This window comes from Antrostomus carolinensis, unplaced genomic scaffold, assembly GCF_000700745.2.
Source record: "Antrostomus carolinensis isolate BGI_N321 unplaced genomic scaffold, ASM70074v2 scaffold11530, whole genome shotgun sequence".
Classification (NCBI taxonomy): domain Eukaryota; kingdom Metazoa; phylum Chordata; class Aves; order Caprimulgiformes; family Caprimulgidae; genus Antrostomus; species Antrostomus carolinensis.
Window position 1 is genome coordinate 1 of NW_010289118.1, and position 60,533 is coordinate 60,533.

At 41.3% G+C, this 60,533-nt stretch overlaps 1 protein-coding gene across 1 annotated transcript; it reads left to right on the forward strand.

Moving 5' to 3' along the window:
- Nucleotides 1-6,799: 6,799 nt before the first annotated feature.
- MKX (mohawk homeobox) lies at nt 6,800-43,385 on the forward strand. Its single transcript, XM_010169060.2, has 4 exons — nt 6,800-6,959; nt 8,196-8,531; nt 41,954-41,987; nt 42,111-43,385. Exons 1-4 carry the CDS (start codon nt 6,800-6,802, stop codon nt 42,295-42,297), a joined length of 717 nt encoding a protein of 238 aa, XP_010167362.2. The 3' UTR covers nt 42,298-43,385.
- Nucleotides 43,386-60,533: the final 17,148 nt, after the last annotated feature.

The following is a 60,533-nucleotide window of genomic DNA, read 5'->3' on the forward strand; positions in this document are numbered from 1 at the left end:
GCACCAGCCAAAGCCCCCCCCAGGAGCTGAGCGAGGGGCAGCACGGGGCATCAGGGGAGGCACCAGTGCAGCCAGCAAGGTCAGGGGTCCTGTGCTCATCCTTCCCTCCACCTTCCCCAGGGCTCCCCCTCCAGCAGGACTGTGTCCCCGGACAGGAATTCCCACACCTGGGCTCTCCTGGGCAGGGAAGTGCTAAAGGCAATCAACAAAAGGTGTGCATGCTTTCCCTCCTAGGAAAAGAGGCCCTCATCCTTTAATCTCATTCATAAACCCAGTGGAAATATTTTTCTTTCAAAATATTTTTTTTCTTTCTTTGTCTTTCAAAATCTTCAGGTAAAAAAAAATCAGTAATGGGAGATTTCAGGACAGAATAGGAATTGTTGAGGAACTTGTAGGGAGCTACTCTTTTCCCTTTTGAAAATGGGCTAGAATAGAAACAGTTACGTTGTTCTGATAATAATCCTCACCTGTTGCACAGACCTTAGTGTTACCATACACACTGTGTGCAGCAGCTCAGCACGCGCAGACTGTGCTTCACAGCCTTGCAGGAATTATCATTTTAGAGTCATTAGACATGGGGAGTAATTGTTTTCTCTCAGGTAAAACTCCCTCCCCTGAAGTGACTGGCAGTTGTGTTGAAGTAAGAGGTATAAAGTTGGCTGCAAATGTTTATAAATCTTACTTCTTTGTTCTATTTGCCATCTGGCGCTCTACTGAAATACCTGGTTAAATGCTATCAGTTGCTGAGTGATGCTCTCTTAGGTCTGGATGCTGCAAAGATTTATGCATTGTGAATAATCTGATTTCCTTACTGGGAGCTACTGCTAGGTGTGTAAAATAAAAGACACGTGTTTGCAGGATCAGGTCCTCAGCACTCTGCCTAACACAGTATGTGTCACTTTGCAAAGGACATGAAAATATCAAAATAATATGAAGTGTTAGAAAAAGAAGGTGGTAATTCAGGGTTACTATTTTAAGTACTACTTCAAAAAAGCCAGTGCTCTGAACTTCAATCCTGGTAACAGCAAAATGGGGAACTTTTACACTTTGGTACCTCACTGTGAAACTATTGCACTAGAAAAAACACTATAGCTTTGACAAAAATAATATTAATGTCTCAGAAAATGCCAGTTATAACTGGAAGATATTGTTGAAACAACTTCTTTTGCTTTTAAAAAATATACATGAAAGGGTTGCTCAGACTTTTAAAAATAGGATTACATAAACACTATTCATTCAATGCCACAGTTCAATAGGAATGCTTTATTGGATTACAGCTTTTAGAATATTCCTGTATTTTTACATGAGATTTAAAACATACATCCAGAATACACGTTGGGAGACTTTCACCTTAATGACATCTTGAGGAGTTCTTCTCCTGTTCTTTTATAAATGCCATGGAATGAACGGACAAGGGGAAAAAATGCTGTGTTTTTGCAGTATTTCTCTTGTGGCAGCTTTGATAAATCTTGATGGGGATATGCTATGTTAGCCTCTGTAAAAACATCAAGTGAGCCATGGCCACTACTCCACAGAGTTTTATGATCTACGTAAGGTGTAGAATAAAATTAAAAAGAGCCATGGAGGGCTACATTTATCTCTGTTAGACCTCCATGCTTCCAGTGGATTTATGCCAAAGCTGAATTTGACCAGCCTTATTTCTATGAACTGTAATACTTGAAAGAGCTGTGCAAACCAGCACATCTATCTTATTTACAGGAGCACACCATCAAAAAGAAACCCCAGATGTTTCTTCCATCATTTGGGTACAATGCTCTTCTAATCCAGGAATATGATAGCATCTGTACGAGCAGTAAATACATATGTCTGGCACCAGCAGTAATTCCTCAGCCTGGAAGAACAAAACAACACACGCCCCACATCTACTTTTCAGATGCCCAAAAAGAACAAGACTGTAATCCAGATCAAAATTCTTGTTCTCTGAGAGTGAAAGAAAAAGCGCCAGGCTGTGATCTCAGTCACACTGGGTACATCTGAAACAGCTTCCCTGAAGGTTGTGCTCTTTCAGCTGAGTAGTATAACCAAGAGCAGGCTCAGGACTGGGCTTCAGTGTCTGTTGGAAAGCTTTGCTTTTGTCCCAGGAGGAGCACTTTGCAAAATCATCAGAGTCTTTTGTGATGGCTTTTCTGATCTAGTAACACCAGACATCACTGGAGAATGAGGAATCGATGTATGATGTTTTCTTGGGGTTATGAGCCTTTGTGTTCACTGACCTGTCTCATATTTCCTGCTCTTCTTCCATTTCTCGATGCTGTCCCATGGTGTTTGCTCTTGGTGGTAACGTACGCTTCCCCCCACAGCTTTCCACTCCAGCAGAGGCTGTTGTCTGCTGACAGCTGTCACCTCTTCCCAGCATCCCTTGTGTGCTGACACCTTGTCGTTGGGAGCCCTAGGGAAGGCAAAAGATACTGTTGAACCTTTGAGTTTCTGCCAAAATGCCTTTTAAGGAATGAATGGTTGGGGTTTTTTCTTTTTCACCTGACTGCCAGCCTTGGGAGAGGTCTTCAGCAGCTGCCTGGGCAATGATGTTGGTCACAGTAATATTGATAATATAGTTGCAGCTCTTCTCCACGTGCTTTTCTTTCATCTAATTAACCTTATTCCAGTACATACCATCTATCCAAAGGAGCTTTTGCAGGGCTGTGGCATAGATAGATCCTTCTGTGATACAAGGAGGTGAACATCCAGCTCTGTTTTCTACTGTTATTAGGACAGTATCTGCATGTCACATCTTCCACTATTTTATTTTCATGTTTTACTATCACCCAGTTGGCTGATTTTAAAATAATTTATTCTACCTCACTAATACTTTGGCTTGACCCTCTGTTCCTGAGTGCAGTGGGACAGCAAGGGGGCTGTTCCACCTGTGTGTCTGACAGTACTCCAGAAGAAAGTCAGACTCTTCCAAGGAGGTAGGATTTCTCAGGAATTATAAATCATAGTGTTTCTTAATAAGTAGTAGCAAAACCTGGGGCAAATTCTGGGCTGCCTTATTCCTGAGCAGGCCAACAAAGTCTTCGGAAGTCCTCAAAGCAAATGTTATTGCAGCTTTCAGTCCAACAGTCCAAAGTTTTCTACTTCCCCAACTGCCAAACCAGGAAACCAAAAAAGCAATATAGTTTGAAAAGGCATTTTATATTTTACTCCAATTAGATTTCAATTCAGAATCCAATAATTTGTCCTATTAATATACTATATTTTCATTCGTATTATTGCCACAGTGTTTGATTTATTTGATTTTCAATTTTGGTTTAGAGGTTCTTGTGAAATAAAATAGAAAAATGGCTGTATATTCCTTCCAGAAGGAAATATGAATGGCCGTATTGTTGAAGATAAGTTTTTTTCAATACTAGGATTAATATATTGGTCATGTGCTGCTATGAATTTAATAGTATTCAGATTCATAAAGGCATATCTGGATTACTGAAGGAGGAGGAGAATCGCTTGATTTCTATTCCCATTCTGAAACTTTGGCCACTCTTAAGCAGTGAAGCAGAACAAATTACAATAAAATTGTAGAGTCTCCTCAGAAGCAAAGCCAGAGGGTCAGTATTTCATGATGCCTATATAAGTACCTGATGCTTTTTGAGAATGACTGAGCTGCTAAAAAATATGAATGCTGGAAAGTGCAACTATTACAATTCTCCTTGGGTTTTATCTTTTTACTTCTTGAAGAACTGCATGATTGTTACTTTACAAGAATAGTGAGTTTCACCATGCATTTTTCCAAGATACTTAGTTCTTTGTGAGATTTCTGAGACAAAGATTTTCCCACTGGTTTGTATGTAATAATTGTGTTGGTTTTTTAAAATTATTTCTGGAGGTCACAGTATTGTAACTTGGGACCATGGTAAAGGATGGATGCTTAGATTTTTTTTGGCAGCTTTTTGTAATAGCTGAAGCTGGTGCAAACAGGCACTTCTAGTGAGTGGAAGCTACAGCAGTAGGCTTGCAACTTTTTAAAAGAGCACATGGATACATAAAGTAACTTTGGGGACTGGTAGAATTCAGTGACAAAACTGTCCTTGGCTTTAAAGGAGCCCGGAACAGCCTGTAACAAGGAAGCCTGTGGCTGGAGTTCAGGGTGAGCTGTCTGGTACAGGCTGTGGCCCTGCAGCCTCATCCAGTCCACACACCTGGAGGTTGTCCAGGACTGAAGGGTGGGAGACATGTTGAATCTGTTGATGTCTTAAGAGATCAGGATTTTCCAGTGATATAGACGAGTGCCCAAGAGCAGGAAAGCACCCAGAGATACCACACCATAGATCTAGCCTCAAAATCTCTCAAGTGAATTCGCCTTCAGCTTTAACAGGCCTTGTTAAATTGCATTTGGGATAAGAGTTTCTGGAGTGAGTTTGCTGCTTTGTGCTTTAGCTGAAAGCTCCTCTTGTAAATGCTGACTTAAGGTTCTTTCAAAATGATCAAATACTACTATTTCCTCCTCTCATAGCAGAAGACTTAAAATATGACTCATCTTTTCATCTTGATATGCAGAAAACAAAGTGTTGGCATGGGGAGAATGAGCCCAAAATAAACTGAGTACCATGCAAAAATCACTCCTGCTAAATTTAATTGCTTTTATGTATGAATCACACTAATACTACCCTATCTTTCTTTTCTGTACATGGCACTTCACTGATGAAATATTTCAGTATGTAATGAAATGGAGCGTAACAGACCTCTTTCTAGTGAAATGTTGGAACGCTATCAGTTCTGTAAGATGCTGCACTAACTGCTACAGTATTCAGTGGGACCCTGGATTGATCCATCTCTATCATTACATACTTGATTTCAGAGTTATATTAAATCATGCAGCAGCCAGGTGACTGCTGCTTCAGCTGAGCACTCTGGAGTCAGTTTGTTAACGGCGTTAGAAAGTGGATAGATTCCAGGCCACTCTTTCTGGTTTACTATAAGGATTGCTCTGTCAATATGATGAATATAAACAAGTAGCCTTGGAAGAGAATGAAAATTACTTACTCTTCTCTGCCAGCTACAGTTTTGGTCTTCTAACCTGTCACAGCAAACTGTGTAGTTTGTAAAGTTATGTGTTTGGCATCTGAGCGCTGATCCAGGGCTCACTGTATTTTTGGGGGAACCCTGTTTCATGTAAACATGGTTTTAAGTAAAATCAAAGTGACAGGCTTAAGGCACCACTTCTAAGTTCTGGGTGGGACTCTGAACTGAAGTTTTGGGTTTGCTTTAAGCAGATAGCATTTGTTTTTCTCATAATCGCCCCAGAAGAGATTATTGATCCAGAATAATTAGCCAAATATTTCTGTGTGATTTATACAGCCTTAGCTACAATAGACAGATGACAATATTACAGCCAAAATCCAACACTGAGGTCTACAGTTTGGCTCTCTATTAGGTGGGGTAGCATGTATTGATAAAACATGTGTTAACTTGTTTTGCTTTTAACATAAATTAAATGGTATGATCATTCCCAGGTCAGAGTATGACTGCAGTAGTCTCCGGCTCCCTCTGCGTGCACTTTCACAACACAAAGATCTGAGCGGGCTATAGACTCTCCCGACATTCTTTACATTCTCCTTTGCAAGTAGTGCTACCCTGCCTCCTTGCAGAGGTCGTGTCAAAATACACTTCTTCTTGCAAGGAGTAAATAGCACTTTTAAGACCTCATTTATCATTAAATAAATATTGTATGTCAAAATACACTTCTTGCAAGGAGTAAATAGCACTTTTAAGACCTCATTTATCATTAAATAAATATTGTTAGAGTGTATGTAGCTTGCCTCTGCTCTTGCTCGTAGTAAGGTTGTGGTAAGGTCACTCTGTCAGTGTCTCTATTTCCTATTTTATGTGTTTTTACTGTACAGTAGAATCAAAGCCAGCATTTTCTCAGGTACACTTTCATGCAAAGTCACTGCAAGTACGCAGGATCCCATTTGACGGTTTGATTAGCACTGCTGACGCAGAGGACTGTACGGTGCCCTTTTGTTTCTTTGCTGCTGAAAGCACTGTGAAATCCTTGTGTTTGAGCCTGACTTTGTGGTGACCCTGTATGCTAGAAGGATACTAACGTGTATCTGTTTTGCAATGTCAAACCCTAGAAAATGCTCTGCAGCTGAGAAGGATGACAAGCAAGTCTCTTGTTTAGTAGTCATTGTATGAGGAATCTGCATCTTCACAGCTTTTTAGGTTTCCACAACCAGAAAGAGTTCATAAAAGCTGCTGTGCTGCAGAGCAAGTGATTGATTTCTGCAGAGACTCAAAAGCACATTGTATTCTGTGTAAGACTTTCCTGATACCCACGAGCTGTCAGACTTAGAGTACTAATAAAGCACGAAGGAGAATTTGGGCTTTTATATAAACAAATTCATAATGGATTTTTCTGTTCAACAGCCTTATTGTAGCCTACATAAATGTCAATGGCAAATTACCGAACACTAGCTGTTAGTTCTCATTTAGGATGTTAGTAGTATATCAAAGATTCTTATTGAAAGTTCAGAGCATTATCTTTAAAAAAAAAAAAGAAAGAAAAAAGAAATATTAGTATAAAATAATGAGTATTTTGGGACATCTTAATTAAAACCTTTTTAATAATGAGGGTTTCCTAACACTTGGGAAGGGTGGGAAGCCTGAACCTGCCTCTTGTCTGAGGTTCCTGCTCTGCTCAGTGATAGTTTCATGGACTCTGTTCATGTTTCGCTTTTGTTTGCCATTTTCGTTGGGCATACGTACAACTCATGGAAACTCTGCAGGTTATATTTGTTTATTTGCATTGTTTTCAAGAGAGACTAATAGATTCATTTGTATGCAGGTATCAAACTGGTTTGCCAATGCAAGACGTCGCCTTAAGAATACTGTCAGGCAACCAGATCTTAGCTGGGCTTTACGAATAAAACTGTACAACAAATATGTTCAAGGAAATGCTGAACGACTCAGTGTAAGCAGCGATGACTCATGCTCTGAAGGTTTGTTGATGCTCTTTTTATCAATTTTAAACCAATTAAAATATATTTGGAAAGTATCAGATACCCTAAATAGCTCTGATTTATTACAAAATGCCCTCAGGGCAGCTGCCTTTACTTTTTATGAATTTGGTGCCAGTTTTGGCTCCCAGCTACTATGCAACCTCACAAAACAGGATTTTGTAGGTTAATTGGGGTGGCAGTCTGGTTGCATGTGATTTGCCTGTTTTGTACAGAATTGTTACTAGAAAAATAATTGTTAGTTCATTCGATTCTACAAACTTATAGCTTTAATTTGCATTAAATGAAAAAAATTGGTTACATTTGTTGTTTTAAGGAAATGAGAAGTCTCTTGAGTTACTTTGCTTGATGGAAGGACTATAGCAATATCACATCATTAACAAGAGAATCCGATTAACGAGATAACCTGATTAACTTCAGTGGGACTTATTATATGCTATCTGAATATTACTGTATTTATTTTGTGTATTTTACTAGCAAATGTTTCCTTAAAAGGTGCACTGAAATTCTCTTCCTTATCCAAATTGATGAATGTAGGATTTTTTTTAATAGCACTCTATATTTTTTAATAGAACATCTGTATCAATTATGTCTGTGGGTGGTTTTTTCACTAAGCTGTGACGTGGAGATACATTGACAGGAACAAATGCTACAGAACATTGTCAGAAACGTAGCTGAATTTTCAGAAGAACGTGTTTCAATTTGTACTCAGTTTCAATTCTCTTTGTTCCAGTTTCAGTTTGTATTCACATTTCTTTGGTTTGCACTTCCCTTTAAAAGATTGGTTGCAGGACAATTAAAAGAGTATAGTTTCAGCAAATATGCTTAAATATGTTGTAGTACTCAGGAGAAGCAAATTTCAAGTTGTGATAGTAAGAATTCAGCTTATTCACAGGGATTTTGAAGTATTTATTATTGATTTAGGGCACTTCTCAATTTTCTTTCTACCTGCCTTGTGTTGCTCATGAACAAATTAGACCCAGACACTGTTTTCTACAGTTAATTAATTTGGGATAGCTGGAACATCTGAGAACCCTGGGAACTACTGTGAGCAATGTGTGAACAGAAGAAAATGAAAATAATTGTCTAATGCTGAAGTCTGAAGTTATTTGTCTAGTTTTAGTTACATGTATAATAATTTAAAACATGTAGAGAAAGCCTCTTGTTAAATATTAGGTATTCAGTACATTACTATGTCTTTTCTGCCTTTATTTTCAGATGGAGAAAATCCTCCAAGAAATCATATGAGCGAAGGGGGATATAACAAACCAGTTCACCACACTGTGATTAAAACTGAAAGTTCAGTAATAAAAACAGGAGTGAGACCAGAAACAAGTGCCAATGAGGATTACGTGTCACCCCCCAAATACAAAAGCAGCTTATTGAATCGTTACCTAAATGACTCATTGAGACATGTCATGGCTACTAATGCAGCTATGATGGAAAAAACAAGGCAAAGGAATCACTCTGGTTCATTTAGTTCCAATGAATTTGAGGAGGAATTGGTGTCTCCATCATCATCAGAGACAGAAGGCAATTTTGTCTACCGGACAGGTAAGGGATTCTTTCTGCATCATTTCTAATACTGCTGGCTTTGGTGGATGGTGTCACCTGGAAGGAGTGTCACCTGATTGTGCCTTTTATGAGACTGGATATCCTGTCCATCCTCTCATGTGAGAATAGATCACTCCTGTCCATCCTCTCATTCACTGGAGAAGTTCTGTCAGCAGTACTGAAGTTAAATGCTGTTATTGACTGCTACTGAAGCTGCTTTGCTTTTTGAATGGAGCTATGGGGCTGATTTTTTCAGTGACACTTACAGGCTGCTTTTCTCAGCACTAAGACAAGCCTGAAAAAGGATAGAAGTCTTGAGCATTCTGTTACAATAAGGGAGGACTAGAGAAGGACTAAAGTACTCCATGGCCCCAGCTGGGAGGAAGAGGAGGGCTTTGAATTTTCAAGGTGACTGTTTGTGGCACTTACATGAGCCATAAGTCCCCCAGTGCAGCGCACATGAACATCTTCCCCTGTTGTATGGCATCTTTTCTGGTACATGGCCCTTTGGTGCTCATGCATCTCTTAGGAATACATGGGTTAGTTTAGACTAATTTCTGCATCAGACTCCAGATACAGTGCACTGAACTAAGGGGCCACAGACTTGGTCATTAAATATCTTGGCTTAATGTTTTTGGAAGGGTTACACATAATTTGTTATTTTAATCTTATCAATAAAAACATAAAAGCATGATTTCTATCATTTGTTTTGTTACCAGTTAGAGGAAGGCACATGGGACTACCTGGTTCATGCCAGTAAATTGCTGTAAATCAGGGCAAGATCAGGACTTACTCAGGTCCCCGTGGGGTAGGGAGTGCTGGAAGGCTCCTCTTGTGAAGCTTGTTCTGCATTTCTTTGGGGACGTAAGGCAAAGGCTCTCCCCTTATCTTTGAAAAAAGTGAAGTTTTGCATCTGAAGCTCTGGAAATCTTTGCCAGCATCTCAGGATTTCCACCCATCATAGCAGCCCTTTGCATTGTCCCGAGGCCTTTCTCGGAGGGCTGTTCAGCCAGGGACCACCCTGCAGGCAGCATCACTTGTGGGGTGTCCCTTGCTGTTACAACCTCTCATGTTTGCAGCCTTTGCCCTCTCTTTCCTGGCACATTTCATGTGATATTTTTTTTTTGTCCCTGGTGGGGCCACAGGGATTTCAGGAGGCTGTATGCTCTGGTGGGGGTAGGACCACGTTGGCGCTTGCAGGTTGTCAGGGGATGGCCAAGGTGGGGGCGGGGGGAGCATAGAGAAACAGGATCTCATGAGGAGCAAGAATAGTGCATGCATGAAGAATAAGTTTCAAAATTAACTCTCTCTGTTCGTTTAGATTTTTTTTTCAACATACCAAATGCATTTGGTCCTCATTATGAGCGTATTGTCTGCCAAGTTTTATTTTTAAGTGAAAAGTTACTTAAGAACAGATGCAGCAGCTCAGATATGTAAACTTCTGTTTTTCTGTACTTTTATACCATAACTTAAAAATGGACACAATGACTTTTTAAAAATTGTAATAAATTTGCTACTGAATTAAGTTCTTCTTGCCAAGTTTGAAGCTGCACTGAGAAGTATGATCTTTAATGAGAAGGCCGAGACAGGCACACTGTAACTGTGTGAGTTCACGAGCTGGGCTGGAATGACTGAAAACCAGTATATTTGTCCTTAAAGTTCATAACTGACGTTCCTGGAACTTCTCTTGAGATCATATTTAAGTGCGTTCTTAAATATCCTTGTTAACGTTTTGAAGTGCTGTGGCCTTTGATGAGAACACACCAACAGCTCTTAGGATTTAGGTTTTTTTATTGTTTTACACTTCTGAAGCAGACAAGCAGTAGCCTGCTGATAGAAAGAAAAAGATTGTGTGCACACACTGTATTATTTGGTATATCCTTCCTATATATATGAGCACATTCAGGAAATAATAGGTACAAATTGGCTTTTTTCATCTACAAGATCACAGTCCCATTAATGATTTTCTGATGATGTTATAACATGCAGGAATTGAGCCCTTCACGAACAAAGCAGATATTTTCAAGTTATCATCCATTCATGAAATCTGTTTACAAATTGATTAAATTATCCAAATTATTGTTAGATAGGAAGAGATAAATAAGGATGTTTTCTTTTTTTATGTCTTTCTCTGTAATTTGACTGCCTGGGATGGCAGTTCTCAGTGCAGTTATGTAGCAGACCTGTATCTGTGTTCTCAAAATTAGTTGCAACCCATTTTGGCTAATCAAAATAGTAGTGTATAGCTGACTGTACCACTTCCTGAAGGCAGCAAGTGTATTTTTAAGTGAGATATAACCACTTATAAGGAGCTCCCCACTGCAATTTTTTGTTAAGTGAAACATCTAATTTTTAACACCAAGGGGTTGAAGCAGAACTGTGAAGTCCCTACTAGATGTTTTAGTTTATGCAGATGTTTTGAGGAGTATGTGAAAAAGCACAGAGTGAGAACTGATTGACATTTTATTTTTCAGAAAGGTTTGGCAAGGTCACTGTGCTTATAAGAGCAGGCAGTCATTGGTGTTGAAGCAAATACTTTATTGTACTTCCCCGGAAAAGCAACTTTTTGTAGCATATAATGAGCAGAAAACTTACTCACTGCTTCTGGTTCACGTTATGGTCTGGACCCTGATTTCAGGCACATCAGTTTGTCCAGGGTGACTCTGCTTGCGCAGTGCTCGAGGTCAGTGTGACCACGTGCATCTCAACAGCCTGCGCCAAATTAACAGGGTCGAGTGCAGTGTCCAATGACAAAAACAATAAATTACAGTTTAAAGTTTATAAGGAAAAAGGGTTGTACAGTTTCCCATTTCAGTCATTAATATGCTTACAAACATTGGACCATATGCTACTCTAGCTTAATGCAACTGGGAAATCCCGTGTAAAAGATCAAGGACAGGCTGTATAACCGACTGTTGGGAGAGCAGCTTCGCTTTATACCTCTGCACGATTATTGCGAGCTGGTGGGAAGAGGCTTTAGCACTGGGGCAGGAGCAGCGAGCAGCGGGCTGGGTCCCTCACCAGCACGGTGCCCCTTGGCTCCGTCCCGCTGTGGCTGCGTGGCCTGGGGAGCTGCACGGGAGGCAATGCGGGTGGCTGGCGTGGGGAGAGCGGAGCAGCCAGGGAAGAGTGCAGCCGCGCTCGGATATGTCCCATATGTAAGCATTTCTGTCGTAAGCCGATATGCTCATGTATATAACGTGACATACGTGAATGTGTTCACTTAAGGCAGAAAATTTCAGTGCAGATTAATCCTAGTGCAGGTATAATATATAAATATATATAATTGGTCAAATATGTTTTTGAAACTGTCCGCTGAAAGGGTTGGTTCAGTGTTTTTGTTTAGTTAAAAATCCATGTTGGAGAACAAGTTTTCATTAGCTCCTTGGCATGCTGTCATTCCCAGCAGGTTCGCTGTGTGACAGGAATAACTAAAACCAGACTTGCCTATCTATATTTGTTGTACAAACGCACGCAGAAACAACAGTCCAACTGCAACTAGCACTCCAGAAATCTGTAAGGAAAAGATCTAATAATGTTTATAGTGAGGTTGGACATAAATCTAAAGTGGCAATGTCAGTCTTTGGTTTACGGATCACTAAAACACTGACTTTGTAATCACACTGCATTGCTCTGCGAGTACCGTGTCGCCAGTCACCTGCGGGAACAAAATGTTCTGCATCGTTATAGAGCAAGGAAATGAAAAATCTCAGCTTTCTGGGATATCGCTGTCTGGTGAGCTGTGTTTGGTGAACAAAAGCAAAAATTAAAATGAGAGAAAGAGAGATGAAATGGAAGGTCAGGGAGTTGTTTTGTTTTGTTGTTTTGTTTTTTCTGTAGGCAGATTTTCATTGATTTCACTTTATATGCTACTTAGCACAGTAGAAATAAAAGCCAGAACAAATAAAAATAGTGAGGAAACTAAAGACTTGCAGGCCTGGAAAGGAGGATGACTGGTGGAATGACTGGTTGATTTTTGAAGGTGTTTGATCTCTATTTTTAGACATTTATACTCAGGAGTGTGTTTGGTTTCTGATGTTTCCATTACTGCTGCCTTTTTCTTTCCTCTCACCTTCCTTTCTTTCTTTCATTTGAATGTTGCAAAGTTTGTGATATATATAAAGCACGATACTGTGTCATTTATTGCAGCACACTGAGCACCTCTGGTGAGACTCTCAGCACACTGCAGCATCGGCCCCACATTCGTATAGAGCACTTAAATGTAAGGGTATAGCCATGCACATAAGTGCTGTACAGAGACACACGCAAGCTGCAGAACAGTGCTGTGATTTTGTGTGGTCCTTGCCAACTTTTCCTCGCAATTTAACATTTTTAGAAATTAACATGTAATTTAAAAATGAGCTATAAAATTTAAAAGCATAATATGAACACAATGGAACCTGTTTTCAGAAACAACTCGAGGGACCTGCAAAAACCACTAGTACCAGTGACTTTTGCAAGTTTGATCTAAACGGTGCTGGAAACCTTGGGGATACTTTAAAATAAATGGTAACCTGGGAGAGCTGAAGGAGGTCCTTGTTGCAGATCCTAATGTCATCCAGAAGTGAAATGGAAAAGGGGAATGTCAAGTACAGTATTAAATGCACACAGCAGCATAACTGCAATTTGAAGGTTACACAGTTAAGATCATATTTCTGCAGGAATTTTATTATTATATGACCTGATTCATCAACACTGAAATAGCATGGCATTGAGAACTGAGAGGAGGATTGCATTTAATTTGCTGTTCTGTTGTTTTTTCTAAAGAAAGATTAAAAGGAAATGGCTTTACTACAGGGACAGCGTCAGGTTTAATATACCAGATGTGATAGCGCAAACTTGAGAATTTTAAAGATCCTGCCCACTCCCCGCTAGTTAAGCTGGTTGTTCACTTTTTGCATTTCTTTCAGTTCAAGCAGTGAAAATAAAATAAGCTGTTTTTTCTTTCTAATTCAGTTGCTCGGTTTCTCGGTATTTGAGCTGCAAGGGGAATGGGTCCCGATTATTTTCACATGAATCTGGAAAATGGTACTTCATCCAAACTGAATCTTTTTTGTGGAAAGGTAGCAGTTTTAACCAGAAGGTTTCAGGTGGGGGAACGGAGGGAGAGAGCGTTGGGTGGGCTGAGAGCATCTCTGGCCCTGGGGGCAGAGCACCCTCCCAAGAGCCTGGGCACCCAGGGGCTGCCTGTGGGCAGGGGAGAGCTTCGCCTGGAGAATCGCTGGGAGGGGAAGCAGCGTAAGCTTTGCTGAGCCAATTCTCTCCACTCCCTGCTTTTAATGGTCAGTTTGTGGGAAAAGAGAGTACTTGTTTTCTCACAAGTGCTGGGTGCAAACACTGTGCATCCTTGTTTTATCCGTTTGATTTCAGATGCAAATGGCTATGAATGTTTTGAGCTTTTTTTTTTTTTTTTAACCCAAAATAATAAAGGTTGGGCTGTGTGTGGGTCAGATGTGCTTCTAATAGCAGCATGTTCATGGATGTAATTCGGTTATAATTGCTGTGGAGACCCCACGGAGCAGAGGAGGTGTGTGTGCACCTCTGCTGCTGGTTTGCTTCTGTTGATGTCATGGCAAATTTTCCACGTACTTTAGTAAAAATAGGTCGAGGCAGTTGTTTGGCTGCAGAGGTTTTTCTTCAAGTCAGCTTGCTTCAGGGCAGCACGTCTCAGGACTCCTGACAGCTTTATCATCGCAGAGAATGAGATGTTCATGCACGGATGATTTGAAATGGAAAAGATGACAACATCTGACCAAGAAATCAGAGAGACTAAAAAAATCAGGGGATCAGCCATGTTGCCATGGCCACAGGTTGCTGCTGCCCGTGCCGTTGCAGCAGCCTGCCTGTGTTTCTCTGAGACTGTTAAAATTTCCCCAATGCAAATATTCGAGCAGCGGCCAAAAAAGCAGCAGACCCTCGCGCTTGCCCAAGACCTCTCTCAGACACAGCAGGAAAAATGTATAGTGCTGTCACCGATTGCTAACAACTATATATTTTAATATTCCTCTCCAGAGTTAGCCAGTGCTCCGGGCCCTAGTGAAGGCTGTTCTCTGGCAAGCCTTGGGTCTCATTCATTTAATGAAGGTGTGTGTGTGTGTTCAAGGAAAGAAATATTTATCCCCATTTTCCCATTGTTCAAAAGGTCTTCAGAATTATGCTCGGTCTTAAAACCTGGGGCCAGCCCAAATGTGAATATTTCAGGAAATTATGTGCATGGAAAAGCACATGATCATAAATCAGACTGTTTTCCAGTTTTAGCTGTAGATTGCATGGCTAGTAATGAATATAATAGGCAAATTAGTAAGAAAATTAGCAGTTAATTTAAGGAGAATTTAAAGAGTGTGTGAAACTACAGCTTGGGAAAATTGATTTAGTGAAATGGATGCGATTCCTTCTCCCCTTCCACTGCCTGAGCAGCGTTTTCCTTGTAGCCAAATTTCTGTGCAGATCTCTTAGACCAGAAGCATCAGGCTTCCATGCTGCCTTGCACCGCACCGGCTGGCCTGGCTTTTGCACCGATTCAGGGGATCCTCAGCCTGGCAAATGCCAGCTGGCTGCAGCCACTACCACTGCCAGCGGTGTCCTGCGTTGCAAAGGGGAGCACTCCTCAAATGAGGAGGGCAGAGGGAGTTTGGTGTGAGATAACGAGGTGAGATAATGGAAACACACCAGCTGGAACGGCGCAGCAGAAAGCCCTGGGCACTGCAGCCCGGGTGCAGCAACTGGGGACAGAGTGGTGCAGCACTGGGCAGGGACCTGGTTTTGCATCCCATGGGTCATCCCCGTGGCCTGGCCACCCTGCACTGCAGCCACACAAGCAGAGGGACGCTGCCACTGCGGCTTTCCCCCAGTATGCTTTCCCGTACCTGGGAAACCTGTCAGCGAAATGCACTTATCAGCTGTTTGTGCCAAACAGGAGATGTAGGACAGTGAATGTGAAAAATAGGGCACAGCTTTAAACATGAAAGAGAGAAAAAGAGGAACAAAACACACGAGTGTTTGCAAGGTCAGAAATGCAGAGACATGTACTGTCACCTCCAGCCAGCTTTGCCTCCTGCACTGAGACATCTACCTGTGGCACCTGTGTAGAGAAAAAAGAGAAATTACCAGGACGAAAACCAGTGAGTTATTTTTACATGTGAAATCTATCATCTCTGTCATGAGTAACTGCTGTCTTTGGTGACACTTGTTACCACACTAATCTATGTGCAGTGCAGCAAAGTGTGACCAGGAGGGATGGAGTACAAACAGTCAGGCGCAGGCAGGACGGGGCGGTGGCAGGAGGGAGGACGAGAGCTGGACTTTTCACATTCTGGGGCAGTAAATTTAAAGGAATGATGAGCCCATAAAAATTTGATTTCTTTCTGGAAAAATGTCTGAATTGAAACTTCATACCTGGTGTGGGGTTCCTGTGTGTCCCAGCCTCCGTCTGCTGCTGGGGAGAAATAACATGACTTTGGGTAACGTTCTGGTTGATTCTGCTTGTAGCGCGAACTGTCGCCTGCACAGTGTTACAGTGCTGCTGTTCATGTTGGTGTAGTTAGGGCTGTATCTGTGTTTCCATTAGAACCCTTTTAATCCGCAAATTTATGACCCAGCTGTAAAAATTCAATCCAGACTGAATCTTGGCATGGGCAGTGTTCGTGCTCACATCTGTGGAAGGGATTTAAGCAGGTACATCCCAGTAATAACTATCCGAGTTAGGCTTGTAAATTTAGAGCATGATGACTGCTTAATAAAACTGTGAGCTTCTCAGTAGTCCTGGAGTTTGAAATATTTTAGACCTTTGGAGAGACTAGTGAAAAGCAGCTTGTTTTGTATTCAGTCATACAGCTGTAAATAAAGACAATGTTTTGCTTTTTTCTGCATTTGTTTACATGCACAAACACAAGCATTTTCCTTACCATGGCAGTATTTTGATGTGGGTGGCAAACACCTGAAACTATGCAGGGTCTTGCTGCAAAGCAGGGTGTGATGACTCCCAGGTAACATAAGAAATTCTATTCACACTGGTGCAGACAGTAGAATTTATCTATTGATCACACTAGAAAAAAATAGGGAAATAAAAAGACCAAATTGTTTTATTTTGAATGGGATTTTTGATTGGATTCTTAAAATATTTTCAAAACTGATTCAGTGTTGAACTGCTAAATTAGTTTTATTCACCATCACTTCCCCCAATTTTAATTTTATTTTCTGAAAAGCTACACACTGAACGTGCCTGACCAGGTAGACGTAATCTTATCTGATTGAGCAAATCCTATTTCCCTTTGCAGGTTTGTGGTTTTTGAAAGTCATTCTGCAACTTAAAAAAAACTCCTTTATGTGTTTAACTGAAATTTTTTAGGTCATTTGTCCATAATGTGAATACCAGAAACATAATGATAAAAGCAGTTTAGCGAGACTAGACTTCTGATCTTCCATGTGTTTTCACAGAAAAGCTTTTGGGAGGGTTTTGGCACAATTTGAGAAGTGGATTGAACGGGGGGAACCTGGAATCTCTGTGTGGATGAACATTAGGCTGTGGATGAGTTTATAGCCGGCCACTTGGAAAACTCCTTGGTTGTATTCGGAAAATGTAGGGAACCTACGGACATTGTTTGTGTATGAGATTTTTGCCATCCTGATGGAGGAAGGGCAGTGCTCAGAAAAACACCTGTTCTGGAAAAACATCCCTTCATCTGTAAAGCTGAATTTCCAATTATCCAGAAACAGAGAAGCAGAGTTGGATTCTGTTGTATTTGATCCACTTCACTCCAAACTTAAAAAATGGTGTATGAGACACAAAAGGGTCGATGTGGAAATTATCAGTGATTACTAAAGTCCATTGGAGGTCTTTTATGCTTTGTGGCATTAAATTGGCATCAGATAGCCATATTAGTTCTGTTAAAGGAGAAATATATCCTAACAGTCAAAGCACACAGAAGGCTTGTACAGTATAAGGGAGTTTTATGTGAGGTACAAAAAAAAGGAGCAGGAGTTTAAAGCAGGAGAAGTAAATGGCATTGTAGAAAATCTGGAAAAAGTAAAAACAATTCAACCAGAAAGAGATCCGATAAACTAGAGCTGGAACAGCTGAAAAGAAACACACGAAAACAGGTAAAGTAAAATTCCAACAAGCCATGAAATGTGTTTTCCTTAGTTTTTCACAGTGGCCTTGAAAACTGATGTTGAAGACTCTATATCTGTTCTTTCACTGATGGCCAGGAGTTGAGGTTATGATGACCAGATCGTTTGGTATGGCACTGACATTTCAAGTTAACAAGGATTGCCAAGACTCTCAGTTATGACACTAAAATATACTGCTAGTTCTAGGGCCAATTTTCAGTCCCTCCCTCATGCCTCCACATTGATTTAGGCAACAGATGCATGAAAAGCAAAGCAGCATTCAAAATAATCCCTCAGCTGAAGCTAGGGGAAGGCTGGCTAGTGGGCTGTTGCCAAAATTCCTTAAATGTTACAATGTTTTACATTTCTAAATGTAAAAACTTTCTTTCCAATGCGAGGTACCAGCCAAACGTCTTAGTTACGGTATCTCAGAATAAAAACTGGCATATGGCCTTGTGATCATTTGTGGGTATTGACAGATTTACACCGTCGAAGATCAAGTTAAATGTTGTCGGTTTCTCCATCTCCCCTTTGTCAGGCTTTTTTTCTCTCAGTTATTATTTGTCAACTCAAATCCAGTTTGCTGGAAAAATTAAGGCTCTTCACGACCTGGCTCTTCAGGAGCAAATTGCCTCAAATTCTTTCTGCTAGCCAAGGTATTTTGTAATGCATTGCAAAACAGCAGCAGGATTGCTCTTCTTGCACTAGATGTACTTTGTGGGCTAGACACTGTGGGCAGTTTTAATGAGATCTTGGTGTGCTGAAGAATTTGTCTCGGCCATTGACTTCAGGGAAACTTTCATTCTGGGTCCCTGCTCTTCTAATTGCTCTTCCTATCCCAAAGAGCAGGGTCTGGCTTTGCCCTGTTGTGTGCTGAGCCGCGGGGACCCTCGACCAGTGACTGCTCGGGGAGCAGGTTCTGGAGATGACGTGCAGATTACAAGGTCTGCTCCCAAGTATTTGTGACAGCTTTGACCAGGAGGGGTGGTGGATTGCCCGTTACACCAATACACTAAAATTCATTGTCCTGCTTTTCTTCCTCTCATGCTATTTGGCTGCTTGGTTACTGCACCGCTAATTCATTTCACCAGGATCATCTTCAAATAAGGCAACAGCCTTTGTTCCTTTATCAGGGAAAGCTCTGGGTGGCTGTAGCACTGCTTGTGCTGGCAGTGAAAGCAATGTCAGTAAGAGCCCAGTGCAGCCTGTGAGACTGCTGTCAGCTGGGGGAGCATGGGTGCTGGGGGAAGCCTGGGCCCTTCCTTGTCCACAATATCAGGATTGCAATTGTTATGGGCTTCCCAATTATTGAATCTCAGTAGCATTGGATGTTTAGAGACACTTTTGAATTGGGGAGAACCCAAAAATTCTGTCCTGTTCTGGCCAGCTCTAGAGCCTGTAGTGGTGTCTGTAATCCATACAAATCTTTGATACACACACGCGCACACAGACACATACATATTTCCTCAGTTGATAAGGAATATTACAATGATGATATTTGTGGAATTCAAGCCTGCTGCTTTCATTTTGCTGTGCTTACTCTTCAGCTCAGACCTGTGCAGTAGTTCACCATGGCAGTGAACTTTGCAAAGATAAGAGGAAAAGAAGTTCCCAGCTCTATTATCCACAAATGACGAGATCTCTCCCTTTCAAATCCCATACCTCACTGAGGTGCTTACTGCAGCTTGCCCAGCAAAGCCCAAAATCCTATTCGCAGAGGTCAGCAGAGAAGATGAGGCTGACCTGCAGGTACTGATCCCTTGTTTTATGCAAAGACCTTTTTCTAGCGGCTATAGCAAAGTAAAGAACTTGTTTAAACATTTTAAAAATGGTAGATGTCTTTATAAGCCTTTTTTTCCTTTTAGTACTGTCTCCCAGCATTTCTGTTGCTGTTTTCACTCCTCATCTAATGAGACTGTGAGTGATAATAATTTCTCCTGGCTACAAGCACACATAAGCATTAATTTGTGTTTGTTACATCTGCTGTGGATCTATATAGAGAAAGGTTATTAATATTTCTCAGTCCTGTATACCTCATTCAACTCACATATTCATATCCCCAATTCTCTGCCCTCTTATTTCAAAAGGTGCTAATAATTACGTCTGATGTCTAGCTCAAAGTGCCTTTAGCTTCACCTGATAATCAATGGACAGGCACTCATAAGTTTTCAGACCAAGCCTTTGGAGGTGCTTTATGTTGGACAAAGCAAAAATCCATTGCACCAAAATCTGGTCTGGTTTTTGAGTGTTTTGGCCCCAAAGTATGCTACATGGTTTGACACACAACATTCACGTGTTTGCAAAGCTTTCCAAACTTCATTTGGTGAACTCCAGCTGCTTTCAGTGAGGTCTTTGCTCATAGATCAAAGACTGTGACCCTTGGAGAATGTCAGTGCTCATATTTGTTTACTGCTCTTCCTTTCATTCCTTGCACAAAATAGGAAAAATAAATGCTGTGTTCAGTGCCACAGTACTGCTGCACTTGCAGAGTTTTGAGGAGTTCTGTCATCTCTCTGTGGGTGTCATGGCCACTTGGAGACACCCCTTACCTGCACAGAGCAGTGGCAGCACCCGGGCCAATGTGAATCCACCAAAATCCTCTCCTACCTCATGGCCACATCCTTTCTGTCCCATCCTAATAGCCTCCAGGCAGCGGCTCCACACTCCCCCAAAGACCAAAAATCCTTTAACGGGGGATGTAGGACATGGCTCTGCTGGGACAAACTCAATGTGAGCTGGCTCCTGCCCACCCTTGCTCATGGAGAGACTGTGTCCCACCGTGCAATGCACCCTGCATGCAAAAAAACAGCCTGTGCCCCTGAGGGAACAGGAGGTCTTGGCAAAAATCCAGGTCTGGGTGAGCTGGGAGAAGGGCCACAGAGGTGGGTTGGATCAGGGTGTCTGAAGGGGATTGTGGGGAGAGGTGGGTTTGTGTTGCCCCTCGGGGTGCAAGGGACGTGCGTACCATGGGTTATCTGGTAATAGGGCTCACCTTTGTCCTTGGCAAGCTCTGCTTCATCGGAGGATTTTTCTCCCTCAGTCCCCACATATCTTTACAGCTGGATTATGGGTTTAGGAAAGTCAGGTGCCCCAAGATTGTAGATATAGGGTAACTGTTTATAGAGGAGAGGAGGAGGGAGAAAATCAACAGATTCCAGTGATATATTGTATGTCATCTGTACGTGACACTCCAGGACCTTCAAATGCTTAAACTAAAGACCTAAGTATAATTTAGTTAGTAAAAATATACCTTAGTTATAATAAAATGATAATAGTGGAACTTGGCAACAAAGCAGCTAATAAATACTACACTTCTGAAATGTGCCTGGGATCCAAGTGCATACTCTTTTACTGTGTAGTTAAAGCATGTGGCAGGACATGCTAGACCAAGATTTTCTTTTTGTCTTTCCAGTGGAAAACTAAAGTTCTTTGTTTAAGTGAAGCCCGTTGGGAATTTTTCTTAAGTAAAACAAGGAGCTAAAGAATTCCATTCCCTTTTGCCAACTTTTTTCCTCCTTCAAGCCAAATTATCGATTAATGGGGCATTAAATATCAAATACTACCTAGCTATATTCATACCCTTTCTTATGTTGGCTCCTTCAATACTTTCTCGTTGGTGCTTCAAACACAGCTGAATTAAAAGATGAGATACTCTACTGGGAAAAGACTACCCCTTCTAAAACTTTTTTGCCTTATAAAAATAAAGGTCAGTAATCTAAAAGTCATTAAATTTGAATACTTTACCCCATTTCTGATTTTTTAAAAGAAAAAAAAAATATCTGTACTCCTTTAAGATCTTCTTCCGGAGCTTCATTTTTTGCCTTCTTCATTAGCTGTCTCCATTTCAGTACCCTATTGTTTTGCCAGCAGAACAGCCAAGTGAATGCTTGACCATATTTTTGTCTGGCTCTAGCAAAACCGTGATCTGACAATAGAATACTTTTCTTTGGGTTTTCCTTCTTCCCCCCGGGAACCATACTTCAAGGGCAACCTGCTTGTCCAGCATATGAACATGTGGAAAATCCACTGCTATGCACTAATGATTTTCAGATGGGCAGTTGTTGCTGAAAATCATCCCAAGAGCAGCAGCTTCTCCTTTGTAGCACCTAACCACTTTGGGACCTCATTGCTTGTAGCTGCTCTGGAATAAACCCTTTGCATTTATGTATTGAGTAGTGATACTTGCTGCATCACACACGTGTAGTAACAAAATTTGGGGGAAAAGGAGATAAAAGTTACAGTTGTGGTTCTTTTTTGGCCATTGCAATGCGCATCAAAATCTGACACTTTTGAGAACATAAATGTAGGAAAAAGTTGAGCTATGCACAAGGCAGAAGCACCCTAAATATTGTCCACAAATCACTTTCAAACTCTTGTTTTAAATATTTACAAGGACACTTGTCACATGCTGGGAGAGAGAAGAACAAGTTTTAAATTTTAAATTGTTTTTATTACTGGTATTTTCAGAATATGCGTTCTTTTTAAACGACTTTCACTTTTAATCTGTAATTAAAGCCAAAGTTTTCTTTTAATTTTAAAAGCTTGTCCTTGGACTAAAATAACATGGAACATTTTTAAACATTCATCCAAGCTGCTGTAGATACATTTTATTTAAACCACAGAGCCTGCAGTTGGATTCCTTGCTTTGCCAGATCGGCTATGAACTGCGAGTGTGGCAGTAATGACTGGGGAGTCCTGGATGCTGCACTACCAGTGAGGAGGGCTGTTTTCCTGGAGTTGTTCCTCCCTTTGGGCCCTATTCATGAATGACTTAATCTCTGTGTATTATCAAATGTCGTGCAAGTTACTGTGCACAGAAAAATCAAGGAATGCTGCTCTTCCTCGCGTTCCTTACATGGAATTGCTGTGCCTGCCCAGCAAGCAGTTGGAGAGCAGTAAGGGTGGGAAGCAAGCAGCAGTAAAAACACACACAAAAAACCACCAGAAGCAATATAAAAAGAGTGAGACAAAGAAAACAGATAAAATTTTGAAAGATTGGATGTGCAAGTTGGATTGAGCTGTGCATAGACAGCTCTAGGTTGCTCAGGCAGCACCCAGCTGGAGAGGTGAGCTGGACTTTGACTCGGGCAATAGATTCACCATGAAAAACAAAAGTGTTCCCCAGTATTTTCTCTAGAGTGTTGGCCATAAAGGTGAGTTCTAGTGTATGTTTCTATTAGCTTGTTTCATCTTGGGAAGCAAACATTTACCGTTTTGATGGGTAGATCTCAAGAAGTTCAGGGAATCAATGCTTTTTAGTCTTTTATCCTCTTGACCTAATTGCTTGCATGGTGTAATTCTCTCACAAGATGTTAAACCACTTCACTTGAAGACAGAGGTTTTGATTAGTTATTATGTTAATAGCAAGCATGCCATACAAGGAACTTTTCTTGTGATGTTTTGGTATTTTCTTAGAGATCCAGCAGAATACAGTGGGTGAAGCGGTGCGTAACTGTTTCTGTATTTATATATAGTCCTCTTCTTAGTCTTAAGTTTCAACATAGTTTTCACTTACGTTAGGTGCCATTCTCAGTTAAGAGTGAAGAAAGGTCTTACATTATCTAAGTTGTTTTTCTCATCACCAACACCGTGTGGCCACTGCAAGAAATTCTGTCTGTCTCTCTGTGCCTGTGTAGGGATGGATTGCTATAGCAGGACTCCCACGCCAAACAGTGACTGGTAGCAAATGGGGAATAACTTGACTCAGGCGCTGACCTCCTCCAGCTGTCAATGAAAGCTACACTTGTTTGTCCGGGGCAGTGACTGGAATAGTCATTTACCTCTTTTTGAGACACTTTCCATGCCTTTAGTAGTGACAATGGACTTAAAAGATGTACCTCACTTTTCAGTTAGGTTATGGCTGGAGTATCATTTTAGTTCCAGAAGGTAAAAGACAGAAGAAAGGACAGAGAGCAAAGGGAAAAAGGAAAACTCACAGCCAGGAAATAAATACAGGTGCGAAAATAAAGAACAGAGACTTTTGGAATATTGTAGAGAGAGGAGAGTGCTGGGAGAGAATGGGGAAGGGGGAATGCAGCATTGAGGGCAAGAACAAAAAGGAAGAGGAAAGGGGAGAGCAACGGAGGGGAAGGAAGAAGAAAGAAAAGACATCAAAAGGATGAAGGTAAGAAGATAAAATACTGGGGAAGCAGATATGATGGAAATATTGGTAGGAATCTGAAGTGTAACAGTGAAGGGCTCTAGAATAAACTAGAGAAGCGTAGGAAATATTAGCATTTTTCACAGTCCAAAATGAGAAGTTTGGACTGAGAAAGGAAAATTTATTCCTTTTCTAAGTGTTTGACAAATTAAGGTAGATAAGCATTCAAGATATTGCTACTCTTCTTGGAAGGCAGTTTTGAGTCTACTTACTATGTCTGGGCATTTTTTTTCCATGTTATGCAGGCTAAGAGCAAATACACTTCTAGAAAAGGGTATGACCTTGCTTAGAATACAATGCAAATTAATCCAAACTGTTGCTCACAATTCAACTGGGCAAAAACCAGAACTTAGTCCGAGGCTGGGAAATACTCTAGTTCTGATGGTGGTGGTAGTGGTGAGGGGTGTCTGTTTATATGGGGTTATTAATTTCCCAGTTTCTTGGTACATTCACAATCCCTGACTAAGCTAGACACAGAAGTATAGAAGAGTTTTCATACTTTGGCTTAGTCATACCCAACCCAGACTTTGATGAATCCCATCAAGACCTGTTTTGAAAACTGTAACTAGTTTTCAGGCTAATGTAAGACAGTTTGGCAAAGCGTGGAGGCTTCTCTGACCCAACATTCCTGAAAGTTTTAACTTCTCCCAGTTCTACTTCTGTCTGTAAATTTTGCAGATCAAATCTCCTGTTTGAAGTTGCCGGCAGAAAATCTTCTTAACCTACTGCATAGTTGGCTGCAGGCAACGTCTCTGTGCTTCCCCGAGATGAGCATCAGTCAGTAGCGTAGAAAGGGCATCACCTGGGATGGACCGATACTCTGATCCTGCATGGCAAATCATGCATTCCTGTATAGTTCATGATATATATGAACCTAAAATATCTCATGCCAGATCAGATTGTACATATACTTTTCAAGTTCAACAAAAGGTTTTGTTTCTTTTTCCCCCATCATTTTTTAAAGAAACAGAACTTATCTGAATTAAAAACATGATTGGTGATGACGAGTGGGTGGTTCTGTTTACCCTGCCACATTATATAGTACCACTTTTACTCCCTGTTTGGATAGCAGTCACAAGACCCAGATATCAAGCTGTGAAAGTATTTTTCTTGCAGCAGCCTTTCTTTTCTTGGCAGGCAGTGGCTTTGGAGATGCCTCACATTTTGTCATGTGATTGGACTGCCGATGAGGTTTCTGTGCTGCCTCATTTTCCTGGATTCCATCTGAATTAACTCTTCTTTGGGTCACGATCATTAGCACATTTCTGAATGAGTGGGGTTTTTCATCATAGTGTAATGAGCTCCTAATACTTAGTCTCTGTAGGAAAACAGCCTGTAAAGGAGGAATTTGCTGCATTTTCCATGTGACAGAAACATGTTTTCTGTACCTCCAGCTGTCTACATCGAAAACACATTCTGTCTTCACAGTAATATTCCTTCCTGAAACAAGGGATAATGAAGGGAAATGACTAGTATATAATCGCTTCATCTAAAAACATTCAGCTTAGTCTTGTAAACACATAAACTAGCTCTTTGTAAACAAATGTCTTAATTTTCTTTAAACTGAATATTTAGATGTCAAAGATAGAGAAGCTGGATATGTCAAACATATGGCTCCTATTGCATCAGAGGCTTTCTTAATTTTCGTAGTCTAATTGAAAAGATGTTTTTGAAAGCATATGGACTTTATAGAAACTAGTCTGTCAGACCCTTTGTCTGGTCTAGATTTTATTCTTCTATCTGTCACCATACTCTGGAAACATCTTCCACTTTTAATGTACAGCAGTAACAGTATCCCTCACAGACTTTGAATTGCCCTCAATACTTCCTGTGCTTGATGTGGAAGCACTGTTTGGGGTAGTTGATGTTGGGGAGCTGGCAGGGACTTAAAAGGGAGAGAATTAGGAAGAGGGAAGGAGTGAGAATAAGGACTGTAATTTATTCGAAAGTTTTGACCTTACTCCTGAGTAATTTATAACACCAAATGCCCTAGGCTAAGTAGTATCTTTAACTGGACAAAATTTCTATCCACATCAGAAAAATACTGTAGGCCTACTTTAAAATATAAGTGACTTTATAAATGTTATGAAACAACTACCTGCCTTGGATAACACAAAATTTCAGTTTGGCATCCAGGAGCATGGACAATATGTATTCATTCTTCCTCCTACAAATAATAGGCAGAAAACTATGAAGTTTACGTCTGAAATAGGTACGTTTGAAATAGAAAACACATTTGTATCTCAGGCACTGCCATTAGGTATTTTGCTAGTGTTGGCTCTAACTGCAGGTGCATGCTCTGCTGTGAGCTGAGCAGTAACGTTTGCTTGCAGGCTGCAATGGGGTGGGATGTCTTGTGGAGCTGAGTTCAAACCCTCCCTCCAGTAGCACCCTGAGCCCTTTGTAGTGCAGGTCCTGGGCTCTGACCTGCTGCAGTGAGTGCACCAGATGTGCCACTGGCTTTGGTCTCAATTATGTATAAATCCACCTTTCCCAAGCATACAGAATATTTAACAATAAATTGCTTTTTTTTAATCCACTAATGTGTACAATATGAAGTCCACAAAAGTCATAGAGGTCAATTTATTTATTAAATGGAAATACTTGGGTACAAAAAACATTATGAATCACTTTGGTGTTTTAAGTTCAGGATGCAGAGTAAATTATTCCAAAAATAATAGTAGCCAAATGTCATTCCCTCCAAGTGTTTGTGTAATATCTATTTATCTGTGGGCAGATGACTGCTATGTATAATCAGAGGCAGACTTTTGTCAAATTGAGACTAAGTAAACACAGCTGAACACAAGCAAGTTGGACTACAACTTTTTTGAGTTTTGCCAGCACTGTTATGACCTTGAAAACGAGCATTTCTTCAGAGCAATCTGCTTTCAGTATGGGAGAATTTTTAGTGCTTCAAATTAGCAAGTGTTGATTGGAAATTTGCTGTTTTATTTTTTTGTGTGTCCACATAAATGAAAAGTGTGTATTTGCCCAAAGGAGGGCATCCTTTCTGCTGCTTAGAAAGTAGGAATGTTTTGTAAAGGAATGTTTCTTGCATGTATCTATGAGAACAAGAACAACAGTTAGAGAAAGAGCTGTAAACTCACCCAAAGCTTTATTATATAATCAGAGAAAATTTTCTACTGTTTCCTTGAAATATATATTTTTTTAATGTGCTGTGCAAGTAAATGTAACATTTAGGCTGTAGATTTTATACCACTACACATCTAGATACTGTTTTAATCAGCCTTGAAAATGTAGTACTTCCATTTATAAATTTTGCCCATTTTTCTAAAATTTAGTCTCCTAAGAAACATATTCTACAGATCCTACTTTTCTCTGAGACACAAAAAGAAACGAGTCTGATTTTATTGACAAACAGGAGCACAATTTAAACCTTAGTTTTAATCTGCTAATTTCCTGCTTTTACATTACCAATCAATTGAACAGAAAACATTTTGCTCACTTGATTTTAAAGGCCACAGCATTTGGAGTCTCGAGGAGGCTTTGGACAGAAGTCAAATAGGAGACTTGCTCAAAAATTTGTCTTTCAGTAATTACAGCAAGTGAGTCTCATCCATTGCCAATATCTCTGTTTCAAGGCACTTATTTGGAAGAGCTTTTTTTCATTGCAAGTGCTGTGTACAAATTAGGTTACACACCACTTTCAGGGATAGGATGCACGTGTACAGCTTTGTGGCCAGGAGAAACTTTCCCAAAGTCCTTGTGCCCTGTATCCACAAGTCATAATTCCCAATCTGCCTTTTTTTTTTGGGCAGCAATTACCATTTTAAAATTTCTAACAAATCCTTATGTCAACAACAGTTTCATGCCAGCAGTCAAACATACACAGCATCTTGTATTTCATGGGTTGTTACAGTGTGGCTTTGACTTTGCAAGCCAGGTACTGTCTCAGCAGGTCTTAAATGATTTTTGAAGGAACTGCAACAGAATTCTCTTCAGTTTTCTTTTCCCCTATCATTGTTGCAAAGGAAAAATGAGGATGCAGTTGGAAATGGGGAGGAGGTGGAAGAGGAAGAAGATGATAGAAAAGAGGACGACATAACTAAGAAGCTATTTTAATTGAGAATTGCAAACAGTAGAAAAGCCTATACATTCCTGTATGTTCCTATACTTTGTACCAAAACACAGATTTCCGAAACAAAGCAGGAGTTGCTATTCCCAGGCCTGACTGAGCAATGCTGCTTCTTAACATTAACAAAAATAATCTGGAAAAGGCCTTGATGCCAGGGTTTTTAGATCCTTCTTGTTTCCTCTGAGCAGCATCTCTTTGGGGATTAAGGGTACAGACACTCACAGTGTCGGCATCCTGGTTTTTATTCTGGGATTTCTGCTTCACCACAAAGGCTAGTGAGGCTTGTAAAAATAAAAATGCAACCAGAATGTGCCAGGTGTCATCTGAGCCCATGGAGTGGGCCCTTGGGTGTTTGGAGGGTGCAAAGCAGGCACAAATTGTAAAGCTTAGGACCATTGGGCGGGACTTGTCTTGAGTTATAACAGCTTGCAGCAGCCAACTGTGTTTGAGTTGCGAGAGGAAGAGGAGCACCTTGCTGCAGATGAGGGTCTCTGGGTGGGCAGCAGCCTTCAAGGGTGCATTGAGCAGCCCTCAAGATGCTCCTACCTGAGATGGTAGTTGCCTAGGTAGTGCTATCAGGATAGTATTTTAGAAAGATATGCTTAACCTGGAGTTGCATTTGAGGTTGGTGGTGTATGCTGGCGCTAGCCGAGTCCTGCCTGCGGGTGAGCCACTCTCAGCAGTGCTCTAAGCGGCTGGTTTTGCCAACACCTTGCTAGTTTGTTCATCTGAAGTAAAATGGTTGGTGGCAGCCAACTAAGTAGGTTGTGTGAGTGCTTTGTGTACCCTGATGCATCTGTACCCACAAATAAAACGTTTGCTGGTGGTGCAAGGTCTGTTTGCCCGCTGTTGCAGAAGGAGGGTGGGGAGGAAAGCAGGCATTGTCCACATGTGGGGTTTGCTGTGTCTGCTTGGCAGACCCCTTGCAGGTCTCCATAGACTTTGCCATCTGTGATGTGTGGGCTGTCACTCTATGGGAAAGCTTTGGCTCACAGGTAAAAGTAAAAATCTTGAAAAATGAAAGAAAAAGTTTTTATTGTTTTAAAAGTGGAAAAAGAAGTACTACTAATAATAGCAGTGAGTTAATTAGAGAACATGCAACATTTCAGTTCACAGAGCCTAAAGCTTTTGTGTTGTAGCTGCCTGGCTTGCGTGGCAGCTCAGAGTCCTCCTCTCATCCTCCATCCAAAGGCTCAAAACCTACAGTTGGACTGTGTTGGAGGGATCAAAGGATCTCAGGTTTTGTCACTATAGTTATTCCCTAAAAAATCTGAATGTTATTTATGTCTGGAACCATGGCTTCCTGTCTTACTGCTTTTCTCTATAGAAGTGGTAAATCAGGATCCTAATTCTTAAAAGGGAGATGAGGATGCAAGGCTATCTATACAAATATATGATTGTTGCAGATGCTCCTTACCCTTAGGAAAGCATTTAAGCAGGTCAGGGAAGACACATAAGCAAATTGCAGAAGTGTGAGTTTCTCTGAGATAAAGTTAATTTGGTTGCTCCTTGTGCAAAAAGTCCGCACTGATTTCTGACTGCATTTATGTGAGGAATTGCATTCTATGAATGCAGATATTTTCTGTATTTTTGTGTATATATATGTAGCCCAGCTTCATCTGATTGCAAACTCTGCTGGGTGATGGGTTTTTTTTTTAATTTGTGGTTACAGGAGACTGGTTATTTATACATGCTGGTAAAGCTTCTGAGTTGTTTTTGATCTACAGATTGTTAAAATTATTAAAAATTATTATTTTTTAAGTATGACAGTTGATTTAACCATAAATACCATGTGGCTTTACCATAAATATGTATGTGTGTTTTAAGTCTGATATAGCAGACTGTTGCAAGAGAGAATTCCCTAACAGAAATCTCCTGACTTCCAGGAAAATATGTATGAGCTAATATAAATCAAATATGTAATAAATATGACATTATTGCCTTCTGCACCTGTCTTACATATTTTTGAAGGACCCTGTCTGCACCAACCTGACATTTTAAAACAAACAGTATTTGCCCTGTTTGGGGGAAAAATGTTAAGAGTGGCTGCGTTAGATAACATTGTCTTTGATCTTGGAGGCTGATAGCCAGCACTTAAATTAGGTTTTAGAGGAGGCTATTGGCTTCAATAATTTGTTATTTTATTAGTACAAAAGCATACATTACTTTTTATCACTCATTATTTAGAAGATAGGTGCTATTACTCTCACAATTATTATTACTACTATTTTGGTGTAGTTGCTCTTTGGGTATAGTTTCTAAGTGGCCACTGTAGCTTTTTCAGGTGAGAGCTGTTTGCAATGATCTCAGAGAATCGGCATCTTCACTTAGAGAAACAGCCTGGGCATATTGCCCATGGTTCAGATACTCTCTATTTGAAAGCAAATCTGTTTGGCTTGAAATACTGTGGCTTAGGGTCCTCTATAGCTCAGCAATTACATCTTTTTGAACTGCTCTTCCTGGGATGAATGGCGGGGTTTGAATACACCTCATTGTTATGCAGCGTGTCCTACAGTTAGAAGAGCCGAATGGAACAGTAATAACCTCTGCAGCATCGTGGAGTGAGTTTTACAGAGGCCCCAAAATTCATACAATTGTGCTATACCAAGAACTGCGAGCAGTATGTCAAGGTCAGGATGAGCTAGTAAGCCCTGTCTCTCCACGGCAATCTTTGCTATGATATAGATCCATTAATGTGGCATAGCATTGCTGTCACGGTTCAAGCAGTGTGCTATGCCACGTGGATACATGATGCCTCGCTACGTGGTGTATATTTACTCAAGCACGCCTCAATGTCTGAGGCCCCGAGTGCTGAGAAGTCTGAATTCAGTCCCATGTTGTTATCAGTTGATGATGCTTCCCTGCTGGTTTCTTGAAAATCACTGTCTCCAAAAGCAGCAGTGTGTGTTGAATAACAAACCCCTTCACATTCAGACTCTTCAGGTTTGGGAAGGAGCCAACATTCTTGAAGAATGATTTAGTGGCCAATAAACATCTGCAAAGTCGGTAAGACTGTCAGAAGCAGTAACATTGAAAGTAAAGATCGTATCAGTAGCAATTCCCCTGTCCTGACAAGGCATTCAGTGCAAATATTTGTTCAGTCATCCTTGCTCTCATTCCCGTTATCACAGACAGTTTCACATGTTTTGCCAAAAGAGCAATTCCATCTTCTTCCACAAAGCTGTTCACAACCAATCCAAAGCCTTTGCAATGTTAAATACCGGCCTACTACTGTTTCAGGACCTCCCACACATGCTCCTTTGGAGTGCAGGAGCCTCATCTGTCTTATGCAAAGACTCCACTGTGAAGGGTTCTTACAACTTTCAATTAGCGAGCTTCTGCAGTGTTAAGCTTCTGCTGCTCCTTGAGGATTCAAGCTCAGTCTGGCTGATTTGTTACACTGCACCAATCTCCATGATAGCCAGGATAGTCTTTGAGCTCTTCTAAGTACGATTCTCCTGCAGAGTCATTGAAATTGCACTGCACTAGGACTCAAACCATTTTAAATACAAGATGATGTTTGGAGAAGAAGGAGGTGTTTCTGCTTCTTCAAAACCTCTTGGGAAATAGTTACATCTTCCTGAATAATTCTGGGCATGCAGTTCTTCTGCTCCAAGAGCCTTCCACCTTTTGCCTGGTTTGCTGTGCTGCCTCTCACTTGCTCAGTGAATAGGAAAACTGAAAACACAGCCCTTCTTGCTATACCTCCCTCTTTACTAGAATCTCTGAAGGCCTGTTCAGAAGGTGTCTGGGAATATTTAGGTTTGGGAAGAAATCCTGTAATGGAAATAATAACAGTGCAAGTTGTGGTGAGCAGGAGAATGAAGACTGCAATAGCTTCACGAGGGAAAACATAGGGACCAGAACTAAAAACTTGACTCAAAAACAATGCAATCAAACTCTAAAATAATTTTTGTGCAATTGGAGGCAAGAATGATCCACAGGCAGCTATTCCTCCCATGGCTCACTCAGCAACGTTTCTTTCTTCTGGTTATTCTGCATATGGTCAAGAAGATGTGTGACTACAGCTTTCTGTGTAGGTCCTGTAATTCTTCAGGATGCTGAATAAAGGGGTTCCCATCACATTTTTAGCTAGATGAGGAAAGACCTACTTTTCTGATGTATGTGAGCCGGCTCAGTTTGAAAGCCTCAAAACCCAGCTCATATCCTCACTGGGTGATTGTCGCCGCTTCTTTACCAACAAAGCACTAATGTGAGTGCAGCTGAGCATCTCTGAGGACAGGATGATTAATTTCATGATGTGCTGTTCAGTGCCACTTGATACATTCCATTTGGTCCTTTGCAAACTTTAATAAGGTTGTTTTCATAAGATGTCTGTAGGATTTCACAAAGGGGGAACTGAGGCACCAAACAATTACAATTTGAAGTAATTTTAGATGCCCATGACCTTGTGGATGTTCATGATTTCATGGTTCTTTATGCATTCAAAGCGCAGTCCTTGTTGACCTTGTTTGTACCTGCAAGTGCTCATCACTGCTGAGGAAGAGAGCCCAGGCTCTCAAATTGGAGTCCAGAGGCTGGGTAATGTACCATGGCATCTGTGAAATGGTCAGTTAGAACATCTTACTGAGCCCTACACAAACCTGTAGCACAAGCAGAGAGACTGTCAGTCACTAACATGATTTACCTGGCATTGTTTAATCTATCTGGCTATCTTTATCTTCTTGCCTTCCGCTCCTGCAACAGCTTGGGAGCTGCCATACCGTGGTGCTGAGGTTGTGCAGGGAAAGGTCTCACCTACTGCTCCAGGTTTGGCCCTGGAACAGGTCCATCCTGTGCCTTCAGGGAGGCAATGACCACAGAAAAACTACATATAATTGTACTGCTGTATCTCACAGTACATCTAGTGGGAAGGCAAACTGCTTAGGCACTCACATTTTAATGCACACATGATATAGAAGCAGATACAGATTGCATCTATATTAATGTATCTGTATCTCCTTGTAGATATAAATAATTTTTAAAGTTTCACATGTAATCCCTTGATTTGTAGGATCTGTTGTGCAACAGTTCTCTGGGGTTACTGTGAGGCTCTTTTGCAGCTTATAGCCATTTTTGCAGCTGTTTGACTGTTGGAGCCCTGTATGTGCTTATGCACTCACTTCCTCACAAGCTGCTTGAAGTTTTACGCTTGTGATCACACAAAGCGCAGTAAGTTTGAGATATAACTCAGGTACCTGGAGTTTAACATTTCAACATAAGTATTGTGCATATCCCAGTACCCCAATGCAGTGGATGGAAGTAGCAATGTTTAAAAAGACCGTATTTGTCAGTCTTTTCTTCATCGCACAGGCGAGTGAAAGAAACGGTGAATTTCCTTTCCCTGACAGACTTACTCATTCTTTACTCCATGCTGCTGGCTAAACACACCCTGGAAATCAGTTCTGGCATTCACTTAGAAGTTCCTCTACTTGTCTGAAAATACAACACCTTGTAATTTAAATTACCTTAGTGCAGCATATGCCATGTCGGAGCCCGCTTGGCTCCCAGGGGCAGGAGAGGAGCTGGCTCCTGTGAGCGGGGCTGCGGGAACCGGGGGGCACATTTCTCCAAATTCTGCAGGAGGCTTCTGAAAATATTCTGTGTGCACGCATTCATATCATAATGTTACACCGCATATGTAGGGTCTGCTCCCAAACCCACAGCCAACTAGCATAACAAAATCAGATTTTACTGCTGTAGTGTCAGCCTAGAGTTGAAATATGGCTTTGAAACCCTCCCTTTCACCCTGCTTTTTTAATGAAAAACAATCGGGCTGGAGTGTAATAGTGCTTACCCTGGCTGCATTTGACTTCAGCTTTTTACTTTTACAGCCTTATTTTAGGCTTTGAGAGCTCCCAATTAAACTTTTTAGATCCAGAGTGAAGGCCTGAACGTGCCTGCCTGCACAACAGCGAGATTCCTGGGTGGGAAAAGGATATTTTAATATTAAAAATAAAGAAAATTAACACAGTGGTATGCTTTCTCCCTTCATAATGCTTACTCTTCTTTTCCCTAATTTTTTAATTTCCTTTTTTTTTTTAACAATTCCCATAACCTTTCATTTATTTCTTTTTTTTTCTTCCTGTTCTCCTTTGTCCTCTTTTCTTTATTTCACTCCCCCTTTCTCTGCTGCCTAACTTGGTTTTCACGCTTAACCCATAATTGTTTGCAATAGGAGGTTTAACTACTTCATCCTTCCAGTCAGCACAGCACGTGCTGTAAATTCCTTTCTAAATAACACCCAAAAAAATGAAGCCTAAGTCAGATAGTTGTTTATCCATTATGAAATGCATGTGGGAGACTATCACCAAGGAATCTGACAACATTACACTATTAATAACATGCCAACTCAATGAGGAAAGATTTTATTTCAGTCAGCTTTGCAGTAAACTTGAAAATTACATGATACCGTATAACTGTCCATTTGTTAACAACTCTACTCCAACACTACGTGGCCCTGACTCCCATTGTAAGCTCTACTAAACTCTGGCTAAGAAAACAAGTATCACACAGTGCCCTGCATCTCACCAAGGAGAACACACTGTCACTGGCCATGGGAAATTTAGAGCCAGCCATGACAGCCTGAACAATGAAGTGATTTACACCAGGTTTGTATCTGGTTTGCTAACTCATAAATTCTGACATGCAGGTGCATAGCCCAAGACTGTAAGACCATTTGCACCATGCCTACTATTATGTGAGTCTTTCAGTGCACTTATTAATACAAATGTTAATATAGATTTGCAAACTCAATTCTCTTTTATGGTTTATATAATACACCTATCCTAGTCTCTGTGGGCATGTACGCTCATTTTATAAAAATCACATGTATTAAAATGTAACTAGATGCCTACTCCCACTTCAGCAGGCTCCAGGCTGCACAGGGAAAAAAAGTCTTCAAGTTCCCAGGTATTCAGGAAAAAAACTCGAGTGGTCCCTCACAATTAAAAACTGTGTTAAAAACTGTGGTCCCTGACAGTTAAAGCTTATATCTGATGTTTTGGTGCACAAAGCAAATTTCAAAGAAAGATTTCCCTGAAAAGGCTTGTTCTGAGGCGTGATGGCAAAGGGATATTTCCAACATTGGAAAGACCCAACCTATAGGTCTTAATAGAAGAGTTCAGACCAGGGCTAAAGCTGATCCTGGAAAAAAAACAGAGGGAGAACAGGGAAAAATATTGACTGTAGCTGTCACTGTGAACATAAATTGTCATTATGCAGTTTGTTCATCTGAAAGGACGTAACAGCTGATGACAGGTCAGTTGTTATACTTGGTGTCACTGTGAAGCCAAAGGAGTGAGGTAATGGTCTGTGGGAGTGACTTCGTTACAAGCTGCTCCATAACCTTCTCCTGGAATAAAGAGAGCAGTGGTAAATGAAAGCTTTGCTGAAAAGGAGTTTTCTCTAGAGCCTGGGCCCAAAGCTCATTCCTACAAGTTTCTGACAGCTTCCCTCCTCCCACCCAACAAAGGGACATGGTAATAAATCTTTGTCAATAGAAATCCAGTACCCCCCTGAGATCAGACCAGCTGCAGTTGGTATGGTGCACACTCCCAGGTCACACTGCCTCACTGTGTCTGCAGCCACAGGTCATCTGAAACTCCATCGGGGACTTTCATCCCTCCAAAAGGCTCTGCTGCATGAGCACTGCCAGCCCAACCGGGCAGTTTCACACAGACCTGCCCAGTCCAGGACCTGCTCTGGGCAGGATTGGCTTCACAAGGGATAGCACTGAGTGGATCCCATGTGAAGGTGGCCTGGGGTCTGCAAGAGGTCAGCCACAGTGGCAAGTCTGGGGAACATTTCTGTAGGAGACTCTGCAGTTTGGAGTCCCTTCCAGCGTGATCTTTCCTGTCTGCGCTTCTCCATAATTCATCCTTAACAGGTCTGATGTCCCTGAGGAAACCTGAGAGGGTGATAAAAAAGGAAAAGGATTTTAAGAGTTTCTGTGCTGGATTGAATGAGTCCTGTCTGTGTGTAGAAAACCTTTAGTAGTGTGGGTCGCTGGCTGAGCAGTCTCCGTGTTCAGAAACTCATTTGTCGGTTCACATCAGGCTCAAAATGGGAGCTCTGCAAGTGTAAGCTTGGGAAGGCCAACTCGTGCTTCCTCCAATTCAAGCTAGAGGAGCTGAGGTTTGCTGTGCTGGGGTTTTTCAAAAGGTACTACAGTTTTTGCACCAAGATCAAATGTTATTTCTCATAAGAGGAAAGGGCCTGACCTGATGCTTTGGGCTACAATTTCCCCTCCCTTGCACTGCTGAGCAGCCTGGGCTGAGCCACCTTCCCTCCTTAGATGTGGGTGAATGTTAGTGATCTTGTGGGATCCTTTGGGAGGAAAGGAGCTGTATCAATGCAGAAGAGTGCAGCAATATTAACTCCAGTTAACTCAATTTTGTTCTTGGAGAACCAGAGATCTGAAAGTCGTAAGTGCCCTGAAACTGCGGTTTGGAAAACACTAGAGTCAAGGAGTGTGTGTGTGTGTGACCTGCAGAAATACCTCACCTCACCATTAATTTACTCACACATGTAAACTTAATTTTTCATTCAGCTGCCCCAGTTTATTTCCTGTTCCTCCCTCTTTTTCCTCTTCTTGCTTGTTTTGAAAATGCAGGTCAACGTATGTTAAGCCAGAGTCTCCAAAAACAACAAAAGAAAGTTCAGAAGAGTCAGCAAGAGAAACAGCTGAATAACATTGCCAATTTTAAAATGAAGATAAGTTATACAGGACCTTTTATTGAACCAACAAATATTTTACAGTGTTCACCATTTGGGGCCAGCAATTCTTTTTTTCCCTCTGTTTTGAGCTAGAATAGAAGGGGTGTAATTCGTCAGGAATCTGTGCATGTTTAAGTACCTTCAAGAAATATGATGGTCATGTGGGACTGACCTACTGTGTCCTGACTTCCATGTCTGCTTTTTCCTCACTACATAATGTTCTGTACCCTTTCCTCTGTGTCTCATTCCCTCATTCACACATTCTTTCTCCTGTTGGTTTCGAGCCATCTTTGCTTTGTCAGTGTTACCTGATAACACAAAGCAGGGTTTTAAGCCAGTTGTTGCAGTTCGGCCTGAGCTGTATATGACACCAAGCGGGGGAGCAACGTGGATGCTTCTCGGTCCTACGTAAGTGGTTGGTCTTTGCTGTTCCCGGCAGGGCATTTAGGTGAAGTCAGTTCATCACCGCACACGTGTGATATTCTTAGATCAGAATTCTTAGATCCAAAGAATAAAGTGTAACTGTAATTAACATTATTTAGCACACCCCTGAAGTCATCCAAGCATATAGAAGTTATTAGTCTGGACTCGCCAAATGGTAAGGGTCTGAGTTGTTCTGAAATGTTTGAATATACTGCAAGCACCACGTAGCCAGAGAGCCTTTGTATGTTGTAAATTGGAGTGGACATATGTGCTACGGCATTTATGCTCTGGCTTTCTTCTCGAATATTGGATGAAATATGTAAAAGGGCACTGTGTATGTACTTAGGCATATACCTCCTTGTGAATTATTTGTATATTATTTTGACAACAGTCCAGGTGTAATGACAGCATACTGGAGGTAAGTGATGCTGTTGTCCAGTTTAAGGATGGCTTGCCTGTAAGAACTCTGGGGTTTATTTTCCTTGGGTGGGCCTTTCTGATAGGAGAAGAACAAATGAAAATATTTTAAATAAAGGAGAAATCCTGGAAAATTCTGCTCTTAAATGCTTTTAAAATGGTCAAAGTATTGCCTAGGCATGTTGTCTTTGGACTTCTGAGACTCATTTCCGTCTCAGCTAAAATGGGACTGAGGCTAACTTGCAAGAGGGCTGTCAGGATCAGCCAGTGAATATTTATGAAGAAATATTACGGTGAAAAAAAAATAATATATGCTACACATATTATTAATAATTATGTGAGTCCTGAAAAATACCATACTGTATCACAAAGCTGGCATTGTCCGGTAACTACACTCTCGGCACTGCGTGCTACAGTAAACTGTATACTGAAAACTCATACTAATGGAAAGGTATACAGGATTCCATTGGTAAGTGATTTATAGTGACTTCCTACTATAAACAAGAGGGAACAAATATCCTGCCTTGCTGGTTTCTTTGGGCGGATGGTGAGAGCAGAATGAGACAGTCCTGGCCAGGCAAAAGCTGATTCTCTGGATGCTTGCAACTGGGAGCAGAATGAAGCACCAGAAAGAGAGGTATAAATTACAATTTCTAATTATAAATTATTGAGCTTCCATTTTCATAGTGCTTAAAACTTTCCACTTGTAGACTGCAAACGACCACTGTTTTAAGTGATTTCCAAACTTGTAACAAAAAGATGTTTCTGATGTTTAATATTAAATAGGCTTACTGTAGGATCTGAATATATGCTGAAAGCCTACCAACATCATTTCACAAGAAGCACGTTCCTTTCTGAGACAGAATAAATCACTGCAGCAGCTTCTTTTTGAGTTTCAATTAATAAATATGCTATTGAGCACAAGTGTAGTTTGTTTAGAAAAATGGTTTGTCCTGGCCAGTGGTATGCTGTTGATAAACTTCAGTGTTGAAGTAAGTCTTAGGAACAATGTGGAATATAATAATGCATCAGCATTGGCTTTCTCTGGAATCACTTGTGACATTGATCTAAACTTGACAAGTCGGTAGGGGTTGAAATTTAAGTGACAGCTTGCCTTGATCCAACTAATGAGAGGACCACACTCCTCAGGAGAAACTGGAGGTGGCTGGCTGCCACCTAAGGTGTGTTAGACTAAAGTTAATCACAGCACTTGGAGAGGGCAGCTATGGTGCATCCTTTGTACCTTGCATAAAGTGCTACCTCTCATGTAGTCAGAGGGGGCTTACAAGTGAAGTCCAAGGTCTGCCCATCAGCGCTTGCTCTGGGGTGAGTCCTCAGCTGAGGCTATTCAGTGCGATTCAGTATCATTTCTCCATTCCTTCTGTCACTATTTCCAGAGATGTTACCCAGTCCCAGTGCCATTTCTTCATTGCTTCAGAGAAGAAATCCAGGAACATGCACAATGGTCAAGAAACCAAACACTTCCCATATTGAGAATGCTGTTCTTATTATATTCATGATTATAGTCATGAAAAAGTCATGAAAATTGTTGTGCAGATATGTCAAATATCAAAAGCTTTAATTATCAAAAGCTTTAATTAGTAGTCAGAGGTAGAGCAAGTAGATTGCTAAAGATGAAGAAAAAGCAAAATGTCAGGCAAGATTCACCTTTTTTTTTTTAATTTGAAAAAAATTTGTCATCTATGTTCCCTCTCTTGTCAGTGAAGAGCCAGACATGGCCAGACTATGTTTCTTCCAGGCTGAGCTAAGCATTTAAGGCTGTGGTTACACCACCAGTTTAATCTCCAAAGGAGAGATATGATCGTCTCCTCATCCAGTTTACAGCACATCCAGATGGATGATAATGCTGTCCAATGAGAAACAGTGGTAGGAGGTGGTCCTAGAAGAGGGCTTTGTGGTCTGGTTTTGTGGCAGCACTCAGGGATGTTAAACTCCGTGTTAAGTGGGTGGGCTGACTTGGAAGACATCTGTGTTAGTGAATGGAGTCTGGACAGCTAGCCCGAGTAAAGATACATAACTTAGATGGCAGGTCCATGGCAAGTGAGGTGAACTCTACTCTTCATTTTGAGTTGGATAAAGTTGGTTTCACCAGCAAGATGTCAGGGAGAGCATGGGGAACGGTCTTTGTCTCTCTCAATGTGGTTATCCCCATCCAAAAAATGATGGTAATACTTATTTCCTTCACTGAGCGCTGTTCAGACAGATGTGAGCTGCTTGGATGCTATGGTATTGCAAACTAGGATATGCTGTCAGAGGTTTAGTATAGCAGAAAAGGATTTTTGGCAAGAAAAAGGGGGCCTGTGCTTTGAAATGATGGATTTTCAGACTTCATTGTGCTAACATGCTTTTACAGCAGTTATTAGCAAGAGCTTTGCAAATTATCAATGATGGTTTTATTGTAACACAGTTTCAAGTTTCTTTGACATAAATTGTTTGAAAAAACATCAAAATCTGAATGGAATAAAAAAAGACATGTAATTCAGGAAAAATCTTCAGCAAAGTTAAAGAATGGGTAGCTCTTTGCTCCTGGATTTTATTTTTTAGCTTTCCTACTGCTTTTATATAGCATAGGCAGGCCTCTTTCTTTTAGAGCTGGCTAAAAACCAGTAAAAAATATTTGCAAATACTCTTTCAAATAAACACTGGAATTGGAATGTGTGTCACCATTCACACCTACTTTCCTCAGAAGTTTGTACAAGCCATTTTTTTGTTCATAGGCAATATTTTCCAACAGCAGAAGAAACTGACAGATGCTTGAGAGAGGTATATTTATATCCAGGTTTGGTCTGGCAACAACATTCGCTATTACTTGCCATTTCCATTTCTATACCTACTGACCTATTCAGTCCTAAATCTCCTCTTTAAAATTGTCTCAATAAAAAAAAAAAAAAAAGGAAACAAGGCTGAAAAATTATTTGTAGCCAAGTACAGCGTGAAGAAGGAGACTTGGTGTCATTCAGTACCTCCCTCCGGATCAAATGTTTCTTTTTTCCTTGGTTCCCTCTCTTCTGCATAAGTTGAACTTCCCCCTCTGGAATCACATTCAAGCACTGATCTAAGAGAGCTTAAGAGATACTGATTTAAGATGTGCTTTTTTGGAACAAAATGTAAACCTTGGTCACTTGTGGACATCTATTTATAAAGCTGTTTTGCAAAAGGATAGAGGCCTGCTAAATCAAACAGCTTGACAGACATCTGACCTCTGAAATTACAACTGGTCTCCCCACATTTCTTTGGTGAGACTGCGGTTATCAGTGGTCGCCTCCACGTGCTGGGGATTGCAGCTGGGCTGAGTTGTTTGACACAGGTTGGCTCTATGAGGAGACAGGCTGATGGTCAGTGGTGGGCAAGGTCACTCGTGAGCGGAGAGCTACCAAGGGTTGCAATGTAGTTTGAGACCTATTCCACTATAAACTCTGTTTAAAGAAGATATCAACTTTTAGTTAATAATCTGATGGAAATCTAGCAATAAGGTTGATTTTTAGTTGGGAATCTAGCCTCATAAAGAGGCACATGACTTTATGAGATTTATGCTGCGTTTAGGGGCTTTTTGGGTCTCCTAGCCATTAGTGCTCATGCCATTGCTGTTTCTTTGGTTTCACTCATTCTCCACGGGTACTGCAGTTAGGCATCGGCTTCTCACTCTTCCATAATGCGTTTCTGTGTCAGGATAGCAAACTCACTGAATAAAGCTTATATATTTCTGCCTGATAAATATTTCTTGCTTCTCTGCGACGTGAGGACTTAATGAATGAACAAATGTGACTCTTGATGGGAAAGTGTAGCTTATGCCTGTGATGCAATTTCATCTTTGAAGGCTTTTAACTAGGTGTACTTGTTGCTTGTGTCCTTCTCAGGCTGCCCCTGTGACTGAGTCGCAGCCTGGGCAAGGGGCGCATTAAAAACCACACACATCGTGCGTGCATGGGTCAAAGTCCTATTTTTAGTGCATACAAGAAGGCATTCACTGAAGGGCAATGGTTTTTATTTTTAGGTTTTGCAGTTCCTAATGTCCTTGGGATTTATGTTTTGAAAAACTAACTCTATCACCCTGTAAAATGTAGGCGAACCTCCAAGACCAGCTTTATTCTCACTATTGCCAGCATAACCTTTCCCCAGACATAGGCTAGTGTGGGATGCACTGGGCAGGGTTCAGCTCCAGTTCTCCCAGTGCTGTTCTGGTGAGCATCAGTGAGGTTCTGCCTCAGCACAGCCTCTTTCTGTAAGGTTGTGTCTCAGGAACCTCCCTACATCTTTTTTTTTGACCTATGCCTTGCTTCAAGCTCAGTGTACATTTCTCCAGGCAGACTCTTGAATGAAGCTGGCCCTTTATATGTGTTGAAACAAAGATTTTATTTTGAAATGTGGTATCAATTTTGGAATTAATCTTGGGATCTTTTTCCATATGCCTATTCCATAAACTTACTTGTTTTAAAAACTTTTAAAAGAAAATAGACTTTTTTTTTTTTATGTTTTCAGAAACTCTGGAGAGTGGACCAAATAAGTGTGAAAGGTGAGTAAGTGACTTCACAGTTTTCCAAAATTCTATTATTATTATTATTGTTGTTGTTTTTTTCCTGACATCACTTAGCTATGTAAGCTGTACCTGTAAATATTTGTTATTGCTTGAATCTAGTGCAGCTAACAGAAAAGGAACCAGCAAAGATGAAACATACTGGAAGGAGATCAACGCAGCTATGGCCCTAACGAACCTTGCCCAGGGGAAGGATAAACTGCAGGGAACTACCAGCTGCATCATCCAGAAATCATCGCATATATCAGAAGTAAAGACTGTTAAAGTGCCATTAGTTCAGCAGTTTTAAGAGATGGGTCCTTTTTCTTTTTCCTGTCAAACGGACATTTTCCTTGCAAGATTGGTTTTCAGCAAAATCAGATTCTCAGATACGAGGCAAATGTGGAAAACAGGCCTCCTTTTATGGTATGGTCAGTTTAAAAAAATAATGTTCCTTCTGACTCAGACGTTTTCATTGTATTAAATGAAATGTTCAGTTGCTTCTATAAAAGGCATGTAAATTATAAAAAACCTGTTTTTATCAAAACATTAACTTATTTTATGTTAATCAAAGTGCGCATAAAATGTTTGCATTGCTATTACAGTAAGTGCCTTGCTTTCAAAAAAATAAGCTATAACGTGGGCATAGTACAACAGTATTATGCCTCAAAATGACAATGCCATAGTGCTTAAACTTTGTATATTATTCCAAGTGGGCTTAAGCAGCCTAGGGCTAAACACAGTACTGCTGGAGGCCCTGGAGAGTTGTGCTTAATTGACTTGTACAAATCAACAAGTCTTAATGAAATTGTTACATCATTTTCTCTCTCTTTTTTTAATCAACAGTGTTATAAAAGTTGTACAGTATGTTTTGTCAAAGTGACAATAAGGTTGTTATGCATGTTTCTTACCTGTATATGCAGTATATTAAAATACCAAAATCATTCCTTTGAAAAGTGCAATACTCTAGAACACACAAATTTAGGAAATAAGTTAATTGTTCAGATTATTTTGAACTTATACATATGCTCCCAGCTGCGTTGCTCATTAAAGATTTCTAGTTGAGAAGGTTTTAGCCAGACTAACTGTAAATTCAAGTTGAATTTCTATAAATTTAAAGCTTTGCTAGTGACTTACTGAAGTTTTGATAGAAGTAAAATTGATTTCTTCTTGTACAAAACTAAATCTATAGTGCCGTTTATTATTTGCAGTGGAGCTCAAAAAAGTGTCCATGGTAGAACTTACTACTTTAATGTGGTTTAAACATTTTTATTTTGTAGGTACTACATACATTAATGAGGACAGTTGATTGACAGTTCACAGTTCAGTGAGAAAAAGCTATCATATAAACTATCAAAGCCCGAACTAGAAACACAAATGGGAAATTAAACATTGAAAAATCTCAGCATTTAAGGTGGGAGGGATTTAAGTAGATACTAAAACATGTATTAAATGTCACATCTCTCAATTTGACTGCTATTGAGTGTAATAACTAGCATAAAACCAGGTTTATTTTTAAGTTTTATTGGGAAATGTACAAGTTATTCTTAAGTCATATAACAATAGTCTAATGAGGTTTACAGTGCTTGAATAAACAGTGGCAAAGCCAAAACCAATTTATACTGAATCAGTTACAGAAGACTGGAAAAGAGCTGATTGTTGCTAGGATTTGGATTTTTTCCTGTGGGTATCCTGTCAGGTTTTTTCCTACGTATCCGTTTCCTTGTTTCTCTTTTTGATGAGCCATCAATGAACAAGACAAGACTTTAGTCCTGCTCCCACTGAGTTTAATGGCAGAACTCCCAGTTCAATGGAAGCAGGACTGCGCTAATGATAAAACTAACTTGCAAGTTGAGGGTGTTCCAGTTGCACTAAAATAGTCAAGATACATTGCAAATATCAGCCTTGGTGTAACTTAGGAAACTTCTTGATGTAACATAACATGTTGTTGGGTTTATTTAGTGTACAATGAAAATTATTTGATATGAAAATATTTTGTACATATATATTTTTACTTTGTTTTCTAAATTGCTGATTTGCATTGACTTAAAGTGCCAAGCAAGAAATGTATGTCATGACTGTATGAACAGTTGAAGTATATGTTTTACTGACTTGCATCATTATATGTCTAAGATTCCATGACATTAATTTTTGATACTTTACTGGATTTTGACATAATAATGTGAGTTTATAACTAATAGCAGAGAGTTAATACTTCACTTTTGTTCATACTATTGTAAGTTATTCTGGTATTAAATATTTTGTGACAATAAATTGATGATTTTGACAAACTTTTCTCTTTGAAATATTCACAGTGGTTTTGTCTGTGTAAACAACAACAAAATTTGTCATGTAAAAAGAGTACTTTTGGGGAATTCTCTGGAGTAAAACTGGAGAAGGCAAGCCATTGTATAAACAATTTGTTCCTGGTTCTTTTTTTAAGTGATCAAAGCACAAAGAATAATCTGTAAAACACATCAAGTGGGTTTTAAATTTGGCATAATTTCTTGTTACCATTTTCTTTAATTTATTTTTTTCTACTGCTGCTTTAGAGTTATCTGAAAACAAATTCTGATGAGTTATGTGTGTGTCTTTTTAAATAACAAAAATCATGATCAAGTGCTGAGCCAACAGCTAATGAAGACTCAATAATTATTTATGATATTGGAAAAACAAACATTATTACTATTGCTCTTCTTTGTTTCAACATATGTAACCATTTTAGTAAAATAAATAACTGCAAACAACATTTTGCTGCTTTGAATTAAATATTCATTTATCTGACCTTAATCATTTGTATTTCTGAATTACTGTCAGAGTTTCTCTATACTGGGATGCAAGCATGTGATAGGCAAAGACAAAACAGGAATGCTAGTCTTTTGATTAATACATCTTGTGGTGCACAGTGATGTGAACTAGTTTAGCGCATCCCTGATGAAAATGACTGTTCAGCAAGGTTAGGCTAGTGACTGCTAATGATGACATGGTATGATGCTTATAAATCCTCCACATTGGAGGAGTGCAGAGGGAAGCCATAGCTAATCACTGTCCTAAGTCACTGGAGAAGGTCCATGAGCTGGAAGGACTTTGGTCATTTAGAGTTTTTTATGAGTACAGGCTATATTTGTCTACAGTACCATGTATGGATACAGTCTGGCTGTGGAGCCTTGGTGGAGAAGGAAATGCAATCAGCCCATCTAGAAGTTCAGTGCTTATAGTAATGAGAGCCCAGTGCAACTGGTCTCCTAATTTTTGTGCCTCAGCAAAGTTCCTCCAGTTGCATGGGAGGAGTGATAACTATGGTTTTGGTGAGCAACTGGCACTTTCAGGTTTTATGTCCTGCTTATTTGTGTTGTATGTGTACTGCTGTAACATCTGTGGCCATCCAGCTTGTCAGTGGAGGTTTGGATATTGAGTTGATCTGCGAGTTCCTGAGGGAGTATGTACAGCCTGACTTTTGCTGTTGGGAGTGCATAGAAACACCCACATCCTAATAATGCTGAGCTTCTGGCATCCACTTTGTACCTGAGTGTGACATGAAGAAACCAACTCATTTTGCTCCCACCTACTCTGTCACATCATTTGCAAGACCTGAGTGCTCCCAACCCCTTATAAACCACTGAGAGCAAGGGGAGATCCAATTTTGACAGGTTGCTCAGTAATTAGAACATACACTGGTATCAGGACTACAGTCTCCTCTTCCAGCATCATACTGGAACTACTGAGCTGTAGTTCTTTGGCCTCATGTTCTCAGTTGGTGGCCTAAAGTATAAATATGTACACCAGGTGAAGGAGTTCCACCAGGGAGACAGAAAGCAAGTCCTAGGACACATAGGCCATTTTGAGGACATTTGATATCTTGATGGCTTAAGTTTTAACTAGGAGTTTGGCAAAGGATGGCAGCTAGACTTGGATGCCCACATGCAAGTGCATGAGGTTACTGCACTGTGGGTTAGAAGGAGAAGATGGGCAAGGGAGGTTGATAGCACGTCTGTACTGTGCAAAGAAGTATGAATTTAGCTTAGGCTAAGGGAAACGCTATGTCTACTTAAACCTGTTTCTTCATTATCACTTTACTCACATAGTTTTTCATTGTGTGCCCTGACTTTGATAAATTATGTTTTTATCCACCTAAACTATCCACCAGTGGAGATCCACAACACCAAATGTGAGATGGTGTTGCAGAAAGCAGCCTTGATTATAAAATTGGTGGGGATCTCTGATAATCATGAGCTTCCAGAACTTACCGTACTCTTAATGCCCAGAAAGTCCTTCTTTGTACCCCCTGCGACATCCCCAGCAGCAGGAGGGAGTGTGGGAATTGTTCCACGTTAATCGAAAGAGAACCTTCTCCCGGGGAAGGAGTTTGTGGCTGCCCTAGGGTACCAGGGAACTGTCTTCTCTCCCTGCTTCATCACATTGAGTGAATATGGGCATGAGGAATCACTCAGGGCCAGTCTGGGCTGTTGGGTACTGTGCTGGTGGGCACACCACATCCTGCCTACCAAGGCACTGCCAAGTTGAAGCCACCATGCTGAAGAATCATAGAATCATAGAATCAGAATGGTTTGGGTTGGAAGGGACCTTAAAGATCATCTAGTTCCAATGCCCCCCCCCCGCCATCAGCAGGGACACCTTCCACTAGACCAGGTTCCTCAAAGCCTCATCCAACCTGGCCTTAAACACTTCCAGGGAGGGGGCATCCACAGCTTCTCTGGGCAACCTGTTCCAGTGTCTGACCACCCTCACAGTGAAGAATTTCTTCCTAATATCTAATCTAAACCTACCCTCTTTCAGCTTAAAGCCATTTCCCCTTGTTCTGTCATTAACTGCCCTTATGAAAAGTCCTTCCCCAGCTTTCCTGTAGCCCCTTCAGGTATTGCAAGGCCATTATAAGATCTCCCCGGAGCCTTCTCTTTTCCAGGCTGAACAGCCCCAACTCTCTCAGCCTGTCTGCATAGGAGAGGTGCTCCAGCCCTTGGATCATCCTCATGGCCTCCTCTGGACTCATTCTAACTGGTCCATGTCTCTTGTGTTGGGGGCTCCAGAACTGAATTCAGTACTCCAGGTGGGGGCCTTACAAGAGTGGGGTAGAGGGGGAGAATCACCTCCCTCGACCTGCTGACTCAGCCTGGATGTCTTCCTGGGTGGATCTTCCTTTCCATCTTCACTCTCCTGGCTCTCAATTTCCAAAGCCCCGTATCTGTTGTGCAGCGGTAACTGGGGGGGCAAGGGAGGCCAGCACAAGATCTGCCTGCATGCCCGGCCTCTCTGAGGAGGCACCTGTTTCCACTCCCTGCTGTCTCTTGGGTCCCCTCCTCTTACCTGGTGGCAAGAGGATAGGGGATCCTGTGCTTCACATGGGGCCTGTTGCCTTCCCCTCAGAGATGGGAGGGCCTGATGGAAGGATTCCCGAAGAGCATCCTTCAGGAATCCTTCCAGAGGTTTTCAGGCTCAGTGATGCTTCTTTTTCTTTTAGTCTTGAGGAAGCCCTGGGTCATATTCCCCTGCATGGCTTCCAAGGGCTGGAGGAGACAGATGTATCTGCTGGTAAGTCCACTGTGTGGAGTGGAAGATGAGAGTAAGCATAACTAGTCATCCAGCCTCGCAATGCTGCAACAAAGATCCTATAAATATAGCCCACCAGGGCTGTACATGTCTTATTTCACAAATTTCCACATTCAACTCAAGTTGTGCCCTTAGTCACTCAGCCCTTAGAGTGACTACACTTTCTTAAACCATGGCCTGTTACTTGCAGGAAAATGGAGCCTGGACTCAGCACAGACTGAGGACACCAGATCCTCCAGTGCCCCACAAGCAGCTCTGAAGTCCAGTGGTCACAGTGACAGCTTCAAACATGACAGACCCTTGTTTTATTCCTGTGTTACTATGAATAATCTGTGAGACTTGGAGAATCAGGAAAAACCTCAAAGGCATCCAGGCTCCTAACCTAACCAATTCAAGCATTTCTGAAGGTCTGAGGGCCAAGGCATGTTTCCATGGTCAAGGGCAGACAGTTGCTTGCCTGCTGTGAGCCAGTTGGACAGAAACATGGCCTAGTTCAGAAACTGAGTAACCCAAGTTTGGCATCAAGCCTGAGCTGCTACACCAAGGTCCCCAGCAGAGCATGGACTGGACGCAGTATGGTGCAGACATGTCTGTGCAGCTTTTGGACCATTGCTTGTTCTATGACTTCACTTGTCCACAGCAATGTCCTCAAATTCCTCTGAGCTTTTGTGCAGCATTTCAAAGAGGACAATAACGCTGCTCTGCATGGCTGAGCTGTTGTGTATAGAAGGACAGCGCTAGTTGGGAGCTGCTCTGATGAAATACCTACTAGCCTAGTTAGGTAGGGCAGGAAAGCAAGATGAAGTATGACGCAAAGGGCTCAATTTCCTGAGAGTGCTGCTTTGACACACTGCAAGGGTCCCTATGGGAATCCAGTCTGGATGTGAATTCATGTTGTACAAGCTGGTTTGCCAGCATCTGGGTGTGCTCAGTCCCCACTGGCAGCAGAATTGAGACCCAAACCCATGGCTTTCACAGTGCTGGGTTGCTGAGCCAGTGTTTAGTTTTGGGCCCCATCTTGAAACTCCTCTTGTTTAACAAGAAAGAAGGTTGGATAAAGTACAAGAACTTTGTGGAAAAAAAAAAGAAGAAAAAAAAAAAGAAGTGGAAAAGAGACATGAATGCCTAATGCAACAGAAAAAAAAAAAAATCCCAAACCTCCTTAATGTTGCTGTTATGTCAGCTTGGGTTATTGGCAGTGGAAGTGGTTATTGGCAGCGGAAGTTAGACCTGGCTCGAGGCTAATATAACTCACGCACCTGACTTTTTAAAAGGAGCTGAGATCTGGTTTCTTTATGGATGAACTTTTTTCATTTGTGGTGTTGGTCCCTTCTTCAGATTTCCTTAACTTTCCTTTCAGCCTGTTCTGGACTTGATTCTCCTTCTATCTTTCTTCCTGCCTGAAAGGTCTCTTGTTACATGCAGACAGTAATGGGATCCTTCACGCCAAAGCTAATTTTTCTGGCTTTGCGGTTTCTAGGGCCATATAGGTGAAGGATGTATGATTCAACAAGCTGGTGTTCACTGATGAAGTCTGGTATCTCCCTTCTCCTAGCCCAAGGCCAGTGAACATATGAAGTCTCAGGAGCGTGCAATAGAGGTTCTTCAACCAACAAGCTCCACCATCTATCACTTCACTCCTAACTACTACTGCTTTTGGCTATCTTAACTCCCAAAAGGACTGTCAATTTAACCATAACTACCTAAGAACTGCCAAGTCTCGTTTTATGAGCTGCTGTTGAGAGTTTAGCTATTTAAGGCTGATTTTAAACAATTTTTATTGGTACTTCGTGGCATGTGCCTGATTTACAGAGCTGTAAATAACCACAAATTAGGGACATTTCTTTCTTTACGGTAAAGGCACATTATCTTGAGCATTAGAAAGATAGTTTGTTGGTGAAGAACTGGAGTGCAGGCCCTTTTCTGCCACAGGCTTCCTGTGTGAGCCCAGGCAAGCTTTGTCCCCGGCTTGGTCCATGCAGAGTAGCTGGCTCTCTCCTTTGGGGATGCTCTAAGCACCAGAGAATGTGGGATGAGGATCCTGTCTATGAGATGTCCCTTACTGCTCACCTTGATTCTATGAGGCTCTGAAGGTATGGGAGATTTGTGCTGTTTTGTAAGTAAGTGGCACACTCAGTTTGATGCACTTAAGGAACTGTAGGTATCTGATGTCAAGTGTAATTTAAAATTGCATCTCAGTCACATGTCCCAGAACAGACATCACCTTCTGTGGCACTTCCATCTCTTTACGGACTGCAGCAGGAGATTAAACTACTAAATGAGACCAGATGCCTCAACCTGACACAGCCAGAATCAGGGAAGACAAACCAAACTCTCGAGAAACGAGGCATTCATGAAAAGACCTGGTGGGCTCAGTCCACCTACCTTCCTTTGAAACATCAACAGAGGAGCACACTAAAGCACCTGGAAAACCTCATCCTAGGAAGGTGGAAATGTGTCTTTCTAGCTTAAAAAGACTTCTTGCAAGGAATTTGTAGATGTAGAAATTCATGTGTATAAGATGTTTCACTCAGCACCATCCCTGTGACTTGGGGATGTTCAGCAAAGCTGTCCAATCTTCTCATATTAACTGATGTGAGAATGAGAATCTTCACTCTAAGAGATTTGAAGCTCCTTTTTCGCACTTTTAAGAAATTGAAAACTGTAGAATGTGCTTCTCATTCAGAAAAAATCCAGAAGTCATGCAGCAAAAGAAAACCCTGCCCTGTGCTGGCACAGCAGGAGAGGGCAGCAGACCCATAGACATCACGCTGGGGGCTTCAGTGCCTTCACTGCACTGCACAGGTGGGTTCCTCTTAAATGGTAAATTTCCCATTCATGTTTGCTGTCTTCACACACAGAGAAAAATGAAGCCAGCCTTCTATTCACAGGGAGGAGTGAGGGTGTATAAGTGAAATACATGGCTAAATGCTTTGGGCAGCAGTTAAAATGTGAATCTAACTTTGGAGATCTTGTGAAATGGCCACAAAATATGTGGCCAGATTTTAGAATGTTCCAAGTACTCAATGGCAGCCAGAGTAGTCATGAAAAGTGGTCAGCAGCATTTCAGCTAGATCTTTGCAAATGAAATGCCAGGTCAGCAAAATGGAAACATTTTGTGGAACAGGACAACTGTATTTAATTTCTTTGGATTTCTTTTAAGAAAGCTTGGAGATGATCAAACTCCAAAATTTCTTCTTCTTCTTTTTTTTTTTTTTTTAATGTAGAAGTCTAGTTTTCTAGATTTTTTTTTTTGTCTTGAAATATAAGATAATTATAGTAAATAAGGTAGAAATCAAAGCCAAAATAGAAATCATTGAAAATTGTCAAAATATTGAGGTCACCTAGTTGTTTACTGACTTTTAAAAAATGTTCTTTTGGCTATTCATATTCATTTGTTTATATATTTACACTTTCCAACCCATTTTAAAACAAGAAAGTTTTAACATCTCAAAAAATTCTACATTATGGAAAAACACACCCCACACAGTCGCATGGAAGAATTTTTAATGCTCAGTGTTTTGAAAATGAGAGCACTTTCATGGTGATCTGTGGATATAAAAATCTGTATCTCAATACTTCATTTTGAGAGTACTAGTTTTCATGCTGAATCATTTCAGCAAGCACAATGCTGCTTTTGCTGTAGGTCACCTTTGTATTGGTGTCCTGCTACCTTCAAAAACATAGGGTTTAAGGGAAACGGTGAGATTTTTGCTGCTGTCTGGGATGATGAAAAGAATTTGCATTCGACCAGAAAATTAAGACAGCAAACAGCATTTGCTAGTATGCCTCCTCCTTGGAGAGTAGACGCATGCTGTGGTAATGGAAGAACCTATGTGAAGTTAGTTCCTGCCTGTTGATTACAAATAATAGAGAAAGCAAAAGAAAGCAGGGATGTCAGTCTGAAGACATCCCCATCACTTACAAAGAGACTGCAACAGCAAAAATAAATGCATTTCTCAGTGAGCAGTGTAGTGACAACCAGAAAACTTGAAGTGGTCCAAGATTTACTGCAACACTTCATTGGCAATGAAACCACATGCAAAAAAATGTGACAAAAAAACAAATGGTCAGCAGTGTCTTGCAATGCTTCAAGATGTAAAGGAGATCTTAGTAATTTCCAGTCCTTTAAACCCCTGACTACAGCCCTGAAGCTCATGTCTGCTGAGAGGGGTGCCTGTAGGTGGGCAGCAGAAAGGTCTCTTTGACAGCAGCCTGCCCAGGCTGGTGTAACCCCATCAGGCTGTGCCCAGGGCCAAAGTGGAGGAGGCTCCAGCTGGAAAATCTGGTGCTTTTGTCACTTTGAAGTGTTTAAATTATTATACGGTTACAAGTTATATTTACCCAGCCTCTCTCACCTTTTAAATAAAAGCTTTTCTTTATGGTCTTAGTCCCTAGAAAACCACATTTCTGTTACTGCTATTTCAAACAAGACTACTTGCAAGAAGTATGTTACTACAAAAACAGCTATATATGAGTATCTATATAATGCAGTCAATAGCAAACATCATCTAAGAAGCATCAATCAGGTTCCCTTTCAGGAACAAAAACACAAGGAGGTTGCAATCTTTTTGCAATTTCCTAATGGGCAGCTGAGGTGGGAACTCTATACCCAATTTATAACATGAAATATTCCCTGTATCTGTTTCACAAGGACATGTACCAGCATGTGAGTGGGATTTGGTGGAACCTGGATTTACTACTGGAAATTAAATACAGGCATGTGGAAACATTATTATGTAAACTAATACTTAGCTACTTCTTGCTGCATTCCCTCAACAGCAACAAAATGGTAGCATGGAAACCAAATGCTAAGTGTAATTTTTTAAACCTGTTCTATGAGAATGAAAAGAAAAACAGTCCTATGCAGAACCAGGAGGACTTGTTACTTTTTCATCTGTGAAGTCTTAAATGTCACAGCCCCTGGGCTGAATTCTCCTTTCATCAAAACCAGTGGAGCTTTGATACTGGTTTCCACTTGAGCATGAAAGATCCCAGAGACTCCAGTTTTTGCCTCTTGCTGAGAATCCTGGAAACATGCTTCAATATCTTGCTTTCAGTACTTTGTTTTTGTGGCTCTCATTGCTCAGATGGGAAGCACACTTCAGAGAAGCTGTAGCTCAGAGACACACTGAGCAGCAAACACTCAGGTGCTGCGGATTCAGCATTGCTCTAGCCTGAGACACTGCTGCACCTACACAGACGGTTGGCAGAGGGCAGATCACAGGCAAACTGCTCTAAGTTGCAGCCAAGTGCCCTTTATCTGTGTTTCAGCAACTTCTCCAGTCCCTGCAGATCAACCAGGAAACCACCAAAACAAACACTTGGGGCTCACCTGCACCACAATCCTGCCCACACCTTCTTTGCAATAGTGGGCCAGTGCTCATGTTCCAGTAGAGCAGGATAAGCAGCCCCGTATCTGTCTGTTTGCACAGTGCTTCTCCAAAGCATGTGCCGTCCATCTGCATAAGGGACAAACTGAGGAAATCCAGGCAGTTGGCAAGGAACTGCAGGAACAGGCAGTCAAGCTGTGCATAAGCACCTAGAAGACAGCAAGGTACTAGAAGTAACAGTCAGCATGGACCTCTCATAAACAAATCCCATATACCAATTTGATTTCCTTCTGTGACAGTAGAGCAAACTGTGTGTATGGAAGATTCACAGTAGATCAGACAGCTACTGGGACTCTAGATAGGCTTTTGGCAACGTCTTACATGGCATTCTCGTAAATAAGCAGAGGAAAGGGGTGGGTCAATGGCAGGGGGGTTGGAACTAGATGGTCTTCAAGGTCCCTTCCAACCCAAACCATTCTATGATTCTATGAAAAATCATGGAGCTGAAATTACCACCGAAAGTGTATGAAACAAGTTGAAAATTCATACTCAGAGAAGTTATCAGGGACTCATTGTCATGGAAGTATGCATCAAAGACTTTGACAGAGGTCTATCTGTGCCTGTTTGTGTTCAGCGTTTTCATCAATAGCTTGGCTAAAGGAATAAAACAGAGGTTTCTCTATCGGGCGACATGGGCTGTTAGTTTCATACAACCAGTTCCTGGGGGGCATATAGCCCAGAAAAGGCCTCTGGCAGCTGCTGCCAGGACGTGTTCCCTCTGCCTCTGCTGTTCTTCATGGTGGTCTTGCAAGTGGAGCTGTTGCAATGCAGAATCCGTAGATTTTTTTTTGTTGTCAACTTGGTGCTGCTTGCAGCACCATCAGAGTGCTGCAGAACATCAGAGGCCAGAGTTAGAATTCAAAATTACTTTGATACACTGGAGAAATGGCCTGAAAAATGAGAGTTAATCAACTGTACTGCAAGGAGCTCTGTACAAAAGTGTTGAGCTGCACAGAGCATGGGAAGGTAGCTAGGAGTTCTGCAGGAGAAGGTAATGGCTGATCACAAGGTGAAGATGATCCAAAACCATCCTGCTATTGTGCAAAAATAAATTACACACTGGATTGTGTATTTAGGTGTTGGACTAGATGACATTTAAGTGAATGTCCCCTGCTCTGCTGAGCTCTGTTAGGGCTGCACTTACAGGAGATAGGGACCAACTGGAGGCACCCACAGTTATCAGATTAGGGGCAAACATGATTTGGAAGGAAAACCTGATTGATCTAGAGTTATTAAGTGTAGAGAAGGTAACAATCTTCAAATATATGTGGCCAGCAGAGACACAAAAGGAATAATATGTTCTTTGTACCGTAGTACAGTTGAGTAATAACGGTTTTAATTGCAGTTAAGGAGATGGTAGGTGAGTTACTGGGTAGAACATACCAACAGAACAAGGGGGATCAGATGGGAAAGCACTGGAATGCGTTGCCTGTGTGGGTGGTAGACTTTCCGTCACTGAAGATTTTTTTTAAGAACAAGTTAGAGACAATTAATCAGGAATTAAATAGATGCAATTGATCCTACTTTGGGGCAGGATGGCCCTCAAGCTCCCTTCCCCACCCTTATTTTCCATTTCAACAGTCTGCCTTATAAATGTGATGTGGAGGTCTGTTGCTCAATAGATGGTTAAAAGAGTGAATAGCAGCAGGTTTATTTCTCTGTTTTTAGGAGGTGTGTCTACATTCCAGGCGTAAGAGTGGAGGGGAAGGAAAGTGAGTTCTGATCCCACCAGCCAGCCAGCAGAGGAGACCGGGCAGCCATCCATTGAAGGCTGTTTTAACTTTCCCAGCCTTTCAGAGCCTAACATAAAGGACAAAGATGGCTCCCAGATGGAATGCAACAGATTTGAAAGACATGGAAGCTGACAGAGGGGGATGTACATTTAACATGAAAGTTAAAATTGCCAGAAGAATAAAGCAAGGAAATTTCCAGCTAGGTGCAATGGAACAACTCCTGAAGGATCTGTAAGTGCTTTTGGCCTCTATAGAAAATACTTGGGCAGAAACCCTCCAGAAGGTATGTTTGTTTTGAGCAGAATCTGGAGTTCCTGCACCGAGCTTTCTGAAGGCTGCATTGCAGGCTTAGGCTATATTCCGTCTACTCAATGTCATGGAAGACCGAACATTTTCACCATGTTCTGGAGCCTGATACAGGCAGACAGACCACAGAGAAAAACAAGGGAACAGATCCTATAAGCTGCTTCAAATAACACTTGCTCCAGAGCCTCTGGTGAATGCTGAGAAATTCTAGTTTGACAAAAGATGCCAACAGGGGAAGAAATTATTTCACACTTTGCCTCAGGCTTCAAAAGGGGCTGCTGAACATGTTAACCAACACCCTTTTTGACAGACTGGTTTGTGGTCAATGCTGCTAACTAACAGGAAAACAAATGCCTGTAGTCTGAGCGAGGATTTGCACTCTGCACCACAAAGCCAAGGAAATTGCTGATGGAGAATCCCCAGAGCTGCCCTGTGAGAGCACACAGGCCAGCAGGATGTGTGAAAAAACATCAGGAATGTTCCTTATGTGACAAGATGGATCATTCAGAAGGAGGGCACTGCTGGGAATGAAAAGACTTGGTATATTGACTCAAAGGGACACTTTGAATATGTTTATAGGTACGAGCAGCTCACTTTAGAAAGAAACTAGTGGATAGGGGAATGGGAGTGAGAGTAGGAGGCAAAGCGAAGTCAGGCTATGTACAATGATGGAGACTGAGCCAGAAATAGAAAGGAGGAAAATAAATCAGAATTTACGAGTCTTGCATACATTCATTATGATAAGATTTTTTTTTTTTTTTTTGCAAGCACCGGCAATTCCATTAGCCAAAGAAGTACACAATCACTTTTTATACAAAAGAGACAAGAATTTTATTACCATTGTATCAGATCCAGTGACTATAGCAAATTCAGTCTCCTTTCTTTGCCAGCTACATGATTCACAAGGTGTTCACGGCAAAGACTGACAATCCAACTGCTGTGTGTGCCGAATGAACTATTCTTGATGCAAAGGACTCGCATAAGTGGTCAGAAAAGTTCAGGAGGATGATGAAACCTGAAATGGATCCAAGTGCATCATGATAGAAATAGTCTTTGGCTCTCAAGGCAGGAAAGAGGAATATCACAGATACTGCTAATGGGAGATGGTCATTAAACTAAACTACTGATCACTAGAGGGTGGAAACTAATCAAATGTCCTAGATCTGGAAGATCTGACCAACATGGGACATTACCTGTTAGCGATAGAACATAGATGCCTCCCTCTACCTCCATCTGGTGCCAGGGATTAAAGAGACCCTAATTATGGTTTGCTAATATTTCAGTGAGACTACGAGTCTAGTTCTTTATTTAGGGCAACAACCTTTTTCTTGTATTAAGATTCTGCTCTTTTAACAAGAGTTGCAAAAACTGACCTATGCAAACATACTTATGGAAATGGCAACAAAGTCTCATGAGATCCTCACAGGAGCAATGCATAATACTGATACTGTTGTCTGTCTCTTAGCACCAGCTTTTTATCAAATGGCTTTAAGAATCATAGAATCATAGTGGCTGGAAAAGACCATAAGCCTAACACTACCAATTCCACCTCTAAACTATGTCCCTAAGCACCTCACCTATCCATCTTTTAAATACCACTGGGGAAGGTGACTCCACCTTCCTGGGTGGGGCAGCCTGTTCCAATGCTTGACTACGCTTTTGGTGAAGAAGTTTTTCCTAATAACCAATCTAGACCTCCCCTGGCACAGCTTGAGGTCATTTCCTCTTGTTCTTCCTGGGAGAAGAGACTGTCTTCCACCTCTCTACAACCTCCTTTCAGGTATTTGTAAAGAGCGATAAGGTCTCCCCTCAGCCTCCTTTTCTCCAGGCTAAAACAGAGTTCTGACTGGCAGAACTTTTGAGAGGTCTGCCTGGAGAATATAGTATTTACTCCATAGTCAGAATGAAAAAGCGTGAGACATCAAGAATCTAAAACTGGTCTTTTTAAGAAATTACAGTTTTGCTGTCTGTAATTACAAGATTTTTCTCTATTTCTTAGAATTGCTGAACCACCTATTTTTCAAATTATGAGCAAAAGCACACAGCAGTGAATGTTCGAGTTCCTCATGATCATTATTATTAATAATTATTTAATTACTGATTTGAACTACTGGATTAAAGTAAAGACTTAATGTCTCAGTTAATTACAGATTGGAATTAATTCTGCCCTTTAGAACAAGGGAAAATGTAAACATTTTTCTACAACTTTTCTCCCTCTCCCCTTGCACTTGACAATAAACCTTTGCGCCCTTGTAGACAAAGCTTCTCCAGGGATGGGCTGACTTTTACAGAGCCTGGCTCAATAGGGCATAGGACTAAATGATGACTTCTTTGTGGCAATGTTTACTACTAAAGAAGAAGCTACTAAATAAGAATAATCTCATAGGTTTTAAGCACACATTGATCTTGATTTACCAAGGCACTGTCTGTGCCATACACCTCCATTGAGTGGAATCTGTATTTTATGATGAGGAGGGAGGACTTCAAAGGCAAAAAGCTATGAACATGTGGATGAGATTTGTATTTTGAATGCTGATGAGTATTTGTGTAGACAAAAAGATGGTGCTTTTGAGATAGCACTGGAGCTGCACAGAGAGCCTGAAAACGTAAAAAACCAGCAGTGAATGGAGCCTTGAAACATGAAGCCAAACCCACAACCAGCATTCACAATCCAGCTGAGAGCACCTTTTTATTTACATTTCCATACCATTGAGTGCAACAATTCATTTACTCCTGATATATAAATGCATACACACACGACACTAAGTAATATCCCGCTGATCCAAAATTCTCCCCAGGCCTCACACCCTCCCTACTGGCTATCCCCCTCCCAGCCAGCTCTCTTCCGCTCTGCAACAGCACAGCCCTGGGGTACGTAACTGAGAAATCTCTGCTTCAGACAAGGGAGAAAGCTCCATGAATCACCAAACAACACTTCTCAGGTGGGAAAAGCACATTCTTTGTTCCTCTACATGGAATTAGAAAAATATGTGCAGAAGTAAAGCCCTGAAAGCCCCGGGAGAGCAATTGATCTCTTTCTCTTTCTTTTTTGGTTTTGTTGAGATTGTGAGTTTTGGGGTGGTTTAATTAAAGGTCTTAAAATTCTTTAACACTAACATTCAAATACTTCAGATGTTTCCCCCAGACTTGCAGAGTTTCTGTCCTCCTCCTCTCTCTCGTGTCACTTTTACTCTGCAATAAAACAATTGAATCACACACTGGTACATAAATATTGGCAGATTTTTAGGTTTGCTGGTTTTTTCACTCAGCCTATTGGGCAAACAGCCTAGAAAGGCTAAGTTATTTGCCAGAGTTTGAATTTCTGGCAAACGGTGCAGATCCAGTACAAATCTCAAATCATATTTCAGGAATGCTGTGCTTCTACCGCACCTTTCCAACTCTTCTCTCTGTGCACTAATGACTATTATGGGGAAATGCGTCCCAGAAATGTGAAAATCAACGTAGTGGGAAATGTACCAAAACCACCTTTCCACTTATACAATCTCAGTTATCCAAGAAACACAATTAATTAGTGTTATTGAGCTGTTTAGCTCCCTAGTAAAAGCTTTTTGAGTGATTATATGAAGAACCATTGGTACTAGAGACTTCATACTGAAGTAATTAATGGAAGTTGATTATATTCTGACAAGTTAAACACAGGTTTGTTTGATATTACACACACATGGAAAACACATGCGCTATTGAGCTCAGTACCTAGGAGTTTAGATTAATGGTGTTGATGAATTATGTGGAGATTATATACTTTGCAGACACATAATGGACCTGATTTTGAAAAGCAAGCTCTCATTTTGCTCCTGCAATTTTGAGGGTGTGAATAATTGCAGGTGATTTTCTAGCAGCTAGACATCTCGCTGCCTGGTTGAATTCCTTTGGGCAGAGGTCATGCCTGGTTTTGTGCAAGGCACCAGAAGGCATTGGAATAGCACGTGCAGACAGTGAAGAACAAACCTACACTAGTGCCACATGCTGGGACCACAGCGACCAGCAAGGGCAACTGGTTCCATGCACAGCTGTGGAATTGGGACTTTCAAGAAATATATTCTCTAAGTTCAGGGACATGTAGGTGAACTTGAGGCTCAGGCCCAAGATGGGAAGGAAGAAGCTGTCACTAGGCTTTCTCCTGCCACCGGCTGGTAACAGACCTGACACTTAGCCCTGAGACCAGCTGCTGAAGCAGTCTCTGCGGGACGTGACCCAGGTTCAGCCTAATATCTGAGCCTACCACTTGGTAGTCTTTCTCTTGAGGCTCTGTCTAAAGGCAACTGAATGTCGTTGGGATGAGGACAGAGGTAGTAATTGATGTTAGAGTTTAAGAGTTGCAGGAGACAGACAGGAGGTAGAAGGCCAGACTCAAATGAGTGGCTTGATTCAGGCAGGGAATGGACTCAGATTTTGGTCCTAGCTGCACTAGTCTGCCATGTAGATCATCTTGCACAGAATAGTCAAGCCCAGATCTGATGTCTTCTCCTGCCATTTACCTGCAGGAGCACAAAGGGCTGCCACAGTTGGTATTACAGGGCATTTACTGAGCATTTAGAGCACCATATGGGCATGCTTCCTCAGGATTTTCCTAGCAACATGCCCAGAAGGAGCTGGGACTGCAGATAACCCAGCCCAAGCTACAAAGGCAGGATGACTGCAAACTGTGGATAACAGCCTGGCTTTCACAGCACTCTTGGAACTGGCTTCCAGGGCAGCCCAGGGCTGGATGAGCATCTCCTTCTGAGAGCAGATCTTGCCTGTGGGCATGATTCAGTTCAAGACACCAAATCTGGGAGTCAAAATGCAGGTTTCCATGTGAGTCAGGCACTTAAACTCTCACTGACATGATGGGGATCTCATCAAATCTGACAGTGAAGCCCACAGAAGGATTCTGCTCCCCTTAAAGCACAATTTCCTTGCTGAGTTGCCTACACCTCCTTTCTACCTCAAATACCTATGGACACCTACCATCAGACAGTCCCCTTTAGGTGTCAGTCACCAAGTGAAACCCTGCCCTTGAAGATGCCTGACAGCTACAGGGCAGTGACAGCAGGCTGTTTCCAGCGCCACTGTGGTTGCAGCCACATGCTGGCTGCTCTGTCCAGCACTCTACTGTCCCTTGGATGGGACATGCCCAGTGCCCTGTGGCAGCACATTGCCAGCACTGCCCAGCTCAAACTCACGAGGAGAAGCAGCCCTCTGAGGACTGCAGGCTGCAGAAGTGAGGGATAATATTAACAATCAGGGCAGGAAGAAGCGGACATCCTTGCTCCTGGGACTAGCACAACTTCCTCAAAGCTCTGGTGTGTTCAGAGCTAGAAAGTGTTTTCAGCTCTGTCATTTCATGTCAGCTGAGCCGAGAAATGAGTTAAGAAGATGCATCATACTCCATATTCAGTGGTTGTACCCAGCAACTTTCTTTAGCTTATAGCTTGAGGTATGTTACATAGAGAGAGAAGGGGAAAGGCATGCAGACCTCTTCTGGCTTGGATCTTAAAGGCGTGTGAGGAACAAATACAGAATCACAGAATCACAGAATCACA

What these genes read in the sequence shown, in the direction of transcription:
- MKX (XM_010169060.2), top strand. Translation starts at nt 6,800, where the DNA reads ATGCAGGTATCAAACTGGTTTGCCAATGCAAGACGTCGCCTTAAGAAT. An exon ending in CGATGACTCATGCTCTGAAG is followed by an intron (nt 6,960 to 8,195) that starts GTTTGTTGATGC and finishes CTTTATTTTCAG; the next exon opens with ATGGAGAAAATCCTCCAAGA. An exon ending in GGACCAAATAAGTGTGAAAG is followed by an intron (nt 41,988 to 42,110) that starts GTGAGTAAGTGA and finishes GCTTGAATCTAG; the next exon opens with TGCAGCTAACAGAAAAGGAA.